Source organism: Siphateles boraxobius, unplaced genomic scaffold, assembly GCF_051911475.1.
Source record: "Siphateles boraxobius isolate OS27281-9 unplaced genomic scaffold, OSU_SipBor_1 6, whole genome shotgun sequence".
NCBI classification, from domain to species: Eukaryota; Metazoa; Chordata; class Actinopteri; order Cypriniformes; family Leuciscidae; genus Siphateles; species Siphateles boraxobius.
Window position 1 is genome coordinate 31,465,486 of NW_027509186.1, and position 67,015 is coordinate 31,532,500.

At 37.0% G+C, this 67,015-nt stretch overlaps 4 protein-coding genes across 5 annotated transcripts in view; 3 read left to right on the forward strand and 1 right to left on the reverse strand.

Moving 5' to 3' along the window:
* The first annotated feature begins 14,984 nt into the window (after positions 1 to 14,984).
* On the forward strand, positions 14,985 to 21,378 carry LOC143716387 (uncharacterized). 2 transcript variants are annotated; one of them, XM_077208918.1, is made up of 4 exons: positions 14,985 to 15,211; positions 16,801 to 17,251; positions 18,998 to 19,276; positions 20,360 to 21,378. In XM_077208918.1, the coding sequence occupies exons 2-4, from the start codon at positions 16,840 to 16,842 to the stop codon at positions 20,827 to 20,829; spliced, it is 1,161 nt and encodes a 386-aa protein (XP_077065033.1). In that variant the 5' UTR covers positions 14,985 to 15,211; positions 16,801 to 16,839; the 3' UTR covers positions 20,830 to 21,378. The 2 variants fall into 2 exon arrangements, with proteins under 2 accessions (XP_077065033.1, XP_077065032.1); XM_077208917.1 differs by having other exon boundaries at positions 15,000 to 15,211; positions 20,357 to 21,378.
* A 639-nt stretch (positions 21,379 to 22,017) lies between these two features.
* On the forward strand, positions 22,018 to 26,705 carry trappc6bl (trafficking protein particle complex subunit 6B, like). Its single transcript, XM_077208920.1, has 7 exons — positions 22,018 to 22,126; positions 22,906 to 22,997; positions 23,127 to 23,194; positions 23,525 to 23,642; positions 25,191 to 25,274; positions 25,404 to 25,497; positions 25,683 to 26,705. The coding sequence occupies exons 2-7, from the start codon at positions 22,908 to 22,910 to the stop codon at positions 25,712 to 25,714; spliced, it is 486 nt and encodes a 161-aa protein (XP_077065035.1). The 5' UTR covers positions 22,018 to 22,126; positions 22,906 to 22,907; the 3' UTR covers positions 25,715 to 26,705.
* Positions 26,706 to 42,763: 16,058 nt separating this feature from the next.
* Positions 42,764 to 45,993, forward strand: LOC143716389 (mRNA decay activator protein ZFP36L1). The gene is made up of 2 exons (XM_077208921.1): positions 42,764 to 42,921; positions 43,863 to 45,993. The coding sequence occupies exons 1-2, from the start codon at positions 42,802 to 42,804 to the stop codon at positions 45,000 to 45,002; spliced, it is 1,260 nt and encodes a 419-aa protein (XP_077065036.1). The 5' UTR covers positions 42,764 to 42,801; the 3' UTR covers positions 45,003 to 45,993.
* Positions 45,994 to 65,734: 19,741 nt separating this feature from the next.
* LOC143716390 (mRNA decay activator protein ZFP36) overlaps positions 65,735 to 67,015 on the reverse strand; it is a 2,223-nt gene continuing 942 nt past the window's right edge. The window contains exon 2 of the mRNA XM_077208922.1: positions 65,735 to 67,015. This exon is cut by the window's right edge and continues 684 nt beyond it. Within this exon, the coding sequence (XP_077065037.1) occupies positions 66,770 to 67,015 (246 nt within the window). The 3' untranslated portion in view covers positions 65,735 to 66,769.

Below are 67,015 nucleotides of genomic sequence, written 5' to 3' on the forward strand. Positions count from 1 at the left end.
CCAGAAAATACACTGCTTATATGATTTTTCTGGGTCGCCGTGGAAATAGCATTTGTGTGGGGTACCTTGCTTATAACGTAAAGAAAGCTAGCCGCGGTTTTGATGCTGGCCCGTTTCCCTGACGACTCGCGGGCAGAAGGGGGGAGGTCCACAGAGCTCGCCCAATCCCCACTGTCCGACGCCAGGATAGAGCAGCTGGCCTTCTATACAGATTCATATTCATATTCATATATATTTTATTTCATTCTTTTGAAAAAGAAATGAAAAGGAGCAAAAAGAAGATAAACTTATATTATCTGCCCCTTATCAACATAAGTCAAATTACAATTCCAAAAAGGTACGCTTACAACACACGTCTACTTTGCAGCACCAGTATGCAAAGTCATAAATCAAATATCACATTTCCCTGCTAAATAGATGCATTATATTTTCCTATTAGTAATGTTTTTACACTCTTCTTAAAAACAAAAAACGATATAGAAGTTTTAATTTCACTATTTAGATTGTTCCACAGACTGACACCTTGTATTGAGACACATCTTTCCTTTAATTTTGTTCTAAACTCGGGTTTCTGAAAGACTTCAGTTCCTCTTAAATTAAATTCACTAACTCTCTTGATGAATCTATTTTGCAATTTATCAGGTAATATTTTCAGATGAGCCTTATACATTATTTTTAGAAGACTATATTCTAATAAGTCATTGAATTTTAAAGTTTTTAACTGTATAAATATTGGATTTGTGTGGGCCCTATATTCACTTCCATTTACAATGCGAATGGCACGTTTTTGTAATTTAAAAACAGGTTCTATATAAGTCTTGTTTGCACTTCCCCATGCTTCAATACAATAGGTCAGATGTGGAACAATCAATGAATTATATAACAAAATTTAGGCACATTTATTAACAGATTCTTTTACTTTATGTAACACAGCTATAATTTGGGATACCCTAGATTTAACATGGTCAATATGGAATTTCCATGTCAACTGTTCATCAATCACAACACCTAAAAACTTAAATTCATGAGTCCTTTCAATCTGTACTCCTTGTACTGACAATGCTGCATCTAAATCCACATTTATACAACTAAAAATCATAAATTTTGTCTTACTGATATTTAAAGACAGTCTATTTGCGTTAAACCATCTAATAATTTTCCCAAACTCATACTCTACAACTTGTAATACCTCATTTATATTTTTGCCAGCATAAAATAAAGTAGTATCATCCGCAAACAAAATACATTTTAGTAACTTAGAAACATTTACTATATCATTCACATAAAGAAGAAAAAGTACTGGACCTAGCACCGACCCCTGGGGTACACCACAATTTATTGAACAATTTCTTGATTTTATGTTATTGATTTCAACAAACTGCTCTCTGTCTTTTAAATAACTTTTGAGCCACTGATGAGCTATATCTCTTATACCATATTTATATAATTTAATCAATAATATTTCATGATCTAGAGTGTCGAACGCTTTTTGCAAGTCCACGAAGACACTTACAGTAACATATTTCTTATCCATAGCATTGGTTATTTCTTCCAACATTGCTGTTGCAGTTGAATGATTTGACCGAAATCCATATTGACTATTTGTTAACAATTCGGTTTTATCCATAAAATTTTTTAATCTATTCACAAATAATTTTTTAAAGATTTTAGATAACTGTGGTAACAGAGATATGGGTCTATAATTCGAAACATCATTTTTATTTCCTTCTTTAAAAATTGGAACCACTTTGGCTATCTTCATACGTTCTGGAAATTTCCCTGTAGTAAATGATAAATTACAAATATAAGTAAAAGGCTCAACAATAACGTCTATAATTTGCTTTATCAGTGACATATTCATATCTATATAATCATTTGACTTTTTATTTGCAAATCCAGACACAATTTTCAAAATTTCACTCTCTTGTACCCTCTCAAGAAAAATGCTGTTTATACTATGTGGAATAATACTACCATCAATATTTTCATCTGGGATGTATTGTACTAAATTTGAGCCAATATTTGCAAAATAATTATTAAATTCATTTACAATTTCTTCTGTCGCATATTTATCTGAGTTATTCTTGGTTATAAACTCGGGAGTAATAATTTTGGGCCTGCCTTTATGCATGACTGTATTTATTACGCCCCATGTGTTTTTGATATTGCCTTTACTTTTGTCTATCAGATTGGTATAATAATCCTTTTTTTGTCTTCTTATAATTGATACAAGTTTATTTTTATATTTTTTATATCTGCACTCTGCATCTTCTGTTCTTTTTTTAAGAAACATTCTATACAGATAATTTTTTTTTTACAAGCATTTTTCAGCCCATTTGTCATCCAAGGGTTATCAAATGATTTCTTCGCAGTTTGAACACAAATTTTGATTTGTTTACAGTTTTGATCATATAAATTAATTAGTGTCGTCATGAAAGCATTATAAGCATTATTTAAGTCATTCGTATATACTTGATCCCAGTTTTGCCTCTTAAGATCTTCTTTAAGATCCTCAATAGCTTTACTAGATTTGTCCCTTATGACAACGAGAGAGTTATCTTGCGTAGTCTTAATACAGAAATTGTCATAAATTGTAAATACAGGGAGATGATCACTCACATCTATTGTAAAAATACCACTTATAATTTCGCCGTGTATATTTGTATATATATTATCAATAATCGTAGCACTATGAGTTGTGATTCTAGTTGGTTTGGTTATCATTGGGCATAAACCTGCAGTTTCCATATAATTCCTAAAATCATTAGTTGCTATTTTGCTACCCAAATCTATATTGAAATCACCACATACAATTACTGATTTATTCTTTACATCGTCAAACAATTCTATTATTTTTTTTGTAAACAAATCAATAACAGACCCAGGTGGTCTATAAACACAAGTAATTAACACATTTTTTCCTTTGTCATTTATAATTTCTATCGTTAATGCTTCCATCAAATCAGTCACAGCTATGGTTTTATGCTCAACAACTTTACATTTCAATTTAGCATCAACATAGAGGGCAACACCTCCTCCACCTTTCCCCATCCTGTTTACATAAAACATGTTGTAACCATTGATCTGTACACTGTCAACTTGCATTTCCTTCAACCAGGTTTCTGTTACAGCAATCACTTTAAATGTCCGTTTTAAATCGCTAAGAAAGTTGTTAATCTTTGATAATTTACATTTCAGACTTTGGCTATTAAAGTGTATGATGGAAAATGCGTCATCGGAAAACCTTTGTGTAGTCCCATTGAACTCTTGTGCTGTAAAGTAGTGACATTCCCCAGGTGCTAGTATATTATGTGCAAAGACAGTTTCCATATCAAATATTTTATCACTGTTCATGTCAACATTTGGGACCATGATAGAAAAAAATGAGTGCTTTGGATGTCGAATAGACATTCTAATAAACCATACATGCCCAGTCCAACAACAAAATTAATCCATTGATCTGACCACAATTCCCATTTTGACAAGATTATATTCATTCCCACAGGGTTCAACATCGGCATATCTTGAGATGTATCAAAAATGCAAAAAGGAATATATCCCATTATTTAAATTGTTCTAGATCCATCAACTCTCTTAACATCACAACTTTAGCTTGTTCCAGATTTGACCCATTAAGTTGAATGAATACCTTACAATTCCTTGTCCATGTCGCCTTGATTTTACCAATTTTCCGCATGGAGCGGGCTTCTCTTGCAATATTTGCCGTTTTCTGCGTTAAATGCTCATTCAAATACACCGCTGTTCCTCTCAACTTTTTCCCTTGGCTCAGCATTTCAGTTTTGTTTTTCCGATTTGTGAAGCGCAAGACAATTGCAGGCCTCGTCTTATCTTTACGTGGTAGAGTATGGCACGCCGAGATGGTTTTCGGATCCACATGTATATCCTTCTCTGTCAAAAATTGAAGAACTTGCCTTTCCAGTGTTTGCAAATCAGCTTTCTCCGCATCCTCGCTGACATTGCTACCACTTGCAACAGCTTTCGCATAAGACCGAGGTTTGATGGTCAATCCAGTAATTATTACATCCTCCATTCGCGTCTGTTGTTCAATGTTATCGAGCCTTCTCTCGAGTTCGTTGATTATTTTGTCTTTTGCGCTTATCATATCTTTCAGTTGTTTCACCTCTTCTACAACTTGCGTTAGCTTTGTCAGCTGTTCGGTGACTTTGACAAGTTCCCCAGACATATGACTAAGTGACTTGCGAATTTCTTCCATATCACTTTCCATTTTCTCAGTTTTCTTAGGCGGTGCCATTTCCACAATCTCCAAAACTTCTTTGAATTTCTTATAATTTAGCAAAACTAACCGTTGTAAACTCTTAAGTTTGCAGAGTTCTCACATAATGCGACCATCTTGGAACGTGACGACATCCGTCCGAACGTGATCAGATGCAGCTATCTCGTCGTCATAATGGCAGAGGCGGCGGCGCGCGGCGGCCATTGTCCGTCAGTGAGCGACTCGATTGAAGCTGGTGAAGCTGACGGGCGAACCGGCGGGCTTTCACGGGCTGGAGAAGGCTCAGGGACCCGCTGAGTATGACGCTTTACGGCGCGGCACTACAGCGGGCGGGAGTGCAGACTCGGAGAAAAAATGCCAGGCGAGTCCTCAGAGTCACCATGGCAATAGCTCGCTCAGCGAGCGCGTGAGCTGCATGATCCTTACCCAGGTGGGGAACCCAGATGAAATGGCGGTCGCCGTCGCTGAGTGCTGCTCGGCACGAGCCACAGGAACAAATCATTTTTAAAAAGACGCTGCTCTTTTAGATAAAGAGAGAGAGAGTGTGAGTTGCGACGGCGAACACACACTCTCAGCAGAGTAAAAGGATATTGACGCCGGAAAGCGTAGCAGGTACGGCGGCTGAAGGCGGCGAGGTGAAGGCCAGCGGCCTCAGACTCGAAGGCTCGTCCCGCTGAAGGCTTACTATCAGACGGCGCGGCTTCTCACTCCGGATCCAGCGATGCAGTAGTGCTTCGCTGAAGAGATGAAGAAAAAATCAGTTTGTATCAGTCTGTCGAGCTTATTTATAGGCCAAGGCCACGCCTATTCTGGCGGGACGTGACGTGATCAGTAAATTCACCAGTCATCAGTAACACCTACAGTGAATGTTGTATTGTCTTGTATATGTTTTGTTATCAGTTGTGGAATTCAACCATTGAGTATAGCTACATATTTGAGGTAGTTTTAGCCTATATTGAGTATTTCCATTTTATGCAACTTACACTATTACTAGTATTAGTTACTATTACTCCACTAGGTCTGAAATATATATTGTACCAAGCAAGGCACTCGGGAGCTAAAGTAAATGTAGACCTATATATAAAGCTTTTATTTAATTGTGGCTTAGGCAATTAAAACAGTTTTCCAAATCACCGCACACTGACAGGTTGCTTGTTAACATAGAAAACATCGCTAGTACTAAACGGCTGTTCACAGACGATGTGTCTGTGGCAGTGGAACAGGCCTATGTCACGAAAAAATTGAAGACGGGAAGTTCGTCTTTTAGTAGGGAAACGGATACGGCTACGGGATACGGTTAGCTTTTTACAATGGCGGAGTCCGATAGATACCGCTGGACCAAATCTCTCCGCAACCTGCCTGAAGTCACATATGGCGATGTGGTTCGGATGGTAAATGAAAACTCTCAAGTGGGAAAGCGTGAAAGCTGAGGTATGGCTGTCTACGTCCTGATGCAGAGCAACCCGGTACACTACAACAACAGCTGCGGGTGTAGCCTGCCGTACGCCAGTAAGGTAAACGTTTCTATGGTAACAGCGAGTTGGACCAATCAGCAGACGTTGCTGCTACGCTTAAGATTGTCGGTAGTGTAGTTTTTTTTCATAAGATCGCGGATAAAACACGTTTTTCTTAAAACAAGATTGATTTCATACAAACTTATAGCTTCTACAGGAGCAAAAACCTTCGTTTCACAACCTCATAGCTCGTGGTCAGTCTACCTCGGATGGTTTAAACATTATGGCTGATAATCTAAATCCTTATTGAGAAATACTGTTGACCGGAAGTTCTGTATCCCTACTCCGCGTTCCGGAAGCAGGAAGTGTGACATAGGCCTATGGGAAATAACACTATGCTGCGGCCCAATTCGCATACTATCTGTCCTAAATAGTATTCGAAAATAGAACTAGTACGTCCCAAATCGTAGTATGTGGAAATGAGTGTTCCAAAGAGACCCGGATGGTCTACTATATCCGGTCAGAATCCGAAGTGCAGATCGATGTACTAGTAACATTATGGTTGATAATCTAAATCCTTATTGAGAAATACTGTTGACCGGAAGTTCTGTATCCCTACTCCGCGTTCCGGAAGCAGGAAGTGTGACATAGGCATATGGGAAATAACACTATGCTGCGCCCCAATTCGCATACTATCTGTCCTAAATAGTATTCGAAAATAGAACTAGTACGTCCCAAATCGTAGTATGTGGAAATGAGTGTTCCAAAGAGACCCGGATGGTCTACTATATCCGATCAGAATCCGAAGTGCACATCGATGCACACTCTAACGGCTGATATTGCCCACAACCCATCGCGCGCTGGACGAGGATTCGGTTAGAACTACAAACACGAGTGAAAAGTTTTAAAAACTACAGACATGGAGGACGCGCGAGTCCGGCGGTTGTGTAGAGAGGTTCAGATAAAGGGGTTAAGTGATTAATTATCAGTATCTAACTTGACGAAAATTTATTTATTCAATGTTGGCTATGTTATATTGCATCTGCAGTAGCATTGTGAACTTTTGTAAAGATACGTTTAGCCATTAAATTTTAAATGCATCATTACATTCAAATTGCAAACATGAGGTGAGTGAGAGTCTCCGCATGAAAGAACCATGACTGGCAGATGAACGAGCTACTACATTTCTCTCCAAAACGGTAAGAAATTATATTAGATTGAATGGAGGATTTTAACTGTGATGAGATGATTGACAGGGCAGTTTACGGTGATGCACGCGGAGAGCTGTCCGTTAAAGATGACGAAGTAGTATGTCCCAAAGCTTGTCTAGTCTTTTGCTACACACTCAAAAGTATGTAGTTTTTCTTCATAAAAAGAGTACATACTTTTAGGGCATAGTATAAGTAGGCGAATTGGGACGCAGCATATGAGACGCAAATTTAATTTCTTTTAACTTGAGCATGGTGTAACAGCAAAACAAGTCCGCCAAGCACAAAAAACCTTTAAAGTAGCCTACTACGACTGTATGTTTGAAATGTCATATTTTCATTAAATAGGTGTTATTATTATCTTTATTTTTACAAAACATTTACTGCTAATGATATTATTATCCATTTGGAGACATTTCTCCACAATGTAGGGAATACCAGGACAACACACACACAAACACACACACACACACACACACACACACACACACACACACACACACACACACACACACACACACACACACACACACACACACACACACAGGTTCTATAAAAAGAAGCTTATCTATATTTTAAATTAAATTATTATAAATAAAATATATTACTCGATGAATAATAGAAAATGTTACAAACATTTATTTAAACAGTTTTAGTTAGTAAATAAGTTAAATAAGTTACTAAATAAGTTGGTAAATAACAGACCAGAGGTCCATGCCTGGGGTGGAACTCGCGCTCTCAGCCACAACTGCAGTGGGCGCATGCGAAGCAGACCCAGCTGGAGTACCGAAGATTCTGAGGCCATGAGGCCCAGCATTTTATGAAACCTTTTGAGCGGGACTATAGAGCCGCGGCGGAAGGATTGTTCTCGACGGCGCGGCTTCTCAGTCTGGATCCAGCGATGCGTGAGCTTCGCTGAAGGGATGAAAATCAGTTTGTATCAGCCTATCGAGCTATATTTATAGGCCAAGGCCACACCTATCCTGGCGGGACGTAATGTAATGGGCGCGAAGCGCCCCCATTGGATATGGCGTCACGCAGGGCCTCTCTCGATAGGCTGCTGCAGTTGCCCCAGTTCAGCCAAAAGGCACGCGAGCCGTCTTGCCTATGTCTGCATGCTGCCGCAACGTGTTTTACATTGATTCAAAATTAAGGATAATTTTTGGCTTCAATATCTCGTGGAAAAGAGATTTTCCCCATAGCGTAAGATATTACGCAGTACGAGAGATACTCTCATAAGAGAACTGTAATAAGATTTTCCAGGATTCGCATTGTCTGTATAACAAAAAAAAGAAAGAACGAGAAAAATGTATGACCAAAAAATTTGCAACTCCAAAGGAGACAATAACACATTGGATATATTTCAATAACAGTGAGCCATTCCCACACTTTAAAGAACTAGCTCAACAATTGTCAGGGCTCTAGGTAAGATATCAGAAAAAAATTGCACTGTTACCAGAAAAAAAGGTAACAGTGCAAACTTCTATCTGTATGAGGGAGGACATATCATTTTCCAATTATTCTTCTAATGAGAATGGCGGTTTTACAGTCAAATGGTGAGGCACCAGCTGTGTGTGTGTATGAGTGTATAACTCAGGTGGATAGGTGACAGCTAGTGTTGTGCTAGCGCTAGCCATAGTAAGCACCAAAAAGTTAGCATAAAAGTTAGCATAAAAGCTAACTAGTAAGCACCAGTACATAACCACCTCTCTGAATATCTAGATTCTCCGCATCAGCAGCATCAGTTTAACCGTCCTCCTGTCTCACTTCAGTCGAGCCCGATGTTGAGAGGCGTTCGGCATATTCCTCCGCTTTTTTGGCATCTATGAACGAGATCTGTGTGCCGTTGTGGGTTATCGGGTGTCTGGCAGGATAGAGGAGGCCGTACCTGACCCCGGGTCTGCCCAGTAGCAGCTCCCTGGTGCGGTTGAATAATGCCATCTTTTTAGCCACGGCAGGCGGGTAGTCCGGAATGATTTGGATCCTTTTACCACCGTGGTAGAGCTGCTTCGCTGCTGCAGCCTTGCGTAGGATGTCCTCAAGCGTGTGAAAGTAGTGTATCCTCAGTACAAAGGGTCTAGGTGGCTCATAAGGTTCAGGCCGCCTTCGGAGGGTCCGGTGCGCTCTATCAATGAGAAGCTTCTCATCCAGGGATAGCACCTCTTGCTGCAACCCGGCGATATAGTCTCTCGGCCTGGGTCCCTCGGTCCGCTCAGGGACTCCGATGACTCGGATGTTTTGTTTCCTCGAGCGCCCTTCTAGGTCTTCGTATTTCTCAGTTAGTTTTTCTACTTCAGAGCTCAGGCGGGTGACTTGACGTTGAAGACGTCTGGTGTGAGGCAGACTTCTCTATCTCTCCAATAGTGTTAGCATGAAAAGTCACGGTTTTCTCCAGGGTCGTAATGGAAGTCTGCAGTTCTTCTTTAGTTGTAGCCAGTTCGCCTCTCAGCACGGTGTACACCGTCTGTATACGGTCATCGATAGTGGCCCATATGTCATCTTTAATCTGGGTAATTTCATTTTGCAGCACAGCAATAGCGGCCAGTACAGCCCAGTTTGGTGGGTCCGCCTCCACACTCAGGTTGTCAGGCTCCACCACCTCACTTGAGTCTGAGGGTTGATCAAGGCCTGATTCTTGTTGGTCGTTCTTTTTGGATTTTCCCTTTTTTGACATTGTTCTCTCCTTTTTTGGTTTAGTTTTCCACTTGCTTGTGTCTTCTTATGTCACTCCAAAGCAATTTTAGGCGGATATACAGGTGTTTAGTGTATTAATAAAAGAAAAGTTACCGGAGCTATGTAAAACACGTCTCACTCATCTGCTCAACAGCGCCCCACGGTTTCATTTTTAACATCACCATGCCTATTGTATTGTCGGGTGTCAAGTCAAGTCAAGTCACCTTTATTTATATAGCTCTTTTTACAATACAGATTGTTTCAAAGCAGCTTTAAAGAGATAATAGAAAAATTATGTCGTAATAATATTGTTAAATATAAAATTAAATTTCCCCGAACGAACAGTGTATGATTATGATTCAGGCAGCATTATAGGTCAGAAGTCAGATTGGATCAGAACTTTCACAATATTTATCCAGTTCCATCTGGTTGGGGGTCGGAGTTATCACGCCTGTATGGAGACGGGTTTGTTGAGATGTCCATGATGCCAGGTGAGGTGTCCACCTCCCCTGGGGTGTTATTGTAATGTCTGTGTGGTGTTTTCTTTACACTTTCCCCTGGATAGCTGTTTCCAGCTGTACTGTTAGTGAACTCTGTTCTCGTCTTCTCTTTGTTAATAGGCACTCCCGTGAATTTCCTTGATTTAATGGAATGATGGTTTAAACCATTGTCTTCTCTTGAGACATTTACATTATATTATTATACTATCCTAGTTTCTAAATAGCGCTTAAATGTATATTTTATATTTTAACCCATTATGCAGATATAGAATGCAGCACAATTCAATTCAATTCAAATTTATTTGTATAGCGCTTTTCACAATACACATTGTCTCAAAGCAGCTTTACAGAAAGTGCATTTCGGAAATGTACATAGAAAAATACAGTCAGTTAATCATGTATTAATTTATGGCATAACATATCGCCGGCTTTGAGTCGTCTCTTCACAGGCGTTGGGGCATCTGAAGTCTCCGTGAGAGGCTGGATACAAACTAGCGTCCCGAGATAACATCAGAAAGGCAGCTGGGAAATAATTAGCATAGCTGATGTTCATAATGTTAATGCGTTCGAACTGATTCAGCAGTAGTATTAAAGGTTAAGCATTAAGTGAATGCTTGGTTAAAGAGATGCGTCTTTAATCTAGTTTTAAACTGGGACAGCGAGTCTGAGTCTCGAACAATATCAGGAAGGCTATTCCAGAGTTTAGGAGCTAAATGTGAGAACGCCCTCCCTCCTTTAGTGGACTTAGATATCCTAGGAATGACCAGAAGCCTCGAATTTAGTGATCTTAAAGAGCGCGATGGATTGTATTGCGATAGAAGGTCTGTTAAATACACAGGAGCTAAACCATTTAGGGCTTTATAGGTCAGTAGGAATACTTTGTAATTGATACGTAACTTAATAGGTAACCAGTGAAGAGATGATAAAATAGGTGTTATATGATCATATTTTCTTGATCTAGTAAGAACTCTAGCGGCTGCATTTTGCACTAACTGTAGCTTGTTTATTGAGGATGCAGGACAACCAGCTAATAAAGCATTACAGTAATCTAGTCTCGAGGTCATGAATGCATGAACTAACTTTTCTGCATCAGAAACAGATAGCATGTTACGTAGCTTAGCAATGTTTCTAAGGTGGAAAAAGGCTGTTCTTGTAATATATGAAATATGATTTTCGAAAGTCAAGTTGCGGTCTAGTATAACACCCAGGTTTTTTACTGTAGTGGATAAAGTAACAAGACATCCTTCTAAATTAAAGTTGTATTGTAAGGGATTTTGTGGGTAGTTTTTTGGACCAATAAGTAGTACCTCCGTTTTATCTGAATTTAATTGCAGGAAATTACACGTCATCCAGCATTTTATATCATTTAGACACTCTGTCAATTTAGATAAGTTAGTGTTTTCATCTGGTCGTGATGAGATATATAATTGAGTGTCATCAGCATAACAGTGGAAATTAATTCCATGTTTTCTTATAATATTACCAAGTGGCAGCATGTATATTGAGAATAGCAGAGGGCCTAACACCGATCCTTGCGGCACTCCATAGTCTACTGACGTTATCTTTGATTTTTCCCCATTTAAACAGACAAAATGGTAACGGTCTGATAAGTACGATCTAAACCAGCTTAATGCCTGTCCCTGAACACCAGTGTAGTTTTGTAGTCGATCCAAGAGTATTTTATGATCTATAGTGTTGAACGCAGCGCTAAGATCGAGTAGAACTAGTATTGAGATACAGCCTTGGTCAGAAGCTAAAAGTAAATCATTTGTAATTTTAACTAGCGCAGTTTCTGTGCTATGATGCGGTCTGAATCCCAACTGGAATTTTTCATAGATATCATTTTCTTGCAAGAAAGAGCACAATTGAGCGGACACAACTTTTTCTAATATTTTAGACATAAATGGAAGATTTGAGATGGGTCTGTAATTTGCTAAGTTATTTGGATCTAATTGCGGTTTCTTAATGAGAGGTTTTATTACTGCCAGCTTGAATATTTTTGGAACATGACCTAAAAATAAAGATGAGTTAATAATATTAAGAAGAGGCTCTTCCACTACAGGTAACACTTCTTTCAGTAGTTTAGTGGGTATTGGATCTAATAAACATGTTGTTGGTTTAGATGCAATGATAAGTTTATTTAGCTCTTCCTGTCCTATAGTTGTAAAGCGGTGTAGTTGTTCTAGAGGGGCCATAATTGAGGTTGAATCATAAGACATCATAGAGGATTGTATATTTACAATTGTGTTTCGGATGCTTTCTATTTGCTCATCGAAGTAATTCATAAAATCATTACTACTATATTGTAACGGAATATTTTGCTCTGGTGATGTTTGTTTATTTTTTTGTCTAGCCACGGTGTTGAATAAAAACCTTGGATTATTGTAAAGGATGGTCATCCTTTACCATGGTCAGTAAAGGATCTCTGAAATATTTTATCTTGTAAAACATCTATGTAGATCAATCTATGTTTTTAAAAATGCCACAAAACAAAGAAAGACATCTTTCTATCGGTGACCCTCACAATCTATGGTATAAAACAAAATACAGTGTGTCAGCCTGCACCGATTTACCAGCAAAATACTTTGCATTGTTTGCTAAAAAAACTCAAGTTGCACTATTGAAGGCGTCACATCCTTCGATGTTTCGCACCTACAGGCCCTGCCTACTGAATATGGTTTTTAAATAAGGGTTAGGTTACATTAAAACGCAGAAAACATACGCCCCCGTTGAGAAACACTACAGGTCCTTCTAAAAAAATTAGCATATTGTGATAAAGTTCATTATTTTCCATAATGTAATGATAAAAATTAAACTTTCATATATTTTAGATTCATTGCACACCAACTGAAATATTTCAGGTCTTTTATTGTTTTAATACTGATGATTTTGGCATACAGCTCATGAAAACCCAAAATTCCTATCTCAAAATATTAGCATATTTCATCCGACCAATAAAAGAAGTGTTTTTAATAAATAAATAAAAACAGTCAACCTTCAAATAATTCAGTGTGCACTCAATACTTGGTCGGGAATCCTTTTGCAGAAATGACTGCTTCAATGTGTTATGGAGGCCCAGGATGCTTCGATAGCGGCCTTAAGCTCATCCAGAGTGTTGGGTCTTGCGTCTCTCAACTTTCTCTTCACAATATCCCACAGATTCTCTATGGGGTTCAGGTCAGGAGAGTTGGCAGGCCAATTGAGCACAGCAATACCATGGTCAGTAAACCATTTACCAGTGGTTTTGGCACTGTGAGCAGGTGCCAGGTCGTGCTGAAAAATGAAATCTTCATCTCCATAAAGCTTTTCAGCAGATGGAAGCATGAAGTGCTCCAAAATCTCCTGATAGCTAGCTGCATTGACCCTGCCCTTGATAAAACACAGTGGACCAACACCAGCAGCTGACATGGCACCCCGGACCATCACTGACTGTGGGTACTTGACACTGGACTTCAGGCATTTTGGCATTTCCTTCTCCCCAGTCTTCCTCCAGACTGTGGCACCTTGATTTCCGAATGACATGCAAATTTGCTTTCATCCGAAAAAAGTACTTTGGACCACTGAGCAACAGTCCAGTGCTGCTTCTCTGTAGCCCAGGCCAGGTGCTTCTGCCGCTGTTTCTGGTTCAAAAGTGGCTTGACCTGGGGAATGCGGCACCTGTAGCCCATTTCCTGCACACGCCTGTGCACGGTGACTCTGGATGTTTCTACTTCATCGTTCCTTCTCCACAATCTTCCTCAGGGTCCGGTCACCTATTCTCGCTGTGCAGCGTTTTTTGCCACACTTTTTCCTTCCCAAAGACTTCCCACTGAGGTGCCTTGATACAGCACTCTGGGAACAGCCTATTTGTTCAGAAATTTCTTTCTGTGTCTTACCCTCTTGCTTGAGGGTGTCAATGATGGTCTTCTGGACAGCAGTCAGGTCGGCAGTCTTACCCATGATTGCGGTTTTGAGTAATGAAACAGGCTGGGAGTTTTTAAAAGCCTCAGGAATCTTTTGCAGGTGTTTAGAGTTAATTAGTTGATTCAGATGAATAGGTTAATAGCTCGTTTAGAGACCCTTTTCATGATATGCTAATTTTTTGAGATAGGAATTTTGGGTTTTCATGAGCTGTATTCCAAAATCATCAGTATTAAAACAATAAAAGACCTGAAATATTTCAGTTGGTGTGCAATGAATTCTAAAATATATGAAAGTTTAATTTTTATCATTACATTATGGAAAATAATTAACTTTATCACAATATGCAATTTTTTTGAGAAGGACCTGTACATGTACTCCGATACACAAAGTGGCAGTAAGGAGGTCACGATGTAATGTTATTAAAACACAAGCGGGAGCAACAGAAATCGCACTGCAAAGCAAAAGGTAAATGTTTTGTATTAAAGTAGAATCCTCCCAACAGGGGGCGCTTGATGGCCCAGAAAGCAGAATCGATCAGTGAGCCACATCCAAATCTCAGGGTTTGTTTTGTCTTACGGTGGACAGTTGTACACCTAAATGAATAATCAAGCAATTATATTCAGTCCATAGACTCCTATGTGACAAACAAAACAAAAAATACGCCATAACTACCTGCACACGAGTATTTACAAAACTCATTATAAATTATTCACAAAAGACTGTCATTGGTCCATCCAAATCAGCGCTGTGTAAAGTAACATTTATCACGTGACAACGCCAGCTGGATGACCAACACAAGTAATTTTCTGGACAATAATTAACATTAGAAAAACGACAATTGTCATTTTTAAATGCCGTTAAATTGAAAATACACAATGAAGAGTCATACTAATTGTACACCTATCGTATCTGATTAATTAGATACATCATTTGGACCGCTAATGTCTGCCTCTGTCAGATTTCATGTTTCATGCTAATGGCCATTCTACTCGCTCGTTCTATTTCTATGAGAAACCAAGAGGGAAACGGCACAGTATGAAGTAAACAGATGTTCTCAGTGTCTTGATATCATTCAAAATATTTCACAATCAACAACCGTCTAAATGTTTTTACGTAGCCTGTCATTTCGTCAATTTACCGCGTTTCGGTCGATGCGGAGGCGTTTTCGATGAATCCATGCTGCATTACAGTATTTGCAGGAGGCCTACAACTTAACAGGTCTGTGTAGACTGGGAATGCTCATTGCTGTTGAGGTTTATACTGAATTTCACTTGTTTTAATAATGACTTGACCTAATTATGTATAACGTACAATAATGACTTGCATTGGGGTCCAAAAATCTGAGACCACTAGTCAAAATGAATAATTGTTTTTCCCCTTTACAAATGTTATTATTGACTCAAGTTTTAGAAAAAAAAAACAATATTTAAACAAATTTAATAATGTCTTATGAAATAAAAATGGTCAATACTTGTTTGTTTATGGAACACACGAGTTTATTATAATTGATTTATTTGTGCACGTCATTGTTTTATTATTATAATTATTAATCTATTTGGTGTGCTGTGCTCCGGCATGAGGGCGGGACAATAATTCCTCCCCTCCAGCATCCTGTCACTCACATGAGATTGTAGCAATTTTCAAACTACAATCGAATCAATTTTCAATGGATACAATTGAGTTTCCTGGTTCCGCTCTACATTTTTATCTTTCTTTTGAGAAGTCGTTTCACTCAGATATACATCACAATAGACCAATTTCTGTTTCGTGCCGATTTGAATATTTTGGTACGCTCCCCTTTTTACGAAAGGCTTTACAATGGTCAGTGTAAAAACATACCTACTAATGGTCCATGCTCACACTAAAGCGGTAAAATAAAGAAAAAAACGCAAGGTTTCTAGACACGTTTTTTTTAATTGAGCTTTAAAAAAAAATTAAAGTGCCACGTAATTTGGAACACCATAAGCGAGATGGCGCAAGACAACACGCAAACACAGTGATCAATGAAACATTTACATAAGGAATAAAAGCAGTTCTGCGCATTCTGTGTGAACTTACCCTTATACTAAAATATTTCTTATTAATTTTACATCATAATGTTTCCTTGTTTTATATTTCGAAAATTCTAAAGCTTAAAAAGTTATTTTCAGGTTTAAATTATATTTTGAGTCCTAGATTTTCATTATGGTCTCTGACCTCACTATATGAAAAAGTACTGCCATGAAATGGAAGTTACGAGAATGTTTTCTTCCCTGTTGTGATGTATATCATTATCTGAGTGAAATGGCTTCTTCGCGGAAGACCGCTTCAAGGGTACAAAGGGGGTGCTGCTGAGCACACTTCAGAGTGTTAAAATAAAGAATGGGACAGTCTACGGACTCGTAGACTCAGGGAGGACGCGCAATTTAAGTCCACGAGAGAGAAAGTCCACATGAAGTGCACCATTGAGGACAGGGCCTTTGTCCATAGGGAATTTATTGGATGATTATGGTTGGCTATTGGTCAATCTCATTTGATTGACAGGTTTCCCACCCTCCAGCCAGTAAACACATTATCAGAGAAGAGATGTTGTTGCAAGAGGGAGTCTAATCTTTTTTGATTGAACATTATGAGGGCACATGAATTTAAAAAAAAATAATGATGTCAAAGGAATAAATCATTTATAAAAAAAAAATACTACAATATTCCATAAATAACAAGAATTGTCCATTTTGATTTCATGGTGATTCTTTTTAAATGCATTTTAAAATATAGTAATGAGAGTTAGACCATCTGAACGAGTTTTTTAATCTGCCCTCTTTCTGAAGTGGGTTGCATGTTTAGGGGCCTCAAACAGGAAGGACACCATGAACCTGAATGAGAAGAAGCCCAACAAGTGGTGGACAGAACCGGACACGTTTGCCATGCTGGCCCTCATAGAGCAGATGGGTCTGGTCCACGAGCTGGACAAGAAGCGCCAGCGCAACGAATCCCTCTTCCGACGCCTCCGTCTGAGTCTGGCAAAGAGGGGCATCCACTTCACAGTCACCCAGATCCGTAACCGCTGGAAGAGCCTTAAACATAAGTACCGTAAGATCAAACTGGCCAGCTACCGAAGTCCAGCTGCACGCCTCTCTGCCGTCGAGTCTTTCCGCTACTTCCATATGCTGGATCACATGTTGGTGCGCAGACCAAAGACGGGAAGCAGGGAGGACAACCTCACAGATGGTCACGACCTTCTCGGACGGTCACTTGCAGACCTGGATGATCACACGGACAGTACTGCTGCCCATTACCAAACTTGCATGACTTGCAGTTTATTTGTCTATATGCAAAGGAATAGTTTCTCCAAAAATGAAAATTCTGTCCTTTACTCACTGTATTCCAGACCTTTGTGTTTTTTGGAACACTAATGTTAGAATGGGATGCTGAATGTTGATGCTGCTCTTCTCCTTACAGTGAATGTGAGGACGAAATCCAATGCTGTCAGGCTCAATGAAAATGTCACAAAAGTGCTCCTTATGATTGGTGCCCTCTATTCCAAATCTTCCAAAGTCATGCCATTTTGTGTGAGGTGCAAGTTGTTATTCACTGATAATCTCCACCTCCACCATAGCTCTCAAATCCTATTCACGTTCACCTATATTTAGATATGGTGCGTCAAAACTTGTTGCACCAGGTTTGACATCAATGGTATCAAATTAGCATATTTCCCAGTTTACGTTCTTTGTAGGTGAAAGAGCCAGAAGAAAGAAAGTCACCTGGGTTTTGGTGTATAAATGATGACAGAATATACATTTTTGGGTAAACTATTATATTTTTACATTAGAACTTGAGGCGACCCAGTCATATTTTCTTATTTATACAAGTTTGTTCATAGTTTTTATGCATGGCGGCATGTAACACAACCTCACAGCCTTAACAGGCATCATTTGACGCCATAAAAGACAGGTTTAAGAAAAAAGATATGAGAACTGTTTTATGCTCCCAATTTTAAGTTGATAGGCTTAATAATTTATAGTAATTTTCCACAATTATATATTTGGTTACATTTTATCATTTGTACTTCATTACCTGCCAATTGAGAATGATGGTCTGACACAATATATTAAAGGGAGAGTTCTCCAAAAAAAAGAAAATTCTGTTATCATTTATTCATCCCCATTACAAATCCACATGATTTTCTTTCTTATGCGGAACATAAAAGAAGATAGTTTGAGAAATGTCTTTGTGTCCATATTATGGAGGTTGGTGGTAACCAAAACTCTTTGGTTGACAATATTCTTCAGAATATCTTCTTTTGTGTTCTGCAGAGAAATGAAAGTCATACAGGTTTGGAACAACGTGACAGGGAGTAAATGATGATAGACTTTCCATTTTTGGGTGAACTATCCCTTTAATTTGATCAGTTTCTTGGTATTATTATCATGTTTTCAGGACAATAATTAGACCAGCATTTCCCAACCCTGTTTCTGGAATAACACCAAGGGTACGTTTACATGTCAATGGTGTACTAAAAATATATTTTTTTCCTTTGCGTTTTTTGCATACAGACAACAACGTTGTCAAATGGATCCACAAAAACAACAGTCTTATTCATACTAGGCCAGTTGATGGCGATGTCACTTTGTAAAGAAACTCTATGCTCCTATAGACTGAACACATAATACTCATGCACATGACGTCACCGTTTTTACAAATTCACATTTTTGTAGAGACTCCAAGACCAGAAATAGATGGGTAGGATAAGAGAGACATCCAAAATGTTTACTTTTGGGGGAACATTGAGTTAGACTTGCCGTTTGCACACAGACTTTGATACAGGTTTGATAATCCAACCACTAATGACAATTCTGGCATTATTTACTTACTCGCCTTCATGTTGTTCCAAACCTTTATTCATTTTTGGGCGGAGTATCGCTTTAAATGTCATCGGAGTCTCTCTAGAGTTGCTCCTTATAATTGTGTCCATTTTAATTGTGATCACTGTACGAGATGAGGATTGGTCCTGTTTATCTCTTTCAGGTCCTTGGCCTGCAGGTGTAATCCCTGAAGGCATAATCCCGAACTGTGATCCTGAGAGCATGTCTAAACTTGAACCTGATGTTGACGAGAGCCTGAATCCAGATGACATGGCTGGTTCTGAGCCTCCAAGCTGGGCTGTAGGACCAGATGAAGTTATGACCCTGGGCTTGTCAGGAGAATACCTCTATGCAGTGAAGACCGAACCACCATCCCTGTGCACTCCCAACAGTACAGAAAGTACAAGAGACGCCGCCGACTGTGGCCACGACGATTTCCCAGGTGACATACTGGTTCAATTCTGTGGTACAATAAACTAAGGGTGTGTTCACACTGGTAGTTTGGTTCGGTTGGTCCTAACCAAAAAAAAAACTGGTCCGTTTTCCTGGTCCGTTTAGCATTCACATTGGCATTTTAACACCGAACCTAAAGATACTGAACATACAGTCGGCTTTTAATACGTATATTTTGTGACTGAACTTATCAATACTTACAAAATGTTTGGTAAGTGTGCTGGGATATGCTGTATTCCATCCTTCGGATGAGACGTTAAACCGAGGTCCTTACTCTCTGTGGTCATTAAAAATCCAAGGATGTCCTTTGAAAAAGAGTAGGGGTGTAACCCCAGCATCCTGGCCAAATTTGCCCCTTGGCCTCTGTCCATCATGGACTCCTAATCATCCCAATATACTTATTGGCTTCATCACTGTCTCCTCTCCACCAGTAAGCTCGTGTGGGGTGGACGTCATCATCCAGGTGCTGCTACACATTGGTGGTGGTTAAGGACATTCCCCCTTGCATGTAAAGCACTATATAAATGTAACAAATTATTATTATTTTTTTAATTATATCTGCACGCGATGTATGTGCATAGCTAAAATATGATGGTATTTTGACCAGCTGAGAACTCATGAAGAGCTTATAAAATCTGTAAAGGAGTCAAAACAGTGGCAGGAATCCCTCCGTCACACACACAACTGAAGATCTGCTTCACAGAGACGTGGTTCTGATGTCTGAACAGAACTATGGCTAGACAAGACAGGTATGCTTGAGCAATTTGTCCTTTTTAGGGTTGTATCTTTTGACATCACGTTCCGTTTTTGGCTCCTTCACATGTCTTTGGTCTGCGTTGTGTTCATATTTCAGTTGAACTGCACCAGAGTTCGTTTGGAAGCAGACCGAGACCCATCTTCTCAGGGGTCTTGGTCTGATTGTTTGGTGCGCACCATTGTTTGGATGGCAGTATTCACACTTATTCAAATGAACAGCACTAGAAGAGCAATCACACCAGGGTTCGTTTTAATCGAACCAAACATGCCCTTAATGACCTCACAAGTCACAGTTTTTCTTGTTTCATCCCAGCAGGAACTTCTGAGGAGACCAGCAGCCTCATCCTCCAGCAGCTCACCATCCTGAACCACCGGCTTGGAGAACAGCTGGCCGAGCAGAGAGCCTTCCACTGCAGCATGCTGGGAATGATGGACCGCCAGATCCAGGTCCTGGAGCAGCTCTCCAATTTCACCAGGAACCACCAACCCAAGCTCAATTCCCCAGAGATGGACTCCTTAGTTAGTCCGAACGTGCATGAAGCTCAAACGCAGACTCTCGAGCCATGTCCCATGTTCCTCATGCCCAAAATCGAACCAACAGCTTCTCCTTGGAAGGTCTCTCTCGTGAAAGTCCACAAAAGGTCACCTTCTCAATCGGGCAGTAACACTGAGACTTCTCAAACCACGGAGGGGTGCAAAGAAAGCACTTCTAGCCCACCTTCTTTAGAGATTTCATCCTTAACCAAGAACGCTGTTGTGCAGAATGGATTGTGTAAGCACGATTGAGTGATGTTCATTTATTGGGACGTTATGCATTCGGTAGGAACAACACCACCACAAGTCTTTTGTCCTGTAGATGTTTCAGGATGTTGCTTGTCTGATGCAATATCTGAAACATCAACATGTGCATTTTCTTTTTCAGTTTCATAGGAAAGTATTATATTCAGTGCTCTGATGTTTTAATCAGTAACACTTCGGAGAAATAGAACAATAGACTTATTGCTATTATTTATTTACTTTGGTTTGTTTGCCAACTAACACTCAATGTGAATCTTAGATGGTAAGTAATTTTTGAAATTGCAGTTTGGACCAAGGTAGCTTTATGTCTGTAATCATCTTGCATTATCCGAGAAAAAAAAAGTCATTGGTAAGCCTAAAGATGTGCAAAAGTAGTAATTTCTTCCAATTATGTTTGGGACACACTTTAAGCCTGATTTTAACAAAAGAGTGTATGTTATGTCTAATGTCAACTCATATGTGGTTTAGTATGAACTTATAAGTCTGCTAATTTCAATAACCGCTTGCCTCTTATTATAAAGTAATATTTCACTGAAATGTGTCATGATATTTTTCAAAAGCAAAATAAATCAGGGTTGGATTAGTTGTAATGGCAGTGATTTCAGAAATCAGAACTTTCTCACTAGTGTGTAGAGTATATAGGGTACTGACAAATCAAATTTATGTTCAAGTATGGGCTTTGTGCCAATTTTTTTTTTTACCAAAAGTCAAAGTGTTTTGCTAAAAACATACTAAAGTGAAAGTATTAAAAAAATCCACATTTAATTGTAATTAAATAGAGCAACTTATTTTAGGTAGTTTTTGAAATTGACTTAAAAACAACAGCAGATATTTTGTCATTAATTTGTAAAGCAACCTAATGATACATTTATATTAAGTATATTATTTATTAGTTACATCATAGTATTTTTATCATTTACCTATTTATGTAATAAATAGATTTTATAATATATAATTATAAAAGTTAATTGTATAAAGTTACTTTATAGTCAGAATTTACTGCCTCTCTCTCTCTCTCTCTCTCTCTCTCTCTCTCTCTCTCTCTCTCTCTCTCTCTCTCTCTCTCTCTCTATATATATATATATATATATATAAAATTGTATTAATATAATGGAGGTTAAATGAGTGAGCGGATCGGGTCGTTGTTCTCCATAACAGCAGGTGGCAGTATTGGTTGTCAGTATCAGCGATACTACACTAAAGAACTGAAGACGGATTTTGTGGATTTAGGGGTGTTGTTTTCATAAATGTATTTTTATTTGATTACTGAAGATACGTACAGGAAGTAAGTACTTTAAAACGTGTGTTTATGTTAATGCCATATCATATTTATCGTCAATAGGTTGAGCACGTTAACAGCTCTATGGCTGAAAGTGCAGCTACATTAGCTGAGCTGTCTGAGCAGCTGTCTTAACCTCAATCATAGATTACGAACATTTTATGCATTCTTAGGATTTTTAACTTTACGTATAAAGCAGACTTTTAGCAGTAAGCTTGCATTCAACGGTATTGATTACATACATCATTTATTTAATTCACATAAACAACACATGCATTGAAGACAGCTTCTGTAAAGGTCTAATGTAACGTTATTTATAAGATTATACTGTTACAAATCATGTGTATAATAAATATGTTAAATATATTTGTATAGTAGTTTTTTCTATTAACTAGTACTGTCCTGTTGCAGTAGATCTATTATTTGGGTATTTGATCCAATTATTTATTCATTTAGTTTAATCATATTTTTACTATTTATTTAGTTTTACATTTTTTATACAGTTTTTTTTTCATCCACGGGCCCTCTATCTCTCCGATTTAAAATCCAAACGTGACACATTATCCAGCAAGTTGTCAAAAACTATTTCTCAGATTGTATAGCCTACTTCTATGCCAACTGTTAAAACATCTCTAGTTGTTTGAAAAATATTCTCAGGTGGAAAAGAGTGGTTGAGTCACTTCAGTTTGCCTGTGGGCCTGAATGGGTTAATCCCAGAAATGGCTGTTTTTCTTTAGGAGTGTTTCCAAATGTTTGAGGAACTTTCCATGGATGTTCTCTTTCAGATATGGCAGATGACGCTCTGTTTGAATTCCTCCATATGGAGATTGTTTCTCACGTGTACAAGGAGCATGCGACCCGGGAGGACATTGATAGGGTACCATGCACTTATCATATATTTTTATATTTATCATATATCATATATTTTTTTCCTTTGCTTTAATCATGATTTGTTATAGTATTTTGTCTTTTGTATTTGTTACATGCTCTGATTTGCTTTGTTAAGGAGAGAGTGACGTGCATATCTACTCTAGAGGCAATGGGCTTCAGAGTTGGACAAGGACTGATTGAAAGGTATTCGGATGTACAGAGTTACTATGTTATACACGTTGTGGTAGCACTTTATTTTCTGTCATGTTCCCCATGTACATACAATGCACTTATTATAGTGCAATAACTAGATACCAACCCTGAACCAACCACTAAACCTAACCGTAACCCATGTTTACCCAGTACTTTCTTAGGTAAGTACACTGTAAGTACACGTAAGTGCACATACTGTAAAATAAAGTGCAACCCACGTTGTGTTTATATGCACCATTGCATTATTATTTTTTGGGGGGGGGAATCCAGAGTTTATAAATCTAATGATGATGGCATGATTTTGCATATGTTTTTGAGAAGGTTTACAAAAGACTGCCCCAGTTTCAAAGATGACCTGGACGTAATGAAGTTCGTCTGTAAAGACTTCTGGAGCACCGTCTTCAAAAAACAAGTCGACAACTTGAGGACTAACCATCAGGTCTGAAGGTTCAATAATGTATTTAAAGTGCCCCTATTATGATTTTACCTTTCATGTAATGTGTAATATAGCTGTTTGTGAAGATAAAAGGTCTGTAAAGTTGCAAAGGGCATGATAAAGGGAGTCATTGTCTCTAAAAAGAAAGTATTGATTCTGAACTGCCTGAAATGAGTCGTCAGTAATTCCAGTCTTACTTCCTGCACAAAACTACGTCGTTTTGTAACAAATTTAAATAATGCCCTAACCCATAATGGTCTTCATTGGCTGCCTGTAAGCAATGCTACAGTACTTTGTGTTGTCAACATGTGGAGAAGAGACTGTTTTTTTATGCTGCCAAAGCAAATCCACTTTGCATGGACTTCTAAAGGATGAGGATTCAGACTCGAATTGATACAGTATAACCGACTTCATCATTACTGTTTGTATCACTGCGTATCAAGTGTTGAGGAAGCGCTGAAATTCAGATATGGTAATGGGAGTTTTGTTTCTCATATCGTTGTGAGCGGTAGACCAATCACAAGAGACTGAGTTATCTGACGAATCAGAGCAGAGTAGACCAATCACAACAGACTGAGCTATCTGACCAATCAGAGCAAAGTAAACCAATCACAACAGACTGAGCTATCTGAGCAATCAGAGCAGAGTAGACCAATCACAACAGACTGAGCTATCTGAGCAATCAGAGCAGAGTAGACCAATCACAATAGACTGAGCTATCTAACCAATCAGAGCAGTGTAGACCAATCACAACAGACTGAGCTATCTGACCAATCAGAGCAGAGTAGACCAATTACAACAGACTGAGCTATCTGACCAATCAGAGCAGAGTAGACCAATCACAACAGACTGAGCTATCTGTCCAATCAGAGCAGAGTAGACCAATCACAACAGACTGAGCTATCTGTCCAATCAGAGCAGAGTAGACCAATCACAACAGACTGAGCTATCTGACCAATCAGAGCAGAGTAGACCAATCACAACAGACTGAGCTATCTGACCAATCAGAGCAGAGTAGACCAATCACAACAGACTGAGCTATCTGACCAATCAGAGCACAGTAGACCAATCACAACAGACTGAGCTATCTGACCAATCAGAGCAGAGTAGACCAATCACAACAGACTGAGCTATCTGACCAATCAGAGCAGAGTAGACCAATCACAACAGACTGAGCTATCTAACCAATCAGAGCAGAGTAGACCAATCACAATAGACTGAGCTATCTGACCAATCAGAGCAGAGTAGACCAATCACAACAGACTGAGCTATCTGACCAATCAGAGCAGAGTAGACCAATCACAACAGACTGAGCTATCTGACCAATCAGAGCAGAGTAGGCTCTCCAAAATGCGGGGTTTAGAGAGAACTAATTCTTTATCATACGGTTTCAGACACTGTATGAAAAGAGGTGATGCTGCAATGTATATTATGAGAAAATCTAAGTGTTTTTGACCTTGCAAGGATGTAAACCTATTGTAGGAGTCTCCAAAAGAAAATTGGTAACCTTTAACGCATCATTGTGATTTCTTTTGTCTGGCTTCATTCTAGGGCACATATGTCTTACAGGATAATAAATTTTCACTACTTACTCAGTTTTCCAGTGGAAAGCAATACCTTGAGGAGGCCCCAAAAGTGAGAATGATATTTTGGCCCATTCATACAGTACTATATCATATTCTTCTGACATTTATTTGATTTAGTCTATATTTCAAAACCATAAGAAGTGAAATATAAATAGATCTATGTATGTCCTCTCTGCAGTACTTGGCCTTTTCCTGTGGGATGATTCGGGGCGCTCTCTCTAACCTGGGCTTGGAGGGTGTAGTGACCGCAGAGGTCTCTTTAATGCCATCATGTAAGTCTATGCTAACCTTATAATCAAACTTATATATTCCTCACCTTTTTAACTCTTAGTAACTAAATATATGAATGATTAAACAAACAGATAAATAATTATAATGATAAAGTGTGATTTGACACTGTTATTGAGACTGCAACTGTCTTCACTGCCTTTGTAAATCATTTTTCTGTTCTTTATAGGTAAATTCCAAGTTGTAATTCAGAAACTCTAGGATGGACTAATGAGCTATAAACATGAATGTTTCTTCATTTTAAACTTTGTCAGTGTGAAATAGATGGACATAGATTCTACATGTTTACAACATTATTTTTGATATAAAGCTGTTTCAAGTTGTATTTCAGTGAGACAGTTCTATACATATTTTGTTCACTTTAAATACAGTCTTGACGTGTTTGGAAATATTCTGAATACTTCAACAATTCTTATTGAAAACTAAATTACAAAAACAGGTAATCATGGAAGCGTATTTTCATAAATGTGACATTTTGTAACTTCTGAATTATTACACATTATACTGTATATCAGAGTCAGGTCACTTAACATATTTTGGCCATTTTACTTTGGTTGGATACGACATTAAAAAAACTAAGATGTAAAAATGTTAGATGTATAGATGCTTTTTCTACTGTTTTATTGTAAATGTAAATTATTTTTCCATATTTGGGAAATATTTCATATTTGGTACATATTTTGGTTTCCTCAAACAAGCCATCTAATCTAGTAATTTAGTAATGATACATCTGATAATTTATTTGAAGAAAAACAGCTCTTTTTAGTTTTGAAATATGTTTAATGTTTGGGATTGTTACAGTTATATCTTACTGGTGAAGATTTTTGATTTCACCAGAAGAGGGCATCCTTTGTCAGTCAGATGAATGTCATATAGCATGAAAGCTCAAAAATATTTCATCATAAAAGTTTCATGTGAATGATCTTGTACAAGCTTCTTGTACTTAAGTTAGTCCGAGAATTCTTTAAAGCTGGTATTTCAGTTAACCCAAGTTTTGTGCTTAAAAGTCGGTACAGTTTTTCTGTTTACCATCCTTGTTTATTTCCTGCACAATTCTGGTTGAATTTATAAGCATTCAAATAAATGAAGGATAAAAAAATTGCTTTTTGAACGAATGACGGATTTTAATAAATGTCAAAAATGAATGAATGCAATATAACAATAAACAAACATCCATTTGTCTGACACCCTATACTATCTGATATGTATTTTGTTTCTTAGCACTACCCAAAAGTTTAAACATTTAGTTTTGTTTATTTTCAAAAGAGATTGATGCTTCAATCCACCAATGTTGCATTTAAATAATAATAAAGAAAATGCAGAAAAATACAGAAACTGTAGAAGTATTTTTAGAAAACATTTCAAATGATTTTAGCACAGATTCAATGGATTTTTCAAACTGTTTGAATATCAGAATTGAAACAATTGTTTTGATAGATATTTGAGAGAAAGGGATGGAAGTAGGAAATCAAATACTAAAGATGAATTCAACATAGAAACAAAGAATCTAGATGACACGCATGGTGCAGAAGAAAAACATGCCAGTCACAAGACTGTTACGTTAATTATTATGTTGCATAACTATCGCATATGCCCATATCTCAGTAACACAAAACACTACTAATGCTCTTTTTTCTGTTCATGAATGGCAGACTGTTATTTTGCAGCTTGTTTGCTTTTTTCCCTCTTTTCCTGTCAGACCTAGTGTGTAAGGTCATGCGCTCTCGATTAAATGTCCCAAAAGCTTCTGCTGTTATAAGAAACAAACAAAAAGTGGCGTGCTTAAATGGAAGACCCAAATAAAGAACTTTAGGAAGGCTTCCCCAGTGAGAGCCCATTCATGAGCCCTCTTTTGTGGAGCTCTTTTCCTTTGCTGCCGGTGGAGGTAAATAAACGCCCTCAGCCTGAGCGCCAGCTGTCTCACTTCTCCTGCCATGTCATGAAAGGGCTAGTGGAAGAGAGTCTGCAGGACAACTTCAAACACACCTTCTGTCCCACAGCACTTTTAAACAAACATCCAGCACATACACATCTTCACTTTACTTTACTTTACTTAACTTTACTTTTGGTTGTTTAGCACGGACTTGCTCTCTGCAGAATTTTTGCATTACAGGTTTTAACATAGCCCCACACATGACATGTAGACAACAAATCCACTATTTATTTTGATTGCGCACACAATATAATTGTTCTCTCGTTTTACTGAATCATGACCATGTTGTAATAATTCGTTCCCTTGTTAAATCAAAATGAGGAGACAAATTAATAAGTTGTGGGAATGAATTCCTAATTTGTGGCCATGATATTGTCTGCATGTCTTGTGTGGGGCTCCGTAATCTTGATCGTAAGATAAAAAGTAAAAAAAAAATCTGTCAAATAATATCTGGGTCATATTTCACCCAGGATTATTATTGTAAACTAAAACTATTAAAACCATTTCTGTTAATTGAAATAAAGCTGAAATAAAATAATAACAAAACGTTGGTTATAAATATAAAGAAATGTTGCTTTGGCAATAACCTGAAATTAGTTTGTTGAAGCACTAAAATTTGAAATAAACAAAAAACTACAACAACATAAGTTAAATAGCAATATTAACAATAAAAAAATAAAATGACAAACACACTAAAATTAACATGAAAACTAAAAATATAAAAATAAAAGCTAATTCAAAAGATTAATAAAACTAAACTAACACTGATTTCTGAAAGTTGTCCTAAGATTAGAACGGGTATTGTTCAAAATTCATGTATAACTTTGATGAAAGGTTTTGATCCACTTCAAATGTTGACTGCTGTATGTATGTATATATATATATATATATATATATATATATATATATATATATATATATTCATTGCCCTGTGAAATGCCTGCTGAAAAAAGCTGTTCTGCATTTCTTTGGCTAACTTGCATTAATATCTCAGAAGAGCATATACATGATAAACTAGACTAGGACAATACAACCCACCCACTCCTCTCTGCCTCGTGTGTGTGTGTGTGTGTGTGTGTGTGTGTGTGTGTGTGTGTGTGTGTGTGTGTGTGTGTGTGTGTGTGTGTGTGTGTGTGTGTGTGTGTGTGTGTGTGTGTGTGTGTGTGTGTGTGTGCGCGTGCGTGCGTGCGTGCGTGCGTGCGTGCGTGTGTGAGTGTGTGTGCGTGTGTGTGCGTGCGTGTGTGTGTGTGTGTGTGCTCCTCAAGTGCTGCTGGGGGATTAATGGAACTATGGGAACTCGAGCCACTGAGACGAGTTGCAGCTGGTCTGTGAATGCACCGAGAGGAACACAAAATCCCACCATAACACTCCACTGCTTTAAGTGTACGACTTACTCTGATGCTTTAACAAGCCTGCTCATTAAACCTTATTAAATGTACTGTGGTGGAATTGTGAAACATTGTAAGATCAGCGGTAGTGTCAATCAGAATACAGTGTGATCTTTAAGGTGTTTTTTTTTTCAGTAAGGTGGTATATTATATTTTGTTAAGATTTATACAGGTGTACATGACCAAATGTTTAGATGGATTTTTTTTCTTTTCTTTTTTTGGACATTTAAAATAATGTAAAATGCTCGAAAAAACACATTGAATTATGCGAATTATGTACTGACCAAAAATATTACGTAAATCAGTTCTTTCTGATTTCAAATTTTAAGTTGAGATGTAAGTGAGATGATATTGGAGATCCCATGCTGATAATACATTATCATATTGTACACCGTGTACAAACTTAGTTGCAAAGGATGATTTTTAAACAGTACTGGAATTCACATGCTACTTGTTAGCTGCTAAAAAGAAATACAAAATAATAACAAATTATAAAATTAAATATTTAAAAATAATAATAAAATTAAATTAAAAATATTTATATTGGACACATTCAAGTGTGTCCAAACTTTTGCTATAGTGTGCGTGTTACAAATGTACAAAGAATTATTTTTAAGCAGTACTGGAATTTCCTTGTTTATTTGGAATTCACTGCTCAAAATGTTTTAATGATTGTTCAGTTCAAAAGCATCTCTGTAGGCATATTCATTCATTTGTGTCCAAATTGTTGTACAAAGGATAGTTTTGAAGTTTGCATGCTGGACACTTGTTTGCTAAAAATAAAATAAAACCTATTTATTGTTCAGTTCAAAAGCCGTATTTTACTAGAGCAGCTGAGCATCTTTTTATAATGTCATAAAGTCAGGCCATCAGAGCACTGGTTAACATCTTGATTGACAGGAAAAATGGGTAACAACCTTTACCCTTTTGTCTTCTACATAAATTGCTAAGATGTTCAGCAGGACAAATCCCAGACGTGGACCAGGGATGAGGGGTGGCTTGGGGTGGGGGGGATATGCTTTTAAAAGTGGCAAACAATAACTTTTAATTTGCCACTCTCATTTCAAAAGAGAACCATGCAGCAGTCTCTTTGTAAAAGAGAGAGAAAGTGGGGCACAATGCCGGGATATCTGTGGAGTTTTTCTTTTTACTATGCTGAAAGGATTACACTTTTAAAAAGAAAGAGAAAAACTAGAGACCTGCACCTAATCACTTCCCCTGGTAATTCCTCTGCTTGATTAAATGAGGGAGGGGTTGGCGGTTGTAGAGTAGAGGGATATCAAGAGGATTTGAGAGTTGCTATGGGGCCAGGAAAGCCACAACCTGACGTTTGTGCATTGCAGTTCATTAAGAACATGGTTTGAGGTGATGCAGATCTAATGTTTGCTGCATTGGTACAAGATTTTATGAGATTTATAAACACATTTAATCAGTATTCAGTATAGTGGATGTCATACTTCTTTTGATGCAGATCAGAACAATGCAGCAGGTTTACAGTCTGCTCGATGATGTACTGTTTTATACCTTGGTGACCATCATCAGCAGTCAAAGCAGGGGCCTTGAATTACGTTCAGTCTTTTGTACGTCGAGTACGCGTACAAGCAAAAAGTTGCTGGCTGCAGTTCACTCAACGGCCACCGGTGTCGCTAACAACAAGGGTTTTTGAATTCTACATATAGCCCCTTTATATGTTATTGTTTCAGAACGTTTCAAGAACATTCAAAAGTAACTTTTCCATAATGTTTGCTAAATGATCAAATGGAATGTTTGCTTTTCACTGTCTATGCCAGTTGTGACAGTTGTTGTGTCGTGCCACAACAGCTTGACGAGACAGTCTACTGGACGCGACAAAGCGTTCCAAATCCGTTTGTCCCATCAATTTCTTGTCAGGAATTTGTCACTGCATCATTTGTCGACAGCATCACTGATTATAATGAGTTTTATTTGCTTTTTTGCTTCGCATCGCACCCCTCGTGTCTGGTGTAGACCCGGTAAACGTTCACATAACCCAATTTTGTTTTTAAATGTATGCAAAATGAGTTAAATTGATTTAATTTTGCTTAAAGACTACATAATTGCAAAGACTACATAATTTGCACTAATTGCAAAGTATTTTCAGCGGTGCACAGTGTAGAAAAACGAAGCGCACGACCCTCAGACTATTACTCTTGCTTATTCTTCACTGTTTACCTAATGAAATGCTGTGTCAGTGGAAATCCCTTGGCAGTCACTCAACCTTCTCAGCTGATTCACTCTATGTCACACTGCTGGGGTCAAGTAGGATCCCTCCTTAAGAAAAAAATAATAAAAGAATCTCTTCTTTGTCCATCTTCACCCCACCTCTTCTGCCCCGTCATCCCATTTGGCTTCTCCATGGTGATGGAACATTTGTGCATTTGTGCAGTGATGGATGTCTGATAGACGGTCCTTTTGCCTCGCTGGCTCTTCAATGAACAGTCTGCATTGCGCTGAACCTTTTGTCCAGGGTCTCGCTACGTTCCTCCAGTTCTAATTGAATCAACAGTGCTGTTACTAAGAGCATAGAGGCAAGGGGATCTTTTGGAGGGCAAAGGACAGGTCAGGACCTCTGATCCCATCGCAGAACCTGCTGGGCATGGCCAACTAGTGTCAAACCTTGGGCACTGGGATGAATTAGCACTGCGTTTGTAATGAGTCCCAGCTGGAGCACTGGAAAGAAGACTTCTTATAGATTTCGTCTTTTAAAGGAAACCCTTCTTACAAGCTGTATACATGCACAGGAAAAATGCTGTTATGAAGAACTTCACTTTAATCAGATGCTTTAAAGTGCAAAAGAAAGTAATTTGTGACAACAACATGCAAGTCCAGTATGCAAGTGTGTTGATCCTCTATGCTCTACTGTTACCAATATATGAACAGTCAGTTCAGTAATAGAGATGGGAATAAAGAAATTTCGATTTCAGTTATGATTCCTTGACATTTTGGTTCCTTAACAGTTATCTTTTAGAACTTTTAAGGAATAAACAATTAATCGCATCAAACATAAAGGTTTGTGTGTGTATATATATATATATATATATATATATATATATATATATATATATATATATATATATATATATATAATATAAATATATATTATATATTTACAAACTTTTATTTTTGATGCGAGTAATCGATTTGACAGCACTATTTATATGTATTTACTATTGCGATTATCTTGTAATTTAGACAGTTTTCTGTTTTCAGTTGAAAACGGTGTAGAGTAAACGGCCCCTAAATGAATAACTAATGATTTTTACAACGGAAATGTATCAATGCTGAACTTACTTAAACTAGAAAATGACTTTCTTCTAGCTGCTGTATAGCCAAAGCAATCTTTGTTGCATTCATTTCCTGTTATCACTGCAAAGGTGCTTTTAAACTATCTGTATTGTAAAAAGTGTTAAATTAAAGGTGACTTGATTATTGATTAAAAAGAACTGAATTTTAAGAATAATTTCTTCGCAGTCAGACTACACTGGTCAAGTTGTATGTTTTTAACTCACTAAAAAGAACCGACTAAGAGTCATTCCTTCAGGAATAAGACTACATTGGTCGTGTTGTATGTTTTTGATTCACTAAAAAGAGCCAACTTATCAGAGGCTTTCATCCTATAATCATACAGTGGTCATGCATTAATTACATTTTATATAAACATATAATTGGAAATAATTAATCACAAATTAATTTCACTGTAATGCTTGATTTACCAAAGCCATTCATGATAAGTAATGGAAAACTCATGGTTGTAGTCAGAGATTCCTGTGGGATATGAGCCTAATTGTCTCCACAAGTATCAACCCTGAAGCTCATATGTCCTATACTTTTACAGGAGGGGCAAAGAAATTTCAGACCTTCACCCAGGGTGTTGACGCCCTCTCTCAGTCACCCCTCAGGAGTTGCAAATCAGACCGATATCTTGGTTATTAATCAAGTGCCTTCAAGAAGGAATAAACAACAGGCCTGGAGGACAGGCCTGGATAATGTAGGCCTGGTTTGGATTCAGGGGTCGTTTAAACGCCATCATGAAGAGGGGGAGGGGTGGTGGGGGTGGCAGGAGCAGTGGGGGTGGAGGCGGGACAGTTTTTTTTATTTTTTACGTTGTTCCAGAGCAATTTAATTGAACAAAAAATGCTCCTAGAAACAAAAACACGATGGACAATGATTAAGAAAACAATGTGACATGATACTAGTGCTTGAATATTGTTTATTTCATTTTTCTTCAAAGTGAAGGGTAAACATTTTGCTCTCAGTTAGATTACTGAATTTATGTGCATTATGAGCATAAAATTGTAATGTTATGCAGTAGAGTCTGTATACAGTAGTGGCCAAAAGTGACATCCGGCCAATAGGAAAATCGACATCTTCACCCTTTATTCAAATTATTAAACAATTGTTAAAACATTAGCTCTATTTTAACCTTTTTTTTTTTTTTGCTAAATAATTTTGTCAATTAAATACAATAACCACGTATAGTGATTTGTTCTTAAATATAATTTAAAACAAATATATTTTCCTCCTTTTTTATGGTCTAATCAATCTTGTACAGTCATTAAAAACAAATCCCCAGACCAAACCCACCAGACATCACTTTTGGTCACTACTGTACATAAATACAATCCAGACTACATTAAATAGGGGTTCACTTGGTGTAAAGTTAAACATGGTTTGTGACGACAAGAACAATAAACCATCCACTGTAATCAAATACAACTTGATTGTAAATCAGACTTCTGCTGTTGCTTATGCCTTTGCATCAAATACCTATTCAGCCTATTGTTCATTTGTTGAACCTGTTACAGTGTTTGATTTTGGTTGACATTTTCATAAAAAACTAATTTGGTGTCGAATTGATATCACATTATAAAACTGAAGCAAAACCAAAAAGCAAAACTTTGTACAACTTTTAGATCAATTCTATAGCAAGTTATTCCATGGTTAACCCCTCCAGTTCTACTCGCACCATTCCCAGTGGGATTCGAAGTGGCGTTATGATAATAAGAAAAATGTCACGTTGCACTATTGGAAATATTTTTGTTTTAAATCCTTGAAGGTGAGCCAATGGATATCACAAAAGCAATGTGCAAACTTTGCACTAGAGTTATGCCGGTGATCATCACCGGGTCTGACCTGACCATAGATGTACATTACAAAGAAAAAAACATCTTCAGGATGGCCTTTGGCAGGAAAACCGTATTAATGCACAGCACATAGTGAACAAGTTCACCTTTTCTTTTTTGGCGAGTAGTATTGACGCATACACAACTTTGTCTCTGGGTCTCTTGAGGCTTGACCCATGGTAGGCTCAGTAGTTTGAGCCTGTCCTTTCTGAGCAAGAGAGATCTCTCCTGCAAGAGTGTAATGTTCTCTTTGTTCCCCGTGTGGAAAAACACAATGTAGGTGCTCAGGCATGCACTGGGAGGCAGATCTCCAGGGCTGCCCTGAATCTCATTAGTGGACTTTCCAAAGTTTATTATGATTGGACGGCCTTGTGAAAAGAAAGCAAGGGCCCTAAGAGTGCAGGGTAAGCCCGAGGGTGTGTGTGTGTGTGTGTGTGGGGAGACAGAATTAGTCCCATTCCCATACAGGAAGCAGATGTTTTGCTGTGGCCAAGTAACTCTGGGAAATCCACTGAGACGGGTCTTAAATCTCGTGACTCTTCATTAACTCGATGCACCGTAAATGGGATTCTGTACACAGGGCCAATCTAGTTTATCTTCCCCATTCCAAATCAATTCATATAAGTGCACTTTTCCGTGTTTTTGAGTAGCCTTTAAAAGGGCACTCATAAAGGCGGCCAGCAGGGGGAGGCTTTGATAACAAGTCTTCTCATTGCGTAGCGAGATTGGGCCCTCGGCAGGGAGTGAGCCAGAGCGCTGGGCACACTACACAGCCTGAAGAGACTTCCTGTGGGGTGAGGGATGAAAAATAAGAAACTAACTTAAGAAATAAAGATGAAAAGCTGGCTTGTCTTAACTGCTTGCCAATGAGGAACTGCTTATCTGTACCACATGGGCTTTAGGTCATGGATTAACACCACAGATGCATGATGGACACACACACACACACACACACACACAGATATATATATATATATATATATATATATATATATATATATATATATATATATGTTCTATCAAATGCAAATAATAAAAGCCTATATTAATATATTATACTAAAAATAAATTATATATTATACATAAATACATTGTATAGAATATAATATCCTAAAAAATGTTATTAAACATATATCTCATAATATCTAATTTTCATACATCATTTTTTTTACATTTAGACATTTAGCCAAAGTTCTTACCCATAATAATATACAGTGACATACATATTGTCCTTCCTTCAATAAACACTACAGTTTTTTTTTCATTCCTTAAGAACAGTTTTTAACAATGATTATTCAATGGCTATATATGTATGCACCACTAAACAGACAAATATAAAATGTCTTAACTGACAGTTAAAAGTGATCACTGCATGTGTATGTTTGGTAAAGGTTTGCCTTTCTTTCTCTTATAGGTTCACTTGTTTACTTTAGTGTAACTGAACACCTTTTCCCTTCAGGACTGTTTTTCAGTAGACTAGCTGCTATCTCCACATATGCTCTCACTGTGATTATCATGTATTCTGTAGCTCTTCAACATAGGGAAAGTATGGATATAATTGATGCTCACACATATGTTTAATGTTTCTAATAAAAATTTTTAACTGAGTATATTAACACACACACGCACGCACACACGAACACAGCTTTGTTTTTGTGATTTGTGAGGACATTCCATAGGCGTAATGGTTTTTATACTGGACAAACTGTATATTCTATCCCCTTACACTGCCGCTATCCCTAAACCTACCTATCACAGGAGACATTCTGCATTTTTACATTTTTAATAAAACACTGCATATTAGTTTTTAAAGCCATTTGAAATATGAGGACTCAGGAAATGTATTCATGAATCACGTTCAAGTTGTAATACCAGTGTAATACCCATTTATGATTATACACATTTGTGTCCTCACAGATCACACACACACACACACACACACACACACACACACACACACACACACACACACACACACACACACACACACACACACACACACACACACACACACACACACACACACACACACAGGGCAGATAGTTTACCTTGTAAATTGTCTTGAGAGCAGATTGTTTTGGCTTGTCTGCATCACCTGTTCCTGGTTTTGTGTCAGGATGATGGAATGGTTCCACACTAAAAGGACAAACGCATACATTTTAAACCTTCAAGCTGAAGTGTGTTCTTTTATGTGCCTCTAGTGGGGCCAAATGGAACTGCACATTCAATCATAGTTTTCAAACAGGTTTCCTGAACACCTGACCCCCTTAAACATATTTATAGCAGGTCTTCAATGTTAATATTTTAAGCATTTTGCACATCACTGACAACTCAAAAAAACAACAAAAAAAAACAAAAACTCTTTAACACATGACAAATGTGCATATGCATACAGCATATTAGGCATGTTGAAATAACAATAACACATCAAAATACTTATCACTACAAAGTATGCGCAAAAAACTTGTCCAGTCTAATTTAAAGGAATAATTTATCCAAAAACTGAAAATCTGTCACCATTTACTCACCCCATGTTGTTAGAAATCTGTATGATTGTTTTCTTTTGTGTAACTCAAAATGAGATATTTTAAAGAATGTCCAAGTTGCTCTTTGATGCAGAGAAAGAGGAAAGTGATTTATAACATCAAGCTCCAAAAAGTCACCACTAAAATGGCCCTCACAATCTATAGTACTATTATATTCCAAGTCTTTTGAAACCATATGATAGTTTTTATTTATCATTAAATAAAAAGAAAAAACATACACATAAAATAAACAATAACTGAAATAAAATTAAATATAAAAAAACAAAAACCTTAAGTTGAAGTTCCAAAATACTATAATTATATAGTTTTTATTTAGTTTTAGTATTTTAGAACTGTAAGTTTATGATAGAATTTTTATTTTTAACTGAACTATTACTAAAAGCTGAGTGTCTTTCTCAAGTCACCCACACACTTAAGTCTCAAGTCACCCACACACTTAAGCCTCATTGATTGTCAGGAAAAAAATAAAAATAACAAAAAAGGTACAACAGCTTGTAACCGGGGCAGTACCCTCAAATGGTCAACAGTTTACTTATCTACCTCTAGAAGGTGCATATCCTTATAGTAGTCATTTGAACCCTTAAGATAAAACTGAAGGACTAAATAAGGTGTCCCTTTAAGGAACCTGCACTTTTGTACTTCTAAAGTAAAAACTTTTGCACAATTTATTTTTGCTGAGAGAGTATGAGAGAGCATTGACTTGTGCAGTTTCATCCTCTGGCGCTTTAAGTGACAGGGACATCTCAGATGGATGTCTGTCTGCTTTCACTCCGAAACCTCCATGCTGAGCTCACACTGAGGGGTAATGCAGAGGGGTGTGTGCTTCAGCACCTGCAAATGAAATTAAAACAGATTAATAGTGCACAGGACAAACAAACACAAGCCCTCCGCAGGCAGCATGCTAATGTGGAGCCTGTGTGGAGGATAATGGGACATTTTACACTGAAATGACAGATTTCAGATCTCCTGCTGCATGGTCCTTAAACGGATAGTTCACCCAAAAATGAAAATTAGCCCATGATTTACTCACTCTCAAGTCATCCTATGTGTATATGACATTCTTCTTTCAGACGAATACAATCAGAGTTATATTAAAAAATATCCTGGCTCTTCCAAGCAATATAATGGCATGGCCGTTTCTGTTTTGAAGTCCATAAAAGTGCATCTCTCCATCATAAAAGTGCATCTCTCCATCATAAAAGTGCATCTATCCATCATAAAAGTGCATCTCTCCATCATAAAAGTGCATCTCTCCATCATAAAAGTGCATCTATCCATCATAAAAGTGCATCTCTCCATCATAAAAGTGCATCTCTCCATCATAAAAGTGCATCTATCCATCATAAAAGTGCATCTCTCCATCATAAAAGTGCATCTATCCATCATAAAAGTGCATCTCTCCATCATAAAAATGCTCCACACAGCTCCGGGGGGTTAATAAAGACCTTCTGAAGAAGAGCGATGCATTCATGTAAGAAAAATATTCATATTTAACACTTTACAAAATAAAATTCTAGCTTCTGGCCAAACGAAAATACACAGTCTACTTGCGCCTAAAGCGCAACTTACGCAACTTGTGATGTCGGAAGTAGCGTAGTACATCAAGGTGTAGCGTAAATATTACTCATATTGCTTGCATAAGTTGCGCTTTAGACTTAAGTCGAATCTGTATGTTCGTTTGCCCGGAAGCTATTTTACTTTATACAGTTTTAAAGATGGATATTTTGCTTACACTAACGCATCGATTCACTTCAGAGGGACTTTATTAACCCCCTGGAGACGTGTGGAGCACTTTTAATGATGGATAGATGCACTTTTATGATTGATAGATGAAGTTTTATGGACTTCAAAACAGAAACAGCAATTCACTGCCACTATAAAGCTTGGAAGAGCCAGGACATTTTTTTTATATAACTGCAATAATATTCGTCTGAAAAGAAGAATGTCCTATACACCTAGGATGACTTGAGGGTGAGTCAATCATGGGCTAATTTTCATTTTTTGGTGATTTATCTCTTTAAAATAAATCTAAACTATGGGAATGCAATTTTGGGGCATCGGAATGCTTGCAGTGGCGTTTAAACTTATAAAGTCTATACAAATCATTAGAAGTCATAAAGGACATGGCTCATATGTTCAGGCCTTTCATTTTGATCTACACATGAGTGTATAAGACCATTGAACGCTCTTTTGTCACACACGCCCGTGTGCGTTTCCCATGCGTTCTCACCGCATTTGCATGAGAACAGCCCTGAGAGGCGGGTGTGAAATATTCTTTTCATGCTCTGCTAAAGGATGGAGATCCCTGTCAAGGCAAAGCTTGCTGTGGCTTTGGTTTGTTTCGAGACCGCTGGATTCCATGAGCCGAGGTTTTATGTCATGTAATGGCTTCCCATTTGCAAGGTTGGGCCTCTGCAGCTGCAGAGCCCATTACAAGTTGATTGACATCATTCTTGGGACGTTTACAGGTCATTTGCAATGGCATGTGGTGCATGGTAATGGATTGAGGTCAAAGCAAACTTGTTGAGTTTCTGGACTGTTTTGGGGAGATTTTAAAATGAAAGGTCATTTTTTTAGCTGCATTGTTTTCTGTGCTGTGTTCTTTATCTTCAAAAATGAAGTTATGCATGTGTCCACAAGAAATAAAATAAAATAAAATAAATAAACGTTAAAATCTCATTTAAAACACACGTCAAGTTTTACTCCTTGTATTCATGTTGGTTTCAAATGTTTTTGAATTTATAACATTTTCAAAAAAGAAAAGTTTTAGATTAATATCAAGTGGTGTAACCGTGAATAAAAAAGGAATAACAAACTTTAGTAACTTTGAATAAAAGTGTACATTTTTATTTACAAATGTAATCAATTATAAATTAAGGATAAGTATGAGATTGCAATCTGAACATTACAGCCTTGCGAGGCTGCAGCGGTCTATTATAATTTCCCGTTTTATGTTTTATTTTCCTGTATGTCAGTCACACCACATGATATTTATGGTGGACAAAAGTTTTTTGAATATTATTAATATTAAAAAAATATATAAAAATATCATCCGAAAAAAGCCAAACTAGTTAATTTATTATTTTAATGGGGCTTTTATTCTTCATTATGATATAACGACACTTGCATTACTTTTTTGACTTTACTTTTTTGATGTAGCCTATATATTCAAGTAATTGTTTGTATGAAATGCATATTAATTTATCTTTAAATAAATGTAGTTTACCCTAACATGGGATTGACAAGGTTCTCTCTAAGTTATGAATAAACATTCTTCTAATAATGTAACTGTAAAAAATGTTTTCATGATTTGTAAGCACAACTTTCTTCTTTTGTCAAATCAACTTAGATAATTAATGTGGTTCAGATAACGTAATATTTTGAATTCCTGTTGAAATCTTCTTCATTGTATTAACTCAAATTTTTAATTTCAATGAACTAATTAAGTTAAACCAATAAAAATGTTTACATGTCCATTCAAAGTTATCTTAGACGCTGCGTCAATGATGCCTTGGGCACGTTATCCTACGTGCTTCAGACGCAATCACGCAGGGGCGTTCTCAAGGAGTCATCGACGCAGCGAGAGTTCCCTCGAAAGGGAGCTGGATGTTTTGAACGTTTAGAAACATTTAGAAATAATGTTTTTCAATGGGAAAGTTAGCAAAACATTCATTGTTAGCTGGGGATGTAGTTGTTCATGCACATTCCTGTACACGGCTGTGGTTTGTTGAATAATTTCATTCTGGTCATCTGAGATGACTGCCGCGAAAGGTGGGGGTGTCTTTTTGGGGTGATGCTCCTTTTTGCCCCCTGACACTGTTGTGATTAAGGATTAGAGGGTCTTCAGCCATCTCTCCCCTTTCCCTAAACAATCACCCCCTCCCTGCCCCACCTCCCCCTTTTTACCACTTCTCCGTTCCCCTGGGGGTGGGGGGAGGTTTTCAGCCCAAGAACTTTTTTACTCATTATGTTCTAAAGTCTTTTGCTCAATCAGGGGAGCAGGAGGGAAACACCCCACACCCACACACCCTGCCCTCACTCCCCTGCCTGCCAACAACATTGCATCAAACACCGAAGTCCCTTAATGCTTCTTCCGAGTACCCAAAACAAACTGACCAGATGTCTGTTTATCACACTCTAATGACCCCAAGACAACAGGTTTAGTGTTCTAGGCCGCAAGGTATTTAGTTTTCAATCATTCATGCCTTGCTAATGAGTTGCAGGTACTTCTGAAGTTTGAGGTTGCCTATTTTCTATACAAGTCTATTCTCTATGAATTCCTCCATAACTGACCCATTACATCACTGTCTGTCTATAGCACTTGTTTTCTCTCTCCCCTTATTAGGACGGTAATGGGGTTCCTTGACCTCCTCATTAAAGTATGTTTCTAATTATAAGCTGTAGTCTTGCAGGAACGTTAACAATAGGTATTAGACAGACTAACTGTTTTGTTCAGTTGTGAGGTTAAGTTACAGCTGCATGGATGGAGTCAGCTAGTTCACAAGAGCCCTTGTGTCTCAACAAGCCCTTCATACGATGACATATTGGTTTGTTGGAACCTCCTCCCTGCCCATTTCGGTCTTTTCTGCTTTTCATTAACAAAGGGGGAATCTTATTAGTGCGGCTTTATGTTGAGAGAGTAAAATTACAGTCCCTAACAAGCTCAAAATCTAGAGAGGCTATTATTCAGAAATCATTATGCTGATTTGTGGCTCAAGAAATATTTCTTATTATTATCAATGTTGAAAACAGTTGTGCTGCTCAGTATTTTTGTGGACACCAATTAAACATTTAAACAATAATTATTAAAATTACCATTTTTTCTTAGTATGAAAAGCATTTTAATAACCTAAAACTTTTTTTTTTTCACTAAAGAACCTTTTGTGCCATGGAAAGGTTCCATGGATGTTAAAGGTTCTTCATGGAACCAGCGATGCCAATAAAGTTGAACTTTTATGCACTTCTTTTAAATAGATCTGATGGTCATTTTACACTGTAACCATTGATGAAGACCACCCCAAAAAAGAAAAACACATTCGCATATGCATGTCATAATAAATACTACTATAAATTGTTCAATGAAGAGGCTATTTCGATTCAAAATAATTGCAAACCAAGACCTGCAGAGAATCTATCTGCTTGTTAAAAACATCCATAGCTCACCGAGACAGTCACGTCTCCTCTCACAGTAGGATCAGCTGATCAGAATGTCTGTGGTCACCAGGAAGAGGGATATCAAATGACTTTAATGTCAACCTCTTCACCAGTGGGTGACACTTTCAACACCTTCCTTAGGTCGTATCAAAGCACCTCAGAGGGTCGTCGTCTCCAGTTCTGAAAGAAACAGGGTGGCGTGATCGAACCTTCAAATGTTTTAACGCAGTCAAATGAGTCACAATAGCCTCAAACATTGTTTTCTTAAACTAATTGGGTATAGCTAGTAAAAGAGAGTAAGACTCAATGCATAAATAAAGTGAATATATGAACGGCACCGGTCAGAAGTTTGGAATAATTAGGATTAGGATTAATTTTGTAATGTTTTTGAAAGTCTTTACATGCTGATTTGGTGCTCAAGAAAAAAAATAAGAAAAAAAATATGTAGGCTATATATATAAAAACATTGATAATTATAAGTAAATGTTTCTTGAGCACAAAATCATCAATTGTAATGTATTCATGTGAAGCTGAATTTCACAGAATTTCCTTCTGTAATCATTCAGCTTACCCTCACAGGTATAAATTACAATTTAAAATACAGGCCTATAAAATAGAGAACACTGAGGCTATTTTAAAACATAATATTTCACAATAGGCCTATTGCTGTTTTTGTATATTTTTGATCAAATAAATGAAACCTTTGTGAGCATCAGATGCTTCTTTCAACAACATTAAAAATGTGTAATTATTCCAAATTTAAATATAATGGTATATGTAATATTATATTAATAGTATATTTAACATATATATATTAATATGTCAGTGTGGGTTTACACAAGGAGAGTTTTTGTGACAATTTGGCCCAATAGCTACTTGTTAGCCTACTACTAACAACAACAGCTAAGTATATGCCATTAGAATCGGATGATAAAGTACACTATTTCAATTTATTAACTACAGAAAACAAGCGTTTTATGTTTCTAATAGGGTATAAAAAACACAAACAACTCATCCGCGCGCTTTGTAGAGTTCAGTGTGTAGTGGGCGGAGCAATGAAAACGCGGAGGTGTGGCCGCCGTACAAGAGCCTTAAAAACACGTGCTGAGTCGAGCGCGTGAAGTTCATGAAAACTACGAGGGAGTTGTGTGGGATCACGGAGGAATCATCAAATAAAGTCTTCTTCAGGATTATGCCATCCTACGCGCTCAATCAATTTATTGACCTGGATGATGTCCTGTGCAAGGTAAATCTAGCGTTTATGAATAAATAACGACAGTGTAATTTTTGTAGGAAACATCACGTAGCTAACGTTAATAGGCTTGAATCACGTTTATATTACTGGTTGTTTTCCATGCATCTGAATGCATTCTGCAGGAAACGTATAAAGCCTAATGCAAACGTGTTCAATAAGGTTCAAGATCGAAGTACTGATCGAAGCAATTTAATGACATCTAATTTGCTAGCAACTTATCTGCCAGGGAGGGAACGTGGGCCACGAGTCAGCGCCGTTTTATTCCAATAAGACAATACAGTCATGTTGATCTGGTTTTGCATGTATAAATCTTGAACCAAAGGAGATGAAAGCGCCAAATGCTTGTCGAATTGTTGAGAGTTAGTGCAAAAATATTTAAACTTCGTTTGATTTTCAAACGTAAACAACTTCGTTAGCCGGAGCTGGAGAAAAAAAAAACTTGCCGCTGAAAAGTTTTTTTCTTCTTGGTTTGCGATTATCTGAATCTTAAATTAAATGCATGTGTGAATAGAACGCAGACTATGCTTTCAGACTTGAAATCGCAGTTTTCTTCTTGCTGTATTCATTGAAACCTTGCAAATTATGGTCTCCGATGCGCATGCGAATCGTTTTATTGAGTCGACTCAGTTGAACCTGTTGATAAAACCTACGGTTAGTTGTAACAGCTGAATTGATGCGCATGAAATGGATGAAAAAAAAAAACATTTTATTAATTTAAGACAATATGCGTGCGTATGTATGTTGGAGTGTTAGAAACCACTCGATGATGCTACGATTCGTTTTTGAATCGTTTCTTTTGAAAGAACAAAAACGAATCCGACTCCCCATGAATTGCATTCACTGCAATAAACAAATATTTGCGGTTTTAAATTAAACTCCCCAGACTGTCATCTGCTTAAAGATGTATAACCCTCTTGTTGTTCTCCTTGCAGCACCTTTTAAATCTTGATCTTCGAGAGCCAATGAAGACCTCCGCACAGGCAGCTGCTGTGGGATATAGGAAGCCTGACAGTCACTGCACACTTTCCTCCACTGGTTCAGGACTTTCTATTGACAGCATTGAGAGTGGAAGCATGAACCCAAATTACTGGGGCACCCACCAAGTATCATCTCAATCAAAGTGGGGCAAGATGCCCTTCTGGTCGGAGCGCTCAGTTAGCATGGTGGAGGGCAACACTGGAAGTCTGGGTTGGTCTTCTGCTGAGCCCAGCCATTTAAAGCAATCTTCAGTCACATCAGGTGCGGTTTCCCTCTCCAACTCTACATCTTCGATCACAGCCACCTCATCTCGCTACAAGACCGAGTTGTGCCGCACGTTCGCCGAAAGGGGTCTGTGTAAATATGGCAGCAAGTGTCAGTTTGCGCACGGCCCTGACGAACTGCGAGACCTCAACCGTCACCCGAAATATAAGACCGAACCCTGCCGCACTTTCCACTCGATTGGCTTCTGCCCCTACGGTATCCGCTGCCATTTTGTTCACAATGCCGAAGACGATTACGCACAATCCCGACCCCAGACCTCCAACCCGAATGTTCAACGGCCTCCCCTACTCAAGCAGAGCTTCAGCTTCGCCGGGTTTCCCACAACTCCCCAACCTCTCGAAGCCCCTCTGGCTCCTTCCTCGTTTCTGCGCGCGCCTTCCGTTTCGACTCCGTCAAGCGCCATGTCCGACCTTCTCTCCTTGGCCTTTCCCGATATAGACCCCAGCACCCTTCTGGACCAGGCTCGAGAGTTGCACCCTCAGTTTCTTCCCTCTCCTGACTCCGGGTACTCTCACTCGGGACTGACGCCCACGTTGTCGCCCACCCAGCTCGCTTCCTCCCAGCCCGAAGGCTGCTTACGGCAGAGTCCTACCGGTGGAATTTCCCTAGGCCTCCGAAGTCTATCCCACACCTCTCTCTCAGACCAAGAGGGGGGCAGCTGCAGCTCATCCAGCAGCATGAGCGGGTCCGAATCCTCCTTCGGGCCGGAAGCCAACGGGCGCAGGCTTCCCATCTTCAGCCAGCTTTCAGTTCCGGATGACGCAGTCTATAACGAACACAGCAACACTAGCACAAGCTTCTTCCTGTAGACTGTCACTCCTCACAGGGACTGAACTGTATACTGTGGTATACCTGATGTATTATATGGCTGATACTTGACATTTTTAGTTAAGCTCTGAGTGAAACGTACTGTTTGAAGGTACTGAATGTTGAAATGATTCGTTAAAGTGGGGTTTCATGTGCTTTTAAGTGGAGCGATTCACCATGTTTTATTTGATGACTGAAAAGACAAGTGGGGACAAGATTTAACTCTACAAGCTGCAAAGTTCTGGCATCGAGATGTTTAGTAACGTATGAAGCTGTTAACTTTTAAGATGCATTTAGCAATCAGCTATTTACGAAAATGTTGTACCGAAATAGCCAAAGAGAGGTTATGACCAGGTCTTGAAGGTCATTTTCAATATTTGAGAGATTCATTGTACTCTTTCTAACTAGAGGCCAAACTTTTTTTGTTGTTGTTTTGTTACTCCACAGTTTGTGTACTATCATAAACCAACTGTTTCCGAAGTTAGAATTGATTTTTATTAATTTGTTAGTCCGCAATATCATTTTGAGGTCTTCCGGCTCCCTTTTTCTTTTTTCTTTTTTTAGATTGGCATTTGGTTCGTTCCCAGACCTACTTGCCTTATATTTCTGAGGATCCATCCTCAGGAAGTGCACAGTTGGAGCTTTACTTGGAATGAGTTGCCTGTGTCATAGTTTTTGGTTTTGTAGCTGTTGAGATTGTGAGTTTAGGCAAACCAATTTACAGTATGAGCCTTTAGTGGGCTTTTTTTTTATATATATATAAATTTTCTGGTTCTGATTGGTCAGTGTTTTGCATCTGATTGTCTGTAATGCACCTGCTGGCTTTGTGTTACATGATGGAGAGTTTCAAGTAACTTAATTTCCTTTTTTATATTTATTTTATTGTATTTATAGAAAACATGTTTTGATGACGTTTGTATTAAGTTTAATATATTGATTTCTTCTCCCTGCTGCCCCTATTATTTTGTACTGAAAATAAACCCTGTTGATGAACATTGACTCTTGAGGTGTTTCTTTTCACCAACTTCAATCGATAGTTCATGCAAAATAAAATAAGGGTTTGTGAACTAAGTCCATTAAATTCCAAACTTGTATGATTTTTTTCTTTTTCTCTGGGACATAAGATTTTGAAGTTTTTGTTTTTGAGGTCCAAACAACAATAGACCAGATTATATTTCTCAATGTAATATTTTGTTACACAGAAGTAAGATATACAGGTTTTGGATGACATGTTTTTTTTTTTTTTATTAACTGATTTGTACCACCCCCCCCCCCCCCCCCCCCACAAAAAAAAGACTACCTAAAAAATGTAACTTTAAAGGGAAAGTTCGTTCAAAAATGAGAATTGCTTTCATTTGATTAACCATGTTGTTCCAAACCTGTATGAGTTCCTTCTGTTGAACACAAGATATTTTGAAAACTGTCTCTAACCAAACGTTTTACGGTTTCCTTTGACAGTTTATGGTATTTTTTTTGTCCTAGTATGGCAGTCAATGGCTCTTGTAAACTGTCTGGTTTCCTACATTCTTCAAAATATCTTGTTCGGTAGAAGAAAGAAACTCATACAGATTTGGAACAACATGAGGGTGAGTAAATGACTGAATTTAATTTTTATTAGGTGAACTATCCCTTTAGTGAATAAGCTCCAAAATGACTGACTTCAATAATGTGTTTGGAATAATCATTTAAAACCTAAAGAGAACGTAATGATGACCTCTAGGTTTTAGTTCCTAACATTTAGCATGTTAGGATTTTCAGAGCAACATGCGATAGTACAGTAGTCAACATTTGAAGTCGATCAAAAAAGTTAAGCTAAGTTTTCCAAAGACTAGAACGAATATTGTTCAAAGTTCATGTATAACTTTGATTAAAGGCTTTGATCCACTTCAAATGTTGACTATTGTAGTTCATCCGTGGATGTGAGTTATGACTTGATTTGCTAAATTGCACTTTGACTGCAGGCTAGTATCTCCTTATCAGTGCTGTGAGTTTGTTCATTCTTCATTTACTGTGGCTTGTGGTTGGGGGAGGTGTGAGCAGATCACATCTAGTATGGAAATGAGAAGCCCTTTGTTTTTTATGGTTTACCCCCAATTTGCTTATTCCCTCCTAGAGTTAAGTAATTGATGGTGACGAATATAGAGTTATATGCCACAAAACAGTATTTATCCTCGTTTTAAAATTGTTTTTTTTCTTTTCTGGAATAACCTGTGGCTCTATTTTGAATTTACATGTTTACTTTTTTCTTCTTTTCTCCCACTTTGTCCATTTCGCTTCAGCATGAAGGAAGGTCCTAATGGTGTTATGAAGTGTTGAAACTGAATCCCACGAAAGCTTTTGACAGTTAAGTAACAAGAAACTGATTCTGTTCACTATTCACTTGTCAGGGAGGACAATGGTTCGGAGAGGCACCCTTTGAGAGAGGCGAACCAGGGAAAGGGTTAAAACTGTCTTACTGTTCTCTATTGTGTGTGGGGAAGATTCTCCCACATCGCCTAGTGAGTTTTTACAAAGCCAGGCGCATTCTCACACAGGGCCCGGATCATATGGAATCCTGAGCAGATGGCCACATTCACTGGGACTGTGGGTCAAACATATGCTCTCCAGGCTCTTGTGTAGAATGGAATCCGTGAGCGGAAAGGAGTGCACTGGGAGCTGGGGGTGGGGAACTCAACCTGGCTACTGTAAGACAATGGCAGGGAAAGAAACACTTGCAAGTTTTTGAAATGAAACATTGTCATGCAAAGGAATCATTTTACTGAAATATGTTTGGATGATATATGTGACTTTACAAGGTTTACAAGGTTAAGTAAAAAGCCTTATTGCTATCTAGTATATGTTTAAATCACTACTTCAAAACTTTTCTTTTTTAATTAGATGTTTTTTTTTTAAATATGATCATCATTTTTGGCCTTTAAAGAGATGGTTCACCCAAAAATGATGTCATCATTTACGCACCCTCATATCTATCCAAACTTGTATGAGTTTCTTTCTTCTGTTGAACTCAAGAGAAGATATTTTAAAGAATGGTGGTAACCAGACAGTTGAGGGCACCCATTGACTTCCATAGCATTTTTTTTTCCTACTATGGAAGTCAATGGGTGCCGTCAACTGTCTGGTTACCACCATTCTTTAAAATATCTTCTTTTGAGTTCAACAGGAGAATGAAACAAATACAGGTTTGGAACAACTTGAGGGTGAGTAAATTATGACATTATTTTTATTATGTTGAGTTCACTAGTGGTTTTGTGTCTTCTTATTTAACCAACTTAAAGAGATAAACTCTATAAAATCACACTAGGATACCTTAAACAAGATTTAGCTACATTAAAAGAGAGAACCAAAAGGTTGGGAGAAGTTGTCACATGTGTTTTATATGTTGTAGTTTTATAGTTTATCTGGCAAAATAGTTAGATTTTTGTATATTTATTTCCCCATGTTTGCAGTTTGATAAAGAGATAAATGTATTGGTTAAAAGCCATAAAATCGCTTTTAATACATTTTGAATTAGACAGCAAAAAATTGGTTTGACTTTCTGTCCTAAATTATATACAGTCTTGTTCAGAAGGTTTGAACGAAGTCTCTTTTTTTATGTATTTTTAAAATATGTTTTAAATAACATAAATTTACTTTGTAATCATTTGTAATTTGCTAATTTGGTGCTCAATGAAACATTTTTTTAATTACCAATGTTGAAAAAGTTTTATGCTGTTTTATATATATATATATATATATATATATATATATATATATATATATATATATATATATATATATTGGATTATTTGATGGATAGAAAGTTTAACAGCATTTATTGGAAATATAAATCTTTTGCAACATAAATGTCTTTATTGCTTTGATCAATTTAATGTGTCCTTGCTGAAAAAAAATCTTGCTGACCCCAAACTTTTACACAGTATAGCAGACAGTATAAAATTAGATAAACAGGATGTTATGAAGAATGTTAGCGACTGATAACTTCAGTCCCCGTTGATCTTTTTCTCAGGGAAAGGTGTCATGTTTTTACTATAGGCTACATCATCTTTTCTGCTCCACTAAAGAAAGAAAGTAAAATAGAATGCATGGTTGAACCTTTGCAAACTTTAAATACTTCCACTTTTCAGCTATATACAACCAAATAACCACCAGAGGTCAGTAGAGTCATATAAACTGTGTACCCATGTACAAATAGTGTTCGTTCTCTATTACAGTTTTTCTGTCACTTTGGTGCATTTCTCGGATCAGAAATGAAATTCTCAAAACTACTTGTTCAACCTCCACATTATCTAGTCACATCTAGTGCACATCATAAAAGCTGTTTCTCATTCTTTTGAACAAGTTCTGATTGCTTTGGTACATTCATGCAATTGATTATGTAGCCTACATTTGTCTGTGGTTTCCTACATTATCAGTTGCATGTTGCTCAAATTGTATTAAATAGTTCTCTGTGGAATAGTCTTACCCCTCAAAAACATCTAGCTAGGCTATTAGTTCATTGTACGAGTCATTAAATGCAGAATGATTGATCTAGTTGTCATAAACTGTCAAGCATATTTTCTACACATTTCTATTAGACTTTTTGTAAATGTGCCATAAATTGATGAATTGAGCAGGTGAATCTTGACTTTCACTAATGAAGAGAATGTAGATAAAACAATGAGAAAGCAGTTCTCTGAAATAGCTCAAAGTTGCATCTCATGAACCTTCAATTGTCAAGCATATATACAGCGCTGCATGCACAAGCAAAGCTCTGTCTGAAGGGTCTTTGCTGTGTTTGCCTTTCTAATGTTGTATTTTCGCATTTGTGCGAAAGGTTGTATTTCCTATTTATTTTTATTTTCCAATCACAATAATATTGTAATGTTTTTTTTTTGTCTGACCACTAGTAAATGTGTAACTGTGAATCCTATCCAGTCTCTTTCCATCAATAACTCACATACAGTATTGTGTGAATTTGTACTTTTGAAATGGATATGGCATACAGAAGAAGCACAGCTTTTTACATTTCAATACAGTACCTGTTGCCATATCTTACATAAGGTAAAACTATCAGAGTGCAGTGTTTTATTGGCAACAGCATTTTGACTATCTTGTTTGTGAACAATGACAAGGCCTTTTATTCTGATGGCATTGATATGTTCATTGACATAAATACTTTTGAGAGATGAACTTAATATTTTGAGTAAGTTACAGGATTTTGCAGGTAATCCAGTGTGTGGTGTTGTTTGTACGTATTGTTTTGAGAATGCACATACTTCTTTACAAATATTAAGGATGATTTGAGAAATGCACCAAAGCGACTGAGAAAAACTGTAAAGTGCTCAAATGCTCATCATATCAGTAACAGAGTGTTATATCATAGTCTATTATATTTCATCTTCTATGGCTTAAACGGTACTTCCTGTTTAATCATGATTTTGCCAAGTAAGCTATGTTCCTGGAACAACATTCCTGTCAGAAAATGTAGCCTTAGCCCTAACCTACTCCTACCCGTAACTTATCCCTAGAATCTTATCAATAAACGTGGATAACACTGATGCACCCTACCCTGGTTGTAAGCCTAAACTTGACATAAACTGTAAACTTGTCCCCTAAATCTGATTGGTTGATAAAAATGTTGTTCCAGGATCAACAAAGATGTTGATCCAGGAACATGTTGTACTTGGTGAAATCCGGATCACCTTACTCATGACAGGAAGCCGTCAGTCAGCTGAAGTATAGCAAACATATTGAAATAGAAAAGTTCATATTAAAAGACAAGTAATAATATTGTAGACTTTAATACTGGTTGGACTATAATTATTTATGTTTAGGCATTCCCCATCATGTTTTATAATGTTCATAAGTTCCCCCAGGAAGGCCTGAACTGCAACCGTATACAAATTTAGACAGAGGGAGGGACCTTACGACTGCAGAAGAGAGAAAAAAACATCTCAAGTTTTCATTAATGTCACAATTGGTCTGTTTCGCTTCCCTTTGCTGCTTGCTTCATTTCCTACTTTAAGCAGATCCAGTACATTAGAAAAGAGGAAGTGCCATAAATCACATTATGAAATAAATGCTTTTCTCCAAAACACCATGGACATAATTATTGGCTCCCTGTTATTAGGATGGGATGGTCATGGAAGAAGCTTCATTTTGTTCTCAGTGACCCATTGTTGTTTTTGATGTTTGTTTTGGACCGTTGTCCTGATGGAAGATCCAATCACGGCCCATTATAAGATTTCGAACAGAGGCAGTTTTTGCACATTTTTTGAATGAAAGGATAAACAATGCAGATTTATTTATTTTCTGACCCCAACTGTACATATATATATTGCAGTATATACTAAAATATCAGTAAATTGAGAGAATGTGGGAATCGCGTGATTTCCAATCAAGATTTCTGAAAGGACCATTCACATAACAAACTATTCTTTCCCATAAAAAAGTTAGGATATTCCGTAAATTTTTATTAGGGTGTTGTTTTAAATAACAAGGGGGACAGACATTTTTCACTTTCTGATGTTTTTGGAAACTCACCAATTATTTCAGCTGCCGTCATTTGAGAGCCAGGGGAATTTTTTTTCTTCATTATGCTACTTTAAAAGACAACAATTTTAGAACATATTCGAGGACTTACAAAACAGAGGTGAATTTAAAAAAGAGAAAAACCCCTACACAGCTGATTGAGTAACTCTGACTGAACAGGATGTCTCCAAGGTTCTTTAGAGGTCAGTTTGAACATCCTCTGTCCCTCCTTTAATCACAGATATCTGTCTAATAACACTGACAAAAATGCACTGCATTCAAATATTGTAGTTCAACAGTGGTATTATATAGTAAAACCACAGTAATCTCCACATTTACCTTTAGTTTTTAGTAAATTCAGTTTTACTGTGATAGGTGTTCAGTGACCACAAAACTTACCATGCTTTTTCAAAACCTACACCAGCTTGACCCTGCTATGTGTAGTAAAATGTATTTATTTATTTAGCAATAAATATTCGAGTTAAATACACAATTTAAATTACTTAAAAAAATAAACCTTTAAACAAGCATACAAACAAACAAACAATCAAATAAATAAATGGATATTGTATATATATTAAAACATGGTTTAAATGACTAGGCTAGTTAAAATACAAAAAAAAAATTGTTGACACGGTTGGAGTTGGACAAACTAAATATTATATGAGCTGTTGTATTTTCTATTCAAACAATTCAAAAGCAAATTTTCAGATTGATTGGTGACATTTTAATTGCATTACATTTCCAGGTAAATATTCAAAATGAACAAATTGTTAAAATTACTACAGTAATAGTTGATATTATTGAATGATTTTAATTGCTGAATAAAGTTGAGAAGGTCAAGACCTTTAATGTGGCACATGCCACACTAAACCACTTACTTTTCATGTTAGGTTAATTTTATGTTATATAATAGTCTATCATCTAAAATGTTGAAATGCCCTCACCACAAAACCTCCGAATGTGTTCCTTTATTGCTTAAAATCACGGGACTCCACTGTGTGCATGCAGGGGGGTTGGGAACCTCAAAAAAACATGTGGATCTCGATGCCTTTTCCTCTTGAGAAACAAAGTGTGGTTGTGTAATCTTCGAGCTTTTCTTTGTGTTTGTGTGAGGTGCAGTGAAGGGAGAGGAAATAAGGCCACAGATGGAGGAGAGCTGCTGTTTTCAGAGCCTCTCTGGGCTGAATGGCACTCTTTGTGATCCTGTCACAGCTCCACATCCCACATGTGTTTCAGAAGCAACCCCCCCCCCCCCCCCCACAAACACACACACATACAAACGCTGACGAAAGCGCTTTAAGAAAGAGAGAGAGAGAGAGAGAGAGAGAGAGAGAGAGAGAGCAGCAGCCAGAGGAAAGGTCTGTGTGTTTTTAAAGCCTAGGCTTCCAATCACATTTCACTGCATGTGTGGATTTGTCCCAGTGCCCTAGGCTTCACAAGCTCATTTGGAAATCGCAAAATTTAGTCTTCCCGATCCACTTTGTGAAAACGTGTTTTCCGAAATGTGTGCTACCCACTTAAACAGAAAACTCCCTCATAGAAAATGACAGTTGAAATTATGTAAGTTTGATAGGCAGACAAATGTGTTTTAGTATATTGTAACTGTTTGTTTGTCTATTGTTATTTAATATTCTTTATATATTATATGCATAGGCTATCTGTAATATCTATTGGGATATATTCACAGTAGACACTACATTAGTGCAATAAATAAATAAATACATTTTCCATTTGATGTTTCACGTGACGAATGCAGTCAAATTACTGTACATTTATTTTTTATAACAACACATTTATTAAAATATTTATTTAATGTTGCACATGATGAAAACAGTCAATTACTGTATACATTTTTTATTCTGTTTATATTAATATATTTAATATGAGTATTTAATTAAGTGTTTAGGCCTATTATGCCAATTAAAGGAAATAATAACTCTTTTTATTTCGCACTCATGTGCCTCACTTAAATATTCCCAATGCATATATTTACAATGCTCAGCATAAGTGAACACACCCATGCTAAAGTTGACTAAAAAGAGGAATAAAAATCTTAATGCCTTAATAAAAAATAAAAAAAGAGGAATAATCCAACCTTTAAGGACACCAATTTTCTTTCTGAATGAATAATGTATCTTAAATAAATACATTTTCTTCCTTAAAATACAGGGTGCATTAGTCAGGACACCCCTATGTTAAATTCCCATAGAGGCAGGCAGATTTTTATTTTTAATGGCCAGTTATTTAATGGATCCAGGATACTATGCATCCTGATAAAGTTCCCTGGGTCTTTGGAATTAAAAATGTCCCACATCATCACACATCCTTCACCATACCTAGAGATTGGCATGGGGTACTTACCATAAGATCATCTCTTAATGCAAATAAAACCATGCCAATCTCTAAGTATGGTGGAGGGTGATGATGTGGGGCTATTTTAATTCCAAGGGAATTAAAAATATATAATATACATAATATTATCAAACTTTTATGTTAGATGTGATTAATCGAGATAGATCAATTTGACAGCACTAATATAAAGATAAATTAAAATTAGTACAATAAATAAATAAAGTAGCCTAATTATAAATTAATTTATGTATGTATAAATACTTATATTAAATTATTTTTATAAATATTTACATCTATTTTTTAAATCAAATATTTATTTAATTAAGATAAGAATGCAGCCAAATGAAAATATATTTATACTGTTAATATGAATATATTTAAAATGTATATAATTTTTAATTTAAAATTATTTAAATAAAATGTAATTACACTAACAAACTAAGCAAAATAAATGTATTTCTACATATCTGCTTATTCAGGCTTTACCCTTATTCCATGAAATGAACACAGTAACAATGTAAAAGTAATTATCATTATTATTTTTAATGGAAATGTCACTCAGCATATGTGCAAGCCTTCCTCAAACATAAAAAAATAAACCCTGAAAAAGAACTGACCTGGTTTCTGAGAAATTGTGCAAGCGAGTGGTGCAAGCACTAGCATGCTGCCTAGCAAAAATTGTTGTGTTTTGACTAGGGGGCTGTCTGTGTAAATAAAGCGAGAGTAAACAGAGTAAAGGAAGTGTAGTGTGACCTCACACCTGATGTGAACGCAGACGTAGGATATACTGACATAAACCGAAGACACGTTGTGGCAAGGGAAAGCACTATTGGATGCCAATGCAGAGCACCGATACCACAATGCTGATCTTATACGGTGACTTTTTTTCTCATGAGAACTTTTGTATCTAAAGGCGTAACCTAATTTGACAGATAATGCCAGTCTTGTCTAGGCCAGTTTTTATGATATGAGTTTGACAATAACCGGTGCTGATTCAGCAAAGGATATGAAATTCCCTAGATAGGAGGATGTATTATCTCAGGATTGTTCTGTATGCACCCCCTTTGGCAGGCAAACTTCCTGTGCTCAATAGAGTCAATGCAATTTTACCAACAAAAAAAAAAAAAAAACATGTCTGAAAGTTTCCTTTGAGACCCTCTTGGTTTTCTAAAGATTGTTTTTTTTTAACTGTTTCCTCAGACGTTTCCTCTCTCATCGCCAAATACTGTTGTAACCGCTGGAATGGAATAGCTTTGCTCTTCTGAGGTGGAAAAAGGTAAGCAGAGTCACGCTGCTGGTGCAGAAGTGGTTACAGTCACTCCACCACTGAGTGGAACCGTGTCAGGTGGTTTAAATCAGAGGTGCTTTTGTTTGAAAAGCGGTGAAGGCTTGACTGGATGAAGTGTGGACTCCAGTGGACTTTTCTTTTTCTGTGTAACAAGTTCTTAATTTAGACTCAGTTCTTCAAACACCATATTTTGCTCTCGTCTTTCCATTTTCCTTTTTATTATTATTATTATTATTGGTGATTTCAAAGGCAAGCATCATTATTCATGTTGCCTACATTTTGGGCTCTGGGTATTCAAAATTGTACCTTTTTTTGACCTGGTGATAATAAAAAATATTCATGAGTGGGCTTGCCTTACTTGGGCAAGTTAGTAAACTGTCTAGTTTCAAACCAGGGGTGCGTTTCCTGAAGCCAACGATGGTCGCAAGATCCGTCATTACCAACACAATTCAACAGAACTTGCATAGCAATGCACTAACAACCATTCCAAACATCCTAGCAACCACATAGTAACACACTTACAACCACTACAACTATCTTAGCAACTGCACAACAATACACTGACAACCGCCCTGAATATCTTAGCATCCACATAACAACGTACAAACAGCCACTCAGATCGCCTTACCAGAGGCATAGGAATGCACTAGCAACCATTCTGAGCATCCTAGCAACCACATAGCAACACACTGACAACCACTAGAACTATCTTAGCAACTGCACAGCAATACACTGTCAACCACCCTGAATATTTTAGCTCCCACATAGCAACATGCAAAAACAGCCACTCAGATTGCCTTAGCAACCGCATAGCAATGCACTAGCAACCATTCTGAGCATCCTAGAAACTGCATAGCAACACACTGACAACCACTAGAACTATCTTAGCAACTGCACAGCAGTACACTGTCAACCACCATGAATATTTTAGCTCCCACATAGCAACATGCAAAAACAGCCACTCCGATTGCCTTAGCAACAGCATAGCAATGCACTAGCGACCATTCTGAGCATCCTAGAAACTGCATAGCAACACACTAACAACCACTAGAACTATCTTCGCAACTGCATAGCAATACACTGACAACCAGCCTGAATAGGCCTACCTTAGCAACCACATAGCAACGTACAACAACTTTAGTGAGCAACGTTTAAAACTAGAACATTTCCCCATTGAAACAATCTGTTCTACAGTTAGTAATCCTTAATCTCATCATTCATTTTCTATCATCTGATGATGGCAGGTTATTTCCACGACGGGTCATTTTCAGAGCAGTGGGAAGGAATTTGCCCTTGCCTCCAAAAAACGCCTTTGTGTGCGAGGAGGAGAGTGTCTGCGGAAAGTGGGCCTTTCAAACTCTGCTCATATTCATGCACTGCTCACATTCATGCACTTCCCTCTCAAAATTCACACACCTGTTCAAATACCCAGCCTCAGTGGCCATAAAGAGGAATTGTTCACCGCCATACACTTGCAATGTCATGTGCAGTATTTCAGAATACCCTAAAGGGAACTTATTTTAGACTCAACATAAACAAGATTGTAATTACTTGTTTGAAGTCTGACCATCTGGCCATATGCTGAGGCTGGTTTCATGTCTCATGCTGAAAGGCTGTTTCACATGCCTCGAAAAAAAATCATGCATCAGCAAAACAATCTGGATGGAGTTCATGGGTTTTTGACTGGCAATTAAATATATGTATTTGTGTGTGTATATATACTGTATATATATATATATATATATTGGGCCGATACCGATTTTAACAAACAATTATTGTCTGATACCGATAATGTGACCCTGGATCACAAAACCAGTTACATGTCGCACGGGTATATTTGTGGCAATAGCAAACAATTGTATGGGTCAAAATTATAGATTTTTCTTTTATGCTAAAAATCATTAGGGTATTAAGCAAAGATCATGTTCCATTAAGATATTTTGTACATTTCCTACCATAAATATATAAAACATTTCTTTTTGTGAGTGAATGCAGCACAATCGCGAACATAAATGGACAAATTTAAAGGCAATTTTGTCAATGTTTCAATATTTTTGCAACCTCAGATTCCAGATTTTTAAACAGTTGTATCTCGGCCAAATATGGTCCTATCCTAACAAACCAAACATCAATGGAAAGCTTATTTGTGATTTTCCAAAAATGGACCCATGTGACTGGTTTTGTGGTCCAGGGTCACATATTTGTCACTTGCTCTCATATGTGAACTTTTGTCATTTAAATAGATAATATGTTGATTATGTTTTAAATAACCAAAGTAAAATAATAATAATTGCATTAACTTATACTAGCTGGTCTATTGCTACATCATCAAATAATTTCTAATGAACATTGATTGCATCCATTTAACATTCAGCAGGCCAACAAAAAATTCAACAGAACAAAGATACATGAAATAAACAGTGCTTCTTAGGTTGGTTTAACAGTAGTTTCCAGGTACAGAAATAAGGTAAACAAATGTAAAATAACAGCATATTCTTCAATGTATAAATTAAATACATATTAATCCTTTTTACAGTTACAAAAGTTATTTAGTCAAGAATAGTGAGCGTATATATATATATATACTTCCGGGGTTCTTCCCACCGGAGCCTCGCTTTCGATTTCAAAATAACGGCTGTGTGAAGCGTATAGGGGTGTAAAGACAATTCTTAAATGGCATGACTACATTAGTATAGTATACTGCAGTCATAACCTTCCTGTCAGTTTTCTAGTTGTTAAGCTTTTAGTTGATTCATCACTAAGTAATCATTACTGAGACATATAGTCATGTTTTATAGTGTAACAAACTGCTCTGAGACACAAAGGCTAAGGTTTCAAATGCAGTTTTATTGAACGGGTAATCCACAATTGTAGTTGAAAACAGGCAAAGGTCATAAACACCGGGTAACCAGACCAAACAATAACAGAGTCATGAAGGCAAAAAAAGAGGAAACCAATAAAACCAGGCAGAAGATCAAAAAACCAAGATACATAACCAGGAGAATGCTCAGAATTGCAGTGTAACACTAGACAAGACTTCACAATGAATGACCGAGATAATTAATTTCTTGCTCACTGATTAAATCCTAATATGGGAATAAAAAAATTCTGGAAGCAAAAGATGTAGAACTCAAGCATTATCTTTCACAAGGGAATCTGAAACAGGAAGAAACAGAACTTCTGCACATTTGAGACCGAGAACAACATTTGTTCTTTTATATTTAGACCTACTCACTGCTGTTTTGTTCTTTTACACAAAGAACATGACGTACACATCCACAAGTGTGTCAAACACTGACGTCTATCAGGAGAACTTATGCAAAGAAGATACCCTTTTAATGTATTTTCACTGTTATCTTTCTCATTTGGATTTTGTTCTCTTTTTTTCATTTACGCACATTATTTTCTTTGCTACAAATGTTCCTGTATTTGTTTCTGGTGTAGTCACATAACAAGCAGTATTTGTATAGAATTATATATTTGCAAAGTTGTCAATTTGACACAAGATGTACAACATGTTTAACTTTTACAACATGTTTAACTTATTGTGGCCCACCAAAACGTATTTTAAAACTTAAGACAATGAACTGCATTATATTAGACAACAAAACATGAAAACCAATTGGCACCTGCAAATGAATGATGTTACTGTTAACCAGTTGAAAGATTTAGTGCATGAAATCATTTCCACAGGGACGTCTGAGCAAAGTAACCACAGATGAAGTTTAACATATACTGGTGTAAAGACAATAATTAAATGGCATGACTACATTAAATGATTGACTCATAAATGCCTGAAGAATCATTCATGAGTATTGTAAAGTACTGCCTTTTTCTACTTATTAAGCTAATTACCAGTTTATTCATCACTAATTAATCATTACTGAGACATAGTCATGCATTATATTAGACAAAAAACATCAAAACCAGATGAATGATGTTACTGTTAACCAGTCGAAAGCATATGTAGTGCATGAAGTCATTTGGTTTACTTCTGAGCAGAGTAAATAACCACAGATGAAGGTTAATATATTACGTTTGACAATCAGAAAGTGTCCAAATACGTCTGGTCATTTCGAATAGTTCTAGGTTTATATTGGAAAGTTAACAAACTTCTATTTGTGAAATACTTTGCTTGAAAAATGTGCTTGTATTTCAGTATAAATGTTGAATTTTTGGAAAAACAAATACTATTTTACATATCCTACAAACATATTGTTGATGACATCTGTGGCTAATAACAAATCACCATTTGAGTTAAAGGGAACTATCACATTAGGGTTGTACATCTGACAGAAATTATGATTACTATGATAATTTTAATATAAAAGAAGACACGTATAACCAGGTTGATGGTTTTATAAAGAGATTACATTTTTGTTCAATATTTTGTATACTACAATGTTTTTATAGAAAATAATAATAATAATAATAATAATAATAATACTAATAATAATAATAATTATTATTATTATTATTATTGTTGGTGTTTTTGATATGATTACTACTAATAATAATTTATTATTTCATTATTATTACTATAATTATTATTAGTATATTTTATGTATATTATTACACAGATTATAATAAGGTTGATTGTATGTAAACAAAAGTGTTTTATACATAGATAATATAGATAAATAACATTGATAACAATAATAAAAATAAACAAGTATTATCACCTTTACTATTGATAATAATAAGATATTCAGCAAATATTCATAGTAAGGTTGACTATTAAACAAATATTCAGATATACTAAGATTATGTATATCATTTTAATCTAGACCACCACTATCATTTATAAATAACTTCTGTGGTCCAAATATATTTGTGCAAAAAAAAAAAAATGGTGCTCATCATTTCATCTTCCATTAACTGATAAAAAAACATATTTACATATTAAACAACCTGTTCAATTAAGTCAAAGTTTTCTGAAGTAAAAAACTAGAAATTTGTATCACTGCTTTCAGTTTAAGTAAGTATTATGACACATAGGTCCAAATATATTTTTGCAAAACAAACAAAAAAAAGAACAGGAAGCAGAAACCCAGATGGTTCATACGGCCTTGATTTCAGGCTGAAAGCAGAGTGAAGGAAAAGAGGGAAATAGTTGCCGACTGACGTCAACACCGAGTGGTGGAAGTGCCTTCCTTTTATAGACATGCTCTCTCTTCGGTACATTCCTTACTCTAGCAGAGCCCGTCCCAGCAGCCAGAGAGGAGAGGTCCTGCTTGGTTGTGACGCAAAAGCACAGACAGCGAAGGGAGAGAAGAGGGAAAAACCCACTCTTAATACTAACTTTTACTTTTGCCCTCTGGCAATGTCAGGGCGTGGTATTATTACGTAAAGTCTATCAGATATTGTAGCATATAAGATTCACAACTCTGAGTATGGTCAAATACAAACGGAATACTCATAATATCCCATTTGATACAACTCAAGTGCTTAATTCAGTTTTCCTAAAATAGGTGTGTTTTACAGGAAGTTTTCATAGGATTGAAATGTTCAAAATGGAAACACTCCCTCCAGTCTGCAGCGAGAATACTTTACCACAGATGCAAGACATTTGGCAGCGACCGACTGTGATTTAAGCAATCTCTCACTCTGCCCTCATATTTTCGTCCACATGTGTTCCTTCCACACTCATTGCATGGGATCTGACCTCGTATTGTTCTTGGCAGGCAAATCCTTGACAGGCTTAGACAGCAACTAGCACAGGCAGAATAAAAGCCAGATGCGTTTCCATGACGCTGCGCACGTCTGCACCGAGCCGAGTTGTGCAATTCCCTTTATGCTACTTGAACAAGAAATGCAATTTCCACAATCTTAACCTTGCCCCTGCTGAGACTTTACAGCACACCTTGAAAATCTGAAATCACATGGATAATGTGAAACCCCTCTTAGGACTTCCTGCAAACAAGAATATCATCTACAACCTGATTGTTCATCTTAAAGGAATAATCCCGGGTTCAAGACAAGTTTATTAGACTGTATTTGTGGCATTCGACTTGTCCATTATTTTCTTTAGCAACAGCCTGGGTTACAATGGAAGTGAATCCGTAAATGCTAAAATACTCATAGTTTCAACAGTAAAGGCACAAGGCACAAACATATATGTGTGTTAACTAGTGCGGTCAAATCGATGAATCGCAATTAATAACAATTAATCACAATTAGTCACGATTAATCACATCTAACATAAACGCTTGTAAATATATATACACACACACACACACACACGCACGCACGCGCACGCGCACACAGGCTTATATACACATTTTTACGTTTTATCATGAGTTCACTGCACTAATGTTAATATGATTTTAGTGAGAAAAAGCATCAGTGAAAAAAAACCCTTCTCTGTGAAGTTATATACAATTTTACAACTTCATTGCATGACAATGCAACACTGTAAACCATAAAACTTTATTGCTCCAATAATACGCAAGTTCTACCAGATTTTTAAGAGCTTGAAAAATGATGAGCTTTACACTTCTGAAAAATTGGCTCCATTTACTTCCCTTGTATAAGTGCCTCATGATTATTGATTTATTTTAAGAAAATTAAAAAAAAAAAAATCTGTGGTAATCAATATTATGCCACAAATGCTGTTGATTGAGCTTCATTTTTATGTTGATCGCAGACCGGAATATTCCTTTTAAGGCCACTGTTGTTCTCAATCCCTTTAATTTCGTAATTTTCATGGCAAGCTTACAAAATGTAACGGATGGAACATTAACAGTTCTTTGACACTTCTATCCATTATTTATTCATTGAACACAAACGTATTGCAACAGGCAGGTTAAACATTAGACATACGATCCAGGCGGTTACTAACACAGCTCATTGTAGTGTGTCTTGAAACAGGTGAAAGGTTAGAGTGCTTTATAAAACACTACGGTCTGTTAAACATTGATAGAATGGGGTGGACGGGTAACTTACCAGAAACAAATTCAATCATGGGTTTTGTTTTGAACAATGGCTTATGCATTTATAGTCCATGAGTCTAAAACGGTTACGTTATAGCTAATGCTGTCAGTTCAGAAATTATGAATTTCTCATCACCTCAATCAAATTTTAGACTAGAAGTAGGACTGTAGTCTGACTTTAGGTTTGTTGCCTTTGTAACCCCATGGTAACTATTTGTTGCTCTCTACACTTCCTTCTTTTGTTGTTTCAGCTTGTGAGACTTCCTCATTGCTTTTCTGTATGTTGCTGTTGAATTCAATTTCAAGTTAATCATTTTAAATACTCAGTATGAATCTTATTTGGTTTCTTTTCATCTAAATGTTACCAAATATTCAGGATTCAGAATTCCCAGATGTAATAATTTCCAAATCAATCATTATAAACTCAGGTTGGTTTACCATTTAATGTCACTTTTGTCACTTATTGTCTTGTTTATCTTGTCTTATTTCCAAGCAATTATTTTGTAAGTTGAGAGACGTATTTTGTACGTGTGAGATTTACTGTATTTTGTCTGTGGAGTAGCATTCAATAGGTTTTTCAGTGTACTTGCAAACTTGTACACATGACAATAAATGACTTTGACATTAATCTGGATTTTCGGGGTACGTGTCCCACTCAATGTCCTAAAGTGGTTTGATCAAGGAAACACATAAAAAGATGGATATGATAAAAGTGTGTTGATAACACCAGAAATATAGTAGCCTATAATTGTCAGTGTTAGTGACAAAGGGCGTTTGAGAAGCTATGTGTGGACTTTTGTTACTATCTACTTCCTCATCGAAACCGTTGTCTCTATTTGGAGAACTGTGTGTTTTCTTTTATGTTCTTTAAAAGTAACAAGTCTAGAGGAGCTGAAAAAGCAAGCACAGTTGGTTTGCTGGACATTATATTCATTTTAGATTTTCGTGCTTGAACCTTAGTCACAGATGACTAAAAAACGATTACAAAGCAAACCTGTTGATGAAATGTGACTTTTTATGAAACTCCCTTTTAAAATTAGCTGGGTGTACATTCTGAGCTGGTTAAATAAGCTTCTTTTCTACCCAGGGAGAGCTGTCAAAGTACAGGAGCATTAGTAAACAGTGATGTAATCACAAGCTACTCACTGTTATTGCAATTTGCAGGCCTGGCTTTACTGCGCTGTACAACAGCTGCCACTGTTTGCTGTGTCAAGCGCACCAATGGCGTCCTAAAGCACATTGAAAAGAAGAGAGAAGGAGAAGACAAGCCATGTGTGTGTGCTCGTCGGGTTATTTGCTTTTACTGGACTGACACTGTTGTTATGGTTACACATCCTGTGTGTGTGTTCTGGCTGAGAAGACGAGAGTAGCGTAATAGACTATAAAGTTCATTTAACTCTTAAACGTGACAATGGCTTCTACACCACCAATTTTAACCGTAACTTACCCACAGAACTAGAGACTATTACTGGGTGGAAAGGGTACTAGCCCCGGTATTTTTTTTGTCAATTAGATCAGTTTTTCCTGTGGCATTTGGCAGGGCCCTCACTTCCTCATTTAGGGACAAAGTGTGACATGTGATATCTTAAAGTGCCATCTTCCCACACATGACACCGTTATGTTTATTTTGAGTTATAGTGGTCTTTATATATATATTTAACCTTATCAGGAGATAGATAAGTCGAGAAGTGTAAGTTTTTGTAGTGTTTTTAGCTCAGAACATTAAGGGTGGATCACATAGGTGGGGTCTTTCACTATTTGTAAGTTCGGTGCATATGAAAGCTCCACTCACACAGTAGATTTAATATGTCCGGTATAACAATATAAGTACTATACAGAGAATAAAATAGCCACCTACTGTATACTATTCCCTAGTTTCACACACAAGGCTTAAGCTAGTCCCAGACTTAAATGCATCATTGAGCGTTTTAACTAAAAGCAACTTGTACTAACATCTTAAGATGTCAGTGCCATTGTTTTGTCTCAAGATGATATATTTTTTTTCAATGCACATTTATAAAAGCTACTTAAATGTCCTATTTGAACTGAGGCCTAATCCTGTCTTAATCTAAACCCTGTCTGTGAAACCAGGCCTATGTCTTGAAATTAAATTAATTTTATAGGGACAGTTTATTTCATTGTTTGCAATGTTTTTTAAATATGGCCTAAACTTAATGCAGTAGCTAAGATAAATTTCAATCTTAAGTTTGATAATGTGACAAACCAGCGATATCTCACGACCAATTCATGCAAATTCGTACAAATGATTAAAAGGTGGCTAATTCGTACGACCTCACTCGTACGATTTGCCTAAACCCACGTGATGTTTAGGGTTTAGGGGCGGGGTCAGGTGTAGGTCATTCATTCGAATTGGGCAACTTGTAAAATATGTAGGATTTAACAAAAACCTTACTAATTAGTACGAGTGAGGTCGTATGAATTCGTATGAATTAGCCACCTCGTAAAATTTGTACTAATTGCTGTGAGATCGGGTTGGACAGACATGTCAAAGAAATTACATATGTGTCATAGATTTCAGACAGGGCTTAGATTAAGCCAGGATCAGGCTTTAGTTCAATTAGGACATTTAAGTAGCTTTTATAAATGTGCCTTAGAAAAAAAATATCACTGGTGTGCATCTTAAGACGAAACAAGGCAGTGACATATTTTAAGAATTGTCAGTGCAAGTGTCTTTCAGTTAAAGCTCAAACATGCATTTTAGTCTGGGACTAGTCTCAAGCCTTGTCTGTGAAACCAATGGATGGTGATTTAAAGGGTTAATTCACCCCCCAAAGAAAAAATCTGTCAACATTTACTCACCCTCATGTCGTTCAATGGGGTTCAATTTATTCAACCTCATGTCAAAGTCAATGGGGAACAAATATATAAATTTGGACCCCATTGACTTTCATTGTATGGACAAATCCAGTTGATACATTGACGTTTTGTAAAGGGTGGGTGGGTGAGTGTTGTATGATGTTATACTTTGTAAACCTGCTCCGAAACAATTTATTATCAAAAGCACTATATGCAAATGATTTTAAGTCATTTGATTCTGATTTCACAATAAACTGATGTTTGCATAATGGGATGTCTTGTTGTTTGTTTGCACTGGTTTCTGAACATGCTATTGAGGCTGTGGTTAATAAAACAAGCATCAAGCGTTATAAAGGGGAAGGGCTATAGCAAAAAATATCACAAACATTTCAAAATAAAGGGTTCCTAATTCTTTAGTAACATTCAACGTAAGAAGGAGGCAATGCTTAGGCTTTTGTAATGCATGACAATGTCATTGCTCTGTGATAAGATCTTACTTGCATTAAACTGGCCAACTCACAGATCTAGAAGCTGATGGCCTTGTTTGCGACACAGGACAGATTTGGATCTCTAAAGACAGCTATCAATTGCTTCATACATTGTTTTGCTATATGAATAGTTGTCTGATGCAGCTCAGATCTGTGTTGTTGTGTGAAATAACTCTGTGTATGCCAAATATGATCTTAATCCTGCTCCTATTTACAAAACAGCATTTTTCTTGGCAAAATGATGAACTGATTTTGAAATGTAAGCAGTTATGAGGAACACTTTGCTGGCATATTCTTGTGATTGTGTGGTATGGTGCAACTGACATGGAGTCAAAACAATACAATTGTTTTTCACAATTTGCATTTATTTGGTCAATTGAAATCGTTTCCATCATTTTGTGTCAATGCTTCTTAAATTTTCTCAAAAGCTGTGACACGTGTTGATAAATAAGTAAAAAATACATTGCTATAACTTCAATAAATACTTAATAAATATATTAGTTAGGTCTATACAATTACAAAAAACATTGCAAATGAAGCAAACTACTCTACAGAAATACTGTACTGTTACAGTCCCTGAAATAAGACAAGTTTCCTTGAGTAAGGACCCAGCCAGGGTTGTCAAACATTAACTTGACAGCTCTTGTCCAATATAAATATATTGTTTTTTTTTTTTTAGGTTTGTTTCTTAGTTTTCTTGTACAAAACAGGTACCTAACATCATAATGCTTTGGTTAAGATGCTACATGGAAACATTCTCCCAGTATAGATTTGTAAAGTGCATTCTTTGTGAGTGAATGTATGGTCATTTTTCTCAAGTTTGTCACATTGTTGGTTAATATATACAGGGTGCAAATTATTTGGGGGATCTGACCCCTCTCAAAAACATCCGAAATTCTTTTAAAAAGCCAAACCCCCTATTCACACACTGGATAGCTATATGATATGTACACACACACACACACACACATATATATATATATATATATATATATATATATATATATATATATATATATATTTGACACAAGCTCTGCTTATGCCACTAGCATAGGTTATGATATTTTAAGGCACTTGTCTGCAATGCTCACTGCCAAACAACGTTGAAAAGCAGGAAAAGCAAAAGCAAATGGAAGACAATATCACAGACAATAATAATACACCATTATAAAATCAATGCCTAGGCTACTTATAGGCTTTGGAGGGCAGCTTGGTATCAAAATAATCTCATTTGGCAAGTAGGCCTATATAATAATAATAATAATAATAATAATACTATTAACAATAATAATAATAATAATAAATTAACAGTATTAAGACTCGTTGCACGTTATTTTTTGACTGATTGAATGATTGAGAAGGAATCGCGGTTAAAGTCCTTAGTCAGACACAGACATCCGCGCGAAAACGGTGAGGCGCTTCCCCGTGGAGGCGTCGAAAGTGGGAGACTCGGAGCCGCTCGAGCTGCCGGTGCTGCTGTAACTTTCGCGGTCTGACAGCGAGTCTTCTGAGGAAAAGCGGCACAGGTTGGCTTTGTTTCGCTCTTCCTTTATGTATAGCCCGTTGCTGGAGCCCTGGAAGTTATTTCCGTGCCCGCAGACACATCGTGACCGAGGCTCTGGCAT

Excerpts from the sequence above, each read along its gene's own strand:
- trappc6bl (XM_077208920.1), top strand. The coding sequence starts at position 22,908 with ATGGCAGATGACGCTCTGTTTGAATTCCTCCATATGGAGATTGTTTCT. Across the intron at positions 22,998-23,126 it reads CCCGGGAGGACATTGATAGG|GAGAGAGTGACGTGCATATC; the intron begins GTACCATGCACT and ends TGCTTTGTTAAG. Across the intron at positions 23,643-25,190 it reads ACTTGAGGACTAACCATCAG|GGCACATATGTCTTACAGGA; the intron begins GTCTGAAGGTTC and ends GCTTCATTCTAG.
- LOC143716389 (XM_077208921.1), top strand. The coding sequence starts at position 42,802 with ATGAAAACTACGAGGGAGTTGTGTGGGATCACGGAGGAATCATCAAAT. Across the intron at positions 42,922-43,862 it reads TGGATGATGTCCTGTGCAAG|CACCTTTTAAATCTTGATCT; the intron begins GTAAATCTAGCG and ends TTCTCCTTGCAG.
- LOC143716387 (XM_077208917.1), top strand. The coding sequence starts at position 16,840 with ATGAACCTGAATGAGAAGAAGCCCAACAAGTGGTGGACAGAACCGGAC. Across the intron at positions 17,252-18,997 it reads CCTGGATGATCACACGGACA|GTCCTTGGCCTGCAGGTGTA; the intron begins GTACTGCTGCCC and ends TATCTCTTTCAG. Across the intron at positions 19,277-20,356 it reads TGGCCACGACGATTTCCCAG|CAGGAACTTCTGAGGAGACC; the intron begins GTGACATACTGG and ends GTTTCATCCCAG.